The sequence below is a fragment of the Lampris incognitus genome, chromosome 12, assembly GCF_029633865.1.
Source record: "Lampris incognitus isolate fLamInc1 chromosome 12, fLamInc1.hap2, whole genome shotgun sequence".
Taxonomy (NCBI): domain Eukaryota; kingdom Metazoa; phylum Chordata; class Actinopteri; order Lampriformes; family Lampridae; genus Lampris; species Lampris incognitus.
Window position 1 is genome coordinate 26,817,235 of NC_079222.1, and position 72,089 is coordinate 26,889,323.

Below are 72,089 nucleotides of genomic sequence, written 5' to 3' on the forward strand. Positions count from 1 at the left end.
TAGGGGAGGAATGCTGGTTTGAATGGGGAGTCAAAGAGACCATCAATGTGAAGAGAGAACAACCATCACGGAACTGAGGGGACTTGGGGGAGGGGGGGGACTAAGAGTACATCTTTCACCATTTTATAATGCTGTGATTGCAACCAATAGTGAATAGTGAATAGTACACATGGCCATTGGAACTCTAGTTAATGGTCACGCCCATATTTGCATATGAAACTGATCGTTGGTTTCATTCGTCATGCAGCTGTATTGTTTATAAGGGTGGGATACCTGCAGTCAGTTTAGACTGAAGAGGTCACTTGATGAGGGATGAAACCTTTCTGTCAAACGGTGTATCCACATGAACTGATTCAGCTTTCTTTGATTTGGCGGCACGGTGGCCCAGTGGTTGGCGCTGTCACCTCACAGCAATAAGGTCCGTTTTTTATTTTTTATTTATAAATAAATAAACAAACAAACAAACAAACAAACAAAAAAATAAAAGGTCCTGGATTTGAACCCTGGAGTTGTCCAACCTTGGGGGTCATTCCAGGTCGTCCTCTGTGTGGCATTTGCATGTTCTCCCCGCGTCTGCTGTGGGTTTTCTCCGGGTGCTCCGATTTCCCCCACCATCAAAAACACATGCATGTTAGGGTTTATACCCATGTCTGTGCCCCTGACCGTGGCATGACAAGACGAACTGGAGTTGGTCCCTAGGCGCTGCACAGCAGCTGCTCATTGCTTCTAGCTACACAGCTAGGATGGGTTAAATGCAGAGAAAGAATTTCCCTCACAGGGATTAATAAAGTATTTAAAAAATATGTTGGAAAATATCAGGATTACTGTTAACTTGTGGTTTAGTACACACGTTGCTCATTGATTGATCACTTACCCCCCCCCCTTTCTCTCCCCAATTGAATTTTGTCCAACTACCCACTCTTCTGACCCATCCCTGTCGCTGCTCCACCCCCTCTGCTGAGCCGGGGAGGGCTGCAGACTACCACATGCCTTCTCCGATACATGTGGAGTCACCAGCCACTTCTTTTCACCTTACAGTGAGGAGTTTCGCCAGGGGGACATAGCATGTGGGAGGATCACGCTATCCCCCCCAGTTCCCTTTCCCCCCGAACAGGCGCCCCGACCGACCAGAAAGTAGTAATTTCCTCCTCTGGTCGTTTAGGGCACCTGACCGACCAGAGGAGGCTCTAGTGCAGTGACCAGAACACATACCCACAACCGGCTTCTCACCCACAGATACAGCCAATTGTGTCTGTAGGAACGCCTGACCAAGTCGGAAGTAACACTGGGATTTGAACTGGCGGTCCCTGTGTTGGTCAGCAACAGGATTTGAACTGGTGGTCCCCGTGCTGGTAGGCAATGGAAGAGACCGCCATGCCACCCAGATGCCCTATCAGTTACTTTTTCAAAGATTTAAAAGTTAACACATTTCACTCAGGGCCTGCTTATAAGCCATGCGGAAGCGGTATTACTGTGATTACTGTGACCGATCCTTTCAGGACAATATGCATAATAGGAAAAAAACATCTGAATGGGGTTCGGCACCACAGAGCTAAAAAAGTCTGATTTGATCATTTTAGAGGTAAGATGTGCAGTTTTTCCTGAAAATACTATAATTTCCCAGATTGATGCAGAATGATATTGTCAGTCCAGCTGAGAGTGCCAAGTGAGCCATAATCCTATTGATGAGAGCTAAATTTGTTACTTTAAAATAGCTTGAATTCTCAAGTTCATTTTTATCTGCTTATTTTATAAATTGTGTTGAATTAAATCTATCCATTTGTCTCATTGACTGACATGCAATCATTTATTTATTCACTATGTAATTATTTCATTAATATTTCCCCACTTCTTTTTGAAGACTGCAGTTTCTCCGGACAGGTAGTATCGTAGTCATGTTCCCAATTTTGTCAGTAGGGATTGATACAGCTGTTGTATAATAATGCATTTTCTTGATGTTTTTGTCTTAGGAAACTGTGGTTTTGGTCCCAACCGCAGGTTTTCTCACATGTCGCAGGAAGACTTTGCAACTCTTAAAAGGCAGGTGAGTTGGGATTACATGGTGTTTTCCATTCTTTTAGTTTAAGGGTTTTCCCGATTGAGATGTGTGGCTTGGGGTATCAAAAGCAATGATATAATGCTTATAAACCAAATTAAGTTTAAATTAATCTTGAATATCTTTTTTATTGGTAAATGTACAGTGCCTTGCAAAAGTATTCAACCCCAATCTAGATGTCTGGGTGTTAGTTTCCCCCAAGAGTCCCTGTCTGACTACCCACTCTCTCATTACCATAGGTTTCAGTGGTGTCAGTAAGAGTCATGTTATAGAAGGTGTCAGACCATTAGAAAAATAGAAATAAATAAGTAAATGAAAACATAATAACAAAAGGAGGGCTGACCTACGTTACTATTAGAGCTGGATTATATGGGCTGTATGGTGTATGAAATAATGTGAATACTGACCGTGACTTTTCAGCAGTAGATGGACGAGCCACACACACAATATTTTGACTTCATAAAATAATAGATGATAAACACCAACGCTCATGTCCAGTTCCAACTATTATATTACTCTGTCTTTTAGTGAATGTAAGTTAGAGAGAGAAAGAAAAAATCAAAATCCTTCTTTTGCACTTGAGGCGGTATTAAACTATAGTGTATCTCTTAACGTGGTGAAATATTAGATTTAGTCTAACCAATTTACATTATTATCTAATTATTCCACTATATGATCATTATTTCAGTAACGTTGGCACAACATATTCCCACAGACCATAGGCCTAAATAAGCTACATAATCAAGTAAGAATAATTTTCCTTTATTAATCCCCTTGGGGAAATTCATTTACTGCAAATTAACCCATCCTAGCTGTGCTCTGTGCAGCTAGGAGTAGTGGGCTGCCGCCTTCACGTTGTGCCTGGAGACCAACTCCAATTTATTTCCATTGCCTTGGTCAGGGGCACAGACATGAGTATTAACCTCAACATGCATGTTTCTTTTGATGGTGGGGGAAACCCGAGCACCCGGAGAAAACCCACCACAGACGCGGGGAGAACATGCAAACTCCACACAGAGGATGACCTGGGATGACCCCCAAGGTTGGAAAACCCCGGGGTTCGAAAGCAGGACCTTCTTGCTGTGAGGCGACAGTGCTAACCACTGGGCCACTACACTGCCTAAACTTCAAACTTTTCTGTAAAAATCTCCAGACAGAGGATGGATAGTAACAATGCTGCTCATGCTTTGCATGATTCCGGCTGTCCGTGACAGTTGCAGATCACCACTGCGCAGTGTCCGTTATGCGTGACCTCCAGGATCATTACCAGTAAGTCTTTATCAATGAAATAAAGACTCCAAATGTCTAATGGTACAAGGCATAATGTAGTAGGTTATGCACCCCTACTTAAAAGTCCATGATGAACTGACTTTATATCTGACGCTCTTCACATCTCATCACATCCCCTCATCAGAAGCAGTTGTTCAACTAGAAAGCACTTTGATAACTCTCACCCATGCGTGCATGAGCTGCTAATCCACTAATCCTCAAACCTGACAAAGAGCCCCCTTCATATAGATAACTGGAGACCTATTTCCCTGTTAACAATTGATTATAACATTTTAGAATAGACTAAAAGTGGGTTTGGATAACATCATCTTATAAATAAACATAAGTTGTAATGTAAAACTCATCTTAGATCTACATGGTTATGTAGATTCAGTTCCATCTGGAGCGCTAGATAATTAACTTGAATTTATTTAATTTTAGATTTCCAAAAAGCTTTTGACACAATTGAACATAGATTTCTATTTCAATTTTAGAATTATTTGGTTTCGTAGGCAAATTTGTGAATCCTGTTAGGATGTTATGTAATGACATCAACAGTTCTATAAGAATTCCTCTCAGTACTGTCATGGGTGTGTGGTCTGGGTCGTCGGGGCTCGCCCATCCCGACTGGTGTTTCAGTTCACCTGCACATGTGTTCCTGGGTGATCCTGGTTGCCCGGCTTCATGCACCTGTTCCCTTCTCCCATTGGTTGTGTGGTCCCTGCACCCGGTCTCCCTCCCCTTTCTCCGATTGGCGGTACGGTTCCTGCCCTGTCCTGCGCACCTGCGCCCAATCTTCCTGATTGGCCCCCCTAGGTATATATGCCTCGTGGTTTCTCGGGCTAATTGTTGGATCGTCTCTCACACACCCACAGAGACACTCACAGAGACGATCACAGAGACACTCACAGAGACTCTTAATCGCCGGATGCGCCACGTCCTGTGGTGAGCTTTCCCCTCTGTCTGTACCTGCTGTTTTTAAGTTTTTGTAATTAAAGAGTTGTTCTGGTCCAGTTTGTCTCCGCTGTCTGCACTTGGGTCCTCTCCCTGCACTCGTCGTGTCAAATACAGTGCATCTGGAAAGTATTCACACCCCTTCACTTTCCCCACATTTTGTTATGTTACAGCCTTATTCCAAAATGGATTAAATTACTTTTTGTTCTCATCAATCTACACACAAGACCCCATAATGACAAAGTGAAAAAGGTTTTGTAGAATTTTTTGTAAATTTATTAAAAATAAAAAACTGAAATATTGCATGTACATAAGTATTCACACCCTTTGCTATGACACTCAAAATTGAGCTCAGGTTCATCCTGTTTCCATTGATCATCCTTGAGATGTTTCTACATCTTGATTGGAGTCCACCTGTAGTAAATTCGATTGATTGGACATGATTTGGAAAGGCACACACCTGTCTATATAAGGTCCCACTGTTGACAGTGCATGTCAGAGCAGGAACCAAGCCATGAAGTCAAAGGAATTGTCTGTGGACCTCTGAGACAGGATTGTATTAAGGCACAGATCTGGGGAAGGGTCCAAAAAAATTTGTACAGCTTTGAAGGTCCCAAAGAGCACAGTGATCTCCATCATTCATAAATGGAAGAAGTTTGGATCCACCAGGACTCTTCCTAGAGCTGGCGCCCAGCCAAACTGAGCAATCGGGGGAGAAGGGACTTGGTCAGGGAGGTGACCAAGAACCCAATGGTTACTCTGACAGAGCTCCAGCGTTCCTCTCTGGAGATGGGAGAACCTTCCAGAAGGACAACCATCTCTGCAGCACTCCACCAATCAGGCCTTTATGGTAGAGTGGCCAGACAAAAGCCTCTGCTCAGTAAAAGGCACATGACAGCCCGCTTGGAGTTTGCCAGAAAGCACCTAAAGGACTCTCAGACCATGAGAAACACGATTCTCTGGTCTGATGAAACCCAAAATTGAACTGTTTGGCCCAAATGCCAAACTTCACGTCTGGAGGGAACCAGGCACCTCTCATCACCTTGCTAATACCATCCCTACAGTGAAGCATGGTGGTGGCAGCATCATGCTGTGGGGATGTTCTTCAGCGGCAGGAACAGGGAGACTAGTCAGGATCGAGGGAAAGATGAATGGAGCAAAGTACAGAGAGATCCTTGATGAAAACCTGCTCCAGATCCCTCAGGACCTCAGACTGGGGCGAAGGTTTACCTTTCAACACGACAACGACCCTAAGCACACAGCCAAGACAACGAAGGAGTGGCTTCGGGACAAGTCTGTGAATGTCCTTGAGTGGCCCAGCCAGAGCCCAGACTTGAACCCCATTGAACAACTCTGGAAAGACCTGCAAATAGCTGTGCAGCGACGCTCCCCATCTAACCTTACAGAGCTCGAGAGGATCTGCAGAGAAGAATGGGAGAAATACCCAAATATAGGAGTGCCAAGCTTGTAGCTTCATACCCAAGAAGACTTGAGGCTATAATCGCTGCCAAGGGTGCCTCAACTAAGTACTGAGTAAAGGGTGTGAATACTTATGCAATATTTCAGCTTTTTATTTTTAATAAATTTGCAAACAGTTCTACAAAACCTTTTTCGCTTCGTCATTATGAGGTATTGTATGTAGATTGATGAGAAAAAAATGGAATTTAATCCATTTTGGAATAAGGCTGTAACATAAACAAAATGTGGGGAAAGTGAAGGGGTGTGAATACTTTCCGGATGCACTGTACATCCAACAGATTTCATATTAATAGAGAGGTCCACAAAGGGTGCCCGATTACTCCATATGTATTCATCTTAGTAACCCAATTATTATCTGTAAATATCACTACAATAGAAGACATTAGTGGAATTTCTATTTTTAATAAGGGAATCAAAATTTCACAACAACTAATGATACAACACTTTTTTTGAAGGAACAAAGTCAAATACCAAAAGTTCTAAATCTAGTTAGTCAGTTCTCCAATGCCTCTGGATTTAATTTTAATTTTTCTAAATGTGAAATAATGACTTTGCATAAATGCACTGGCTGACATTGCAAATATTCCCATAAAAGACTCTGTGAAATATCTTGGTATACATGTCTCCAAAAAAATCACAACCAGGCAACACCTAAATTTTTCCAAGTAACTTAATAAAACTAGATGTATATTTCATCAATGGCTTCAGGGGGACCTTTCAATTACTGGTAGAATAATCGTGTCTAAGGCAGAAGGCCTCTCTCGTTTCCTATACCCGTTTCTTTCTTTGCATATGAATGATCCTACAGAAAAGGAGATTAATAAGATTTTTTTTAACTTTATATGGAAAAACAAGCCTCATAAACTGAATAAACATTTACTTTGCAAATTGAAAGAGGAACGTAGACTTGAGGTTTTAGACTTTACTGATACACTTAACACCTTTAGAATCACTGACTTAAAAGATGTCTTTTAAGTGTGGTACTTCTTTCCTAATCATATTTTTTAACAAAATTGGTGGTCTTCTTTTTCTTGTGAAATGCAGTTATTTACCAAATACACTCCTTCTCAATTTATCCAAATTCGATCAACAGGCCCTTCTCACATGGAAGCTGGCTTTCATCTACAATTTCTCTTTCTGCTTCCACCCACCCTACAAGTGCACATGCTTTTGCTCTTGCTCTCAGCCTTGCTTGTTGACTTTCCAAGTTTTCCCACATTTTTGTTACTTTTTGCTACTTCTTCATGAGCAGTACTCAACTCAACTAGATTATTTGTGTTAAGTGCTGCTAGATTATTTGTAACAGTATAATAATGATAGTAAAAATAATTAAATAATAATAAAAAAATAATAAAAAATTGTAAAAATAATAATAATAATTGTAATAATAAACAACTAGATTATTTGTAACAGTGACCACTGTTTTGGGCAAAACACCGACTGTGTTTTGCACAGTATGACGGAAGTTTGAGAGCAAGGTGGATAAAATGGGATCGTTTTTCAAGGGCACGTCAAGTTTCTGAAAAACATTGCTGGAGTTTTCCATCTGAAAAAAAAAAGAAAAATGAAAAAGCTGGAGTTTTTCATGGAGTTATCGTTGGAGTGGTTTCCTCCCACAATACAAAGACATGTAGGTCAAGTGAATCGGCCATACTAAATTGTCCCTAGGTGTGTGTGTGTGCGTGTGTGTGTGTGTGTGTGTGTGTGTGTGTGTGTCGGCCCTGTGATGGACCCTGAGAACAGGATAAGCGGTTTGGATAATGGATGGATGGATGGATGGATGGACCACTGTTTTCACAGAGTTTTCAGATTTAATCTCTTTGAACAGAAGAGACTGTTTGTCCATGGCTCTGAGGCTGAAACAGGAGGTAGCGGGACTCCTGTTTCAGCCTAGACTTGTTTATCTTTGTGGAGATTCTTATCTCTTCTAGTCGTGGAATGTGAAGAATTAGGCCCATCTTATTTAGTGAATGTTGTGACAGCACAATAGGAGAGACCTGAAATAACAGCAAACAGTGATCCTTTTCAGGATTGCAGTTTGCTGTTATTTTTGTATTGTATCGATGTTGGCTCAATCAACGCTACCCCAATGTCAACAGGTATGGACAGAAAATATGATTTAGCCTTCAAATCAACCAACTCACATTTCTGTTCTTTCTTTTCACCGCCTTTCCAAAGAAACACATTAAATTTAACTGCTGCTGTTGATATTTCATTCTATGAACTGCCGATTGCTTATTCAGTAAGCAATTTTTCAAGTGTGCATGCATGTAACTAGTCCACAGATGGCAGTTGTGGCAGTTTTTTGGAGCATATCAGGGCTTTACAATCAGCAGGTCAATTTACATTTGCGGCCAAAATCTGACGGGTGGCCAAACAGTAGCATAACAAGCACAGTTTTTGCAGTTAAAAAAATGATAATAAAGGATTTTGAAAGAAAGGGGGCACAAATGGGATTTTGAAAAAAAGGGGGGGCATGTCCCCAGTGGAAATTATGCCCCAAGACAACACGCAGATTTACATAACCCTATCACCAGAGGACTATAATCCCATAAAAACGCTGAGTAAGTGCATTGAACAAATCAATGATTGGATGTCTCCGAATTTTCTTCAGTTAAACAAAGATAAAGCTGAAGTAATTGTCTTTGGAGCCAAGGAAGAACAATTAAGTCAGTGCTCAGCTACAATCGGTAACATTAAAAACCACAAACCAAGCAAGAAATCTTGGTGTAGTCATGGACTCAGACCTACATTTCAGTAGCTACATGAAGGTATTATAAAGTCAGCCTACTATCACCTGAAGAATATATTAAGAATTCAAGGATTTAGGTCTCTGCAGGATTTGGAAAAACTTGTCCTCACATTTATCTTCAGTCGACTCGAGTACTGTAATGTTGTCTTTACAGGCATTTCTAAAAAATCGATCAAACAAAAGCAGCTGACTCGAACTGCTGCTGCTCGAGTCCTTACTGAGACCAAAAAAAGTCGATCACATCACTCCAGTCCTGAGGTCTTTATATTGGCTTCCTGTCAGTCAAAGAATTGATTTTAAAATACTGCTCTTGGTTTATAAAGCACTGAATGGTTTAGGGCCAAAATACATTTCTGATCTTCTGCTACACTATGAACCATCCACACCTCTCAAATTGTCTGGGACAGTCAAAACTAAACATGGAGTGGCAGCTTTCAGTTTTTATGCACCACATATTTGGAACAAACTCCTAGAAAACTGCTGGTCTGCTGCAGCTCTCAGTTCTTTTAAATGTAGCCTGCAGACTTTCCTGTTTGTTGCTGCCTTTTATTGAATCACATTTGAATATTGTGATTTATCATCTCACACTGCACTGTAACTTTTACTCTCATGTTTAATCTGTCTTTGCTTATTTTTCCCCTATTTTTCATTTGTATTTAAAACCTTTTATTGAATTATGATGCTTTTACATTTTGTCTTAATGCCTTTTAAGTTTTGTGTAAATCAATTTGAATTGCCTTGTTGCTTAAATGTGCTTTACAAATACATTTGCCTTGCCTTGCCTTTACTCACAAAGCTCTTTTGTGGAATAATAGTAATAAAACTACCAGGGAGAAATTGTTGTTTTTCCTCTAAACAGTATAAAGGTATTATTCATGTCATTCAATTTTTGATGGCTTTGGCAATATGCTTTCTTCTGGTCAACTCATATATGGTAATGACTTTCCTATTTCACCTACAGAATTTATTCTTTAACTTGTGCTGTTCCAACTGGTTTATTGCAACTGATTAAAAACCAATTAAGTCATGGAGCATTTAATAAACTCTTACCTGCATTACAGCTAGGTGGGTATGAAATAGCACACAGAAAATGTAGTAATAAACGTGTTTGCCGTGTCTTTCAAAGAATTAATAAAATAACCCCAAAAGGACAATTTTATTGGAAAACTTGTTGAGGACTTATACTTGATGGTTGTTACCGAATAAGTATTGCATTTAACATAAAGCAAAAGTAGTCCACTTTAAAATATTACACAAAATTTACCCTGTGAACTCAATTATATCCAATGTTCAGATAACAATAGTTATCGTAGCTTTTGAATGAATAGTGAAGAAACCTTATTTTTTTTTATGAATGTGTAGTTACAACATCATTTTGGAATGACTTGTGTTTACACATTTTTAAAACTAGCTCTTAGAGATTCCTATCTAAGATGCATGTTTCTACTACCAAGACAATGCTAAGAAGAATTTGGTGTTTGTCATTAATTTTTTTTTTATAGTAGCAAAGATTTACATAAGCAGAAATTTTCTCATTCAAACCTGCCTTGCCTAATTTTGTAGCAGAGTTTACCTCTGCTACCTTGGCCATTTAGTAAAAGATTGACCTAGTGAATCTTATGTGTGTCTGTATATAATTTGCTGCATTGGATTGCTGGTCTAAATACCAGAATTCATCATATCTAAGCCTAGGCACATGGTTGAGTTTATGTGATGAGCACACAAGAAGCCTTGCTCTTTAACGCAATGATTTAACTATTCTTGCATTGCATATTGATAAATGAGAGCTCAGGATTTACTGCTATCCAGCATCTCGTTTAGCACTATATTACCTACAGGTACTGTTTAAACTCATGTACTTTTAAACCTTCCATCCAACTTTAATAATAATAATCCCTTTTACTATTAAATAAGACATAGTGTAGAATAGATAATACCCAAGAACTAATATGTTTAATTAACCCATTCAGCATCATCTTAATTCAGATAAATACACACACTATGTATTGAACTCGTTATTTTAGGCTAGTATTTGCCATTTTGTGATGCAGATTTCTGCTGTGGAGTTGGGGCTATTTTATACAGAGTGGAAAATATGGGTAGAATCTACAGAGAAATCAGGTGTAAAGGGAGTAAAGTTAGGAACTGACTTTAATAAGTTTCTATCTCTTTGAAATGCTAATATTAAAAGATGGATCAGCACTATATCTTTGCTCATTTGTGATCATTTGTGACTGGCGGCACAGTGGCGCAGTGGTTAGCGCTGTCGCCTCACAGCAAGATGGTCCTGGGTTAGAACCCCGGGGTTGTCCAACCTTGGGTGTCATCCCAAGTCGTCCTCTGTGTGGAGTTTGCATGTTCTCCCCATGTCTGTGGAGGGTTTTCTCTGAATGCTCCAGTTTCCCCCATCATCAAAAATACATGCATGTTAGGGTTAATACTGCTGTCTGTGCCCCTGGCCAAGGCATGGCAAGATGAACTGGAGTTGGTCCCCGGGTACTGCACGGCGGCTGCCCACTGCTCCTAGCTACACATCTAGGATGGGTTAAATGCAAAACATAATTTCCCTACGGGGATCAATGAAGTATCTAAAATAAAAAAAAATCATTAAATCACAGGTCTATCACTACTGAATATTAGATTTTAGATTTTCAGACGTGAAAACTGATTTACATTTCTACCGTCCTTAATAAACATTTCCTTTGCACCCTTTTCATGGAGGATTATGCAGTCCTTTCAGTGTGTTTCGTTTAAATTATTTATTTCTCTTAATAAAGGCATTCCAATAACCGATGAGCTTCCACTTCTGTTGGAAGATGGCTGCGCAGATTCACATTTGCGGCGGCCTCACCCAGTACCATTGATGCAATGTCTTTGTCCATGTTTTCGTCTAAATTTTTGTGTTCATTTGTTGGCTGGGGGAGCTGGTGCTGGATCAGCTGCAAGAGCTTGGTCTGCTGTGCTGTGGGCCCAGGGACTGCGGCCTTGCCCAGAGCTGCGCCTGAGGGTGACGCCGGGCGTGGTCTGACGGGGCATGGAGGCAGGGCGGGCTGAGCTGGCTGCTGGCCCATGGAGACTGGAAGTTCCGATGGCACTGAGGGTGGTCTGGCGGCGGCCTTGCCTGTCATTGTGTTTTTGATGTTGTCGTGTGGAGTGCGGGGAGGTTTGTCGGGGGTGTCTGGCTGGGAGAGCTGGTGTGGGGTTCTTGGTCTGCTTCATCTGGTTGCCACAGGGACCGCGGCCCCTGCCTGGAGCTGTGCCCGAGGGTGGTCTGACAGGACGCATAATTGGGCCGGGCTAAGCTACCTGCTAGCTCATGTAGACTGGTGGTTCCAACAGTCATCCAGGCTGGTGTTTGTTGGACAGTGATTTTTTTTTGTTTTTTGATATATGTGTTGGTTTGAATATGTGTGTTCTCGTAGTTCTTAAATGTGTTTTTGTCTGTATGTTGCACAGCTGTGGGCTGGGGGAAATGGCATTTCGTTTCACTTCATGTGCGCAAGTTCATGAGGTGAAATGACAAATAAAGTGTTCCTGAGGTCTAAAGTGATACTGACATCAAAATCTGATAGGCTGTGTTCTGAGTTGGGATGTGACCAAAACTGCGTCTGCGGCCACTCGAGAGATCTGTGATTGACTGTAGATGACGTCCAATGACAAATTATGCCAGTGGGTACGTAGACACCAGTCAGTTTGCATATAGGGTGTGTCCATAGCGAGATGCTATGCTCATGAAGCCGTTCTTTCACCCCCTCCTGCTAGCTACGTGGCTCGAGTTTGTGCTATTTTGCTGAGACTTTATTATCGCTCTTGCTACGACCTATTTCTATCTATCTATCTATCTATCTATCTATCTATCTATCTATCTATCTATCTATCTATCTATCTATCTATCTATCTATCTATCTATCTATCTATCTATCTATCTATCTATCTATCTATCTATCTATCTATCTATCTATCTATCTATCTTGTCTGTCTGTCTGTCTGTCTGTCTGTCTGTCTGTCTGTCTGTCTGTCTGTCTGTCTGGCTAGCTAGCTAGCTAGCTGCAGTTATTTGTATCCTCCTCCTCGAAACTGTAATCCTTGCAGAGGATCTCCCTCTTGCTTTCGCTATTCGACAAGTGATGAGCGGTACCGAGCCCCACCCACCCAGGAAGACAGTAGCCAATAGCTTTGAATTCATAAAACCACAACCTATTTTCGGTTATGATTCAGACTCTCAATGTTAAAAAATGTGTTCGGAAAGGTTAGATTACGTTTTATTTCACTGAGATTCATAGACATTAGATTACATTTCTTTGACATTACATTCATTGACATTAGATTACATTTTATTTAACACCTAATAGTTAGAAAATTTTGAAATGTGTCTTGCATCATGACTATTACCCAGCACAAAAATAATAGTTAAGAGATGACAAATACACATTACCTCACATACAGCAAAATTATTGCACATTCAGGACATACAAAATACAGACAATACCAACAGTACAGCCCTATAGGTACTTACTGCATACCATAAATAACATGCAATAATTGTGAAAACATATCCACGATTAGAAAGCCATACCAGGAATACATTTTGAATCTACGGTAAAATAAGCCAAATGATGTATTTTAAGTCTCATGCTTTTAAAAAAGTAATCTCTTTGGCATTATCAGTTTGATGAGGGGGTTGGAGGTATTTTCTTCAGTGAAAGAGACACAGTAGTTGCTAATTTTTTTATTACAGTCATATTGTCAATTCCTCACCATGAGATCTCTCCCATAATGCCATTATAGCACGTGAGGGGGATACATGGCCATCTAAATTAAACTACTAGCATGTGCCTAAGCCTCCTTGGGGGAACACAAGATAGTGTGTCAACTCCAGCTGTGAGAAGGAAGGCCTCAAGGGAGAGTGGGAGTGCGTTCCTCTGCTGAGTCATGGGCATGTCACAGGGACGAGGACTCATTTTGTTTCAGGGTAAACTCAAAATTCAGTCAATGCATCCATGCCAGACTATATCAGCTTGTCGCTCTGTCAAACCGTATCATCAAAGTGGATGGAGACTTGTAAACAGCTCACAATATCAGAGCTCCCAGAGGCCAAAGCTTGCAGAAAAGCAACAGATAAATTAGCCCCATTTATAGGCTTGAAAGTGTATGAGATCAGTAAAGAACAACAAAACTATTTTAGTATTTGTGCTAGGAACAGATCTACTCATCTTATATTGTTGGCTTGTCATTTAAGAAAATTTAGGTACTGTGATATCAAATTCAGATAATGGCTCCTGCAGGTTTTAAGGTGAGATCATACCTTACTATCTGTACTTTTTAAAAAATTTGCTCAAGCATCCACAGGAGTGAGAAAGACTACAAAAGCATCTAACTTTTTTCAGGTGGCTAAAATCAGGCAGAAGTAAATAACTGTAAGATTTAGGAAATGTGATTACAAATCTATGCTAAAATCAGAAATTAAGATGTTATTTTTAGGCACATTCTGAAGGGAAGCTTGTTGCGTTGATAATACATCAGAGGCCCCACTTTGTGTTGAAATAGAATGGAAATGTTAATAAATCACTGACTTCTGATCAATAGTAGTTATATAAACAATCAGGAACAATGTTTTGTCATTTCAATCATGTACTTGTGTACACAAAAGAAACGAAATTTTGTTTCTCCCAGCAGTGCAACACAAAAGGTAAATGCACATATCCAACATTTCCCAAAACAACACCACCAAAAACATATAAAAACAGACAAAACAAAGCAAAAAAAAAAAAAAAGAAAAAAAAACGGTTATCAACACAGTCCATTCGGTGCAACACAGTCCAAAAAATTCCACTGTCCAGAGAATGAGCGCCAACCAGGATGACTGTCGGAACTGCCGGTCTGCATGGGCTAGCAGTTAGCTTAGCCTGCCCCGCCTCTGCGTCCTGTCAGACCGACCTCAGTGTTTCTTCCTCGGGCACAGCTCCAGACAGGGTCGTGGTCTTTGGACCCACTGGATGCAGCAGACTAAGCTCTGTCAGCCGATCCAATGCCAGCTCTCCCAGCCAGACACCTTCGACATACCTCCCCCCGCGCTCCAAATGACGACACAGACGCAGACGTAGTGCACAGGTGACGCTAGGTGAGGCCGTCGCCAGACCGCCTCGGTGTTTCCTCTCAGGCACAGCTCTGGGCAGGGCCGTGGTCCCTGGGCCCACAGGAGCCGCAGACCAAGCTCTGTCAGCCAATCCAACGCCAGCTCTCCCGGTCATTCAATGAAAAAAAATTGATGATCAAAATAAAAACTTCACACGATGACACAAACTTAGACGCAGATGTAGACGTGGACAAAGACATTGCATAGTCGGTCCTGGGTGAGGCCGCTGCAAACGCGAGTTTGCGCTGCCATCTTCCCACCTTTTAATATCCCGACACTGGCATTTTGGATTTTCATTTCATGTGTTAAGCTGAGACTCTATAGGGTAAAAATGAGTGGTAACAGTTGGATAATGTAATTATGATTAAGTCTTGACTTTTTAAAAAAGATGGGTTTTCAGCTATTGATACAAAATTAGGAGAGATTCTACTGTTCTAACTGAAGTGGAAATGCAGTTTCTTATTTGGGGGGACAGGAGGGAGAACATTTAAGACCAGGTGGAGTACTGACCAAGCCTGCAAATTTAAAGGAGAATAAAACTGCTGGCAGTTTAAAACCCTAACCTAACCAGTGATGTGTAGGGTGGGGCTGTGATTTGGAGGTTTTGCAGCAGGGATCTCTACACAGCCTTGTACATGAGTACCACAGTATTGAATGTGGCACAAGCATCAAAGGCAGCCAGTGGAGGGATTGTAGGTAAAGGGGTTAAAAAGACAACATATATCTTTGGGGGGTCTGCTGATGGGGTATAGTGTTGTGTCCTTACTAACGGAGAGTCTTTTTGTTACTTGAGGCTGGAAAGAAGGGAGCAGCAGTTGTCTTAGCAGGAGAGGAAAAATATGTTGGGCTGGGATTGTGGGTGCGGAGGGGTCTCATTTTAATGGAATGGATTTTAAGGGAATGCAAATGTACAGAATCCATTTATGAATGCAGTGTGTGCCTTTGTATTGTCACACCAAGATTCTGGACAACCTGACCAACAGTCAGTGTGATGTTGCCAGTAGTGGTGAAGTCTTACAGAAAACATGATTTTACATGGAAATAAGAGTGGCTCATTACTGTTAAGATTGAGTTTGAGGAGATGGGTCAACAGACAGCTAAAAACAGACAATTAAATACAAACAATTATGATCCACACACACTTTTAACATGTGCATGTGTTTGATGTGTTTGATATACAGTATGTGAATCTACTCACTCTTGACAAGATTCGAGGAAAAGGCTGTGACATACCCAGGGACAGTTTCCTAGGATTTCGAGCCATGAAATTTTTCATATCAATGGGGATCCCAGTAAAAATCCAGGATGTATTTGGGCATGAAAAGAACATTGCTTTTGCTAGCTAAAGGCTCACCACTGAAGGGTAATCAGTCTCTGATGGTCCAATGGTGTGTAGAAGATGACATATGGGTGGGCGATTATCACTTGGTTTAGAGGTTGGCTGTTCACTGCATGTACATATCAAACAACACATATTGAAGCAGCATAACTCCCTCACCGTAGATTATTTTGCTGTACACTGAACTCTGTTCACAGGCCACTCTCTTGAACTGGTGGTAATGAACCCCATCACTCTAGCTGTCTGGGCCTTTATTCCTTCTCCCCTACTGATATCTGACTTTTACTAAAATAAAGCAACATTGGACACTTTTATTCTTTAACTAACAGCTCTGTTTAGTTCACCCACTTGAGCAGCATAATGAGGCATCAGAGCCAGTAAGTGACCTTACTGATATCAGTAAGGTCACTTACTGGCTATGATGTCTTGTGGTTGAGACTGATGATCACAAGGTGACTTTGAGTAGTGACCTTGAGTACAGGCTCATCCCGGTATTATTGCAGATCATTTGGGTCTATGAACAAGATTTAGTCTAATCAGTATTCTGGCCAAAAGATGGGAAGGACGGGACATTTATTGATAAATCAAAATTTAATGAAATATTAATTAATTTATTCATTTTTCATATACTTCATCCATATTTCATATTCTTGCCTTTTTCACCATGGGAAAAAAGTACTCAACTACTTGCTTAATAAAACAATTCAAACCATTGATCCATTGTGTTGCAGTCGCTTAGGTTGACTGACAGGCACTGCTCTATAACTAGCTGTTTTTGTTTCACAATTCAGCAATATTATTTTTAGCTATCTTTTTTTTTCGGGGGGGGGTGGATTTTTTCCCCCTTTTTCTCCCCAGTTGTATCCAGCCATTACCCCACTCTTTCGAGCCATCCCGGTCGCTGCTCCAACGCCTCTGCCGATCTGGGGAGGGCTGCAGACTACCACATGCCTCCTTCGATACACATGGAGTCGCCAGCCACTTCTTTTCACCTCACAGTGAGGAGTTTCGCCAGGGGGACGTAGAGCGTGGGAGGATCACGCTACCCCCCCAAGCAGGTTCCCCGACTGACCAGAGGAGGCGCTAGTGCAGCGACCAGGACACACACCCACATCTGGATTCCCACCCACAGACACAGCCAATTGTGTCTGTAGGGATGCTTAACTAAGCAGAGGTAACACAAGGATTTGAACTGGCGATCTCCATGTTGGTAGGCAATGAAATAGACCGCCACGCTACCCGGACGCCCAGCTATTTTTTTTTTTTGAAGCTATGTGAAGAATGGAGTGGTGGGATAAATAATGTAATTAATGTTTGTAATGATGAGCAAAGTAATATTGCAGGTACACTACCGTTCAAAAGTTTGGGATCACATTGAAATGTCCATATTTTTGAAGGAAAAGCACTGTACTTTTCAATGAAGATAACTTTAAACTAGTCTTAACTTTAAAGAAATACACTCTATACATTGCTAATGTGGTAAATGACTATTCTAGCTGCAAATGTCTGGTTTTTGGTGCAATATCTACATAGGTGTATAGAGGCCCATTTCAAGCAACTATCACTCCAGTGTTCTAATGGTACAATGTGTTTGCTCATTGGCTCAGAAGGCTAATTGATGATTAGAAAACCCTTGTGCAATCATGTTCACACATCCGAAAACAGTTTAGCTCGTTACAGAAGCTACAAAACTGACCTTCCTTTGAGCAGATTGAGTTTCTGGAGCATCACATTTGTGGGGTCAATTAAACGCTCAAAATGGCCAGAAAAAGAGAACTTTCATCTGAAACTCGACAGTCTATTCTTGTTCTTAGAAATGAAGGCTATTCCATGCGAGAAATTGCTAAGAAATTGAAGATTTCCTACACCAGTGTGTACTACTCCCTTCAGAGGACAGCACAAACAGGCTCTAACCAGAGTAGAAAAAGAAGTGGGAGGCCGCGTTGCACAACTGAGCAAGAAGATAAGTACATTAGAGTCTCTAGTTTGAGAAACAGACGCCTCACAGGTCCCCAACTGGCATCTTCATTAAATAGTACCCGCAAAACACCAGTGTCAACATCTACAGTGAAGAGGCGGCTGCGGGATTCTGGGCTTCAGGGCAGAGTGGCAAAGAAAAAGCCATATCTGAGACTGACCAATAAAAGAAAAAGATTAAGATGGGCAAAAGAACACAGACATTGGACAGAGGAAGACTGGAAAAAAGTGTTGTGGACGGATGAATCCAAGTTTGAGGTGTTTGGATCACAAAGAAGAACGTTTGTGAGACGCAGAACAAATGAAAAGATGCTGGAAGAATGCCTGACGCCATCTGTTAAGCATGGTGGAGGTAATGTGATGGTCTGGGGTTGCTTTGGTGCTGGTAAGGTGGGAGATTTGTACAGGGTAAAAGGGATTCTGAATAAGGAAGGCTATCACTCCATTTTGCAACGCCATGCCATACCCAGTGGACAGCGCTTGATTGGAGCCAATTTCATCCTACAACAGGACAATGACCCTAAACATACCTCCAAATTGTGCAAGAACTATTTAGAGCAGAAGCAGGCAGCTGGTATTCTATCGGTAATGGAGTGGCCAGCGCAGTCACCAGATCTGAACCCCATTGAGCTGTTGTGGGAGCAGCTTGACCGTATGGTACGCAAGAAGTGCCCATCCAACCAATCCAACTTGTGGGAGCTGCTTCTGGAAGCGTGGGGTGCAATTTCTCCAGATTACCTCAACAAATTAACAGCTAGAATGCCAAAGGTCTGCAATGCTGTAATTGCTGCAAATGGAGGATTCTTTGACGAAAGCAAAGTTTGATGTAAAAAAAATCTTATTTCAAATACAAATCATTATTTCTAACCTTGTCAATGTCTTGACTCTATTTTCTATTCATTTCACAACATATGGTGGTGAATAAGTGTGACTTTTCATGGAAAACACAAAATTGTTTGGGTGATCCCAAACTTTTGAACGGTAGTGTATTTCATCTAGTAACTCTTTTCCATACGTAATGGGTTGCTAAAAATGCTTGTGTAGTTTCATCAATGCCATCACACGTTAAAAGACTGTTCACTAGATCTAAAATATTTTCACGGCCTTTTTGACAAGTTGTCCCTACAACCTGATAAAACCTTCCAGCGGAGGCACAATTTTAGACGGCGAGGGGGATTCGTCTATGTTGGTAAACAGCGTTCTTGTACAATTCTGCCAAAACATATCAACAGCATACTTGCAAATTTGTTTTCTGGAGATAACTAAATTATATTTGCTCTGGTGTTAGCGACGGGCGTTGGTAAACATCGGATCACAAAGAGCCACGCATATCAGTAGCTCTGACAACGACTCCTAGAGGATAAATTCTGAGTCTCATCACCAGCCAGTCAGAGTAGCTTGGTCTAGTCAGAAAGGCACGAACTGAGGAAGCCTCTTGGATGAGAGGTGGAACGTCTTCATGGATATATACCAGGTCCAGTTGCACTTGATTCAACTCCTTTGGATAGCTCTGGTGTAGTCCATTCATCCACCGGTAGCCTGGCTGAATACTCCAGTTGGCCATTTGCTCACCTACTCAAGGTCAGCTTTACCAAAAGAAGCTGTTATTTTCCTAGCCTTTTCTCTGCAAGACCTACTGATTACAACAAACAGCATTAGAGGAATTCCTGGACAGACTGCCATGGAGCTTTTGTGATACTAGTAAACTGATTTCAGGCCACATCAGAGCTCACACAAGTAGCCTTGGTGATTTCTTTTGAGTTGTTGTGGATAAATGGGTATCCAAAAACCTTAAAGGAGAACGCTATCACTATTAATATGCATTTTAGTAAATTGTTGATTGTTATCATATTCTATTGAAACAATGCAACCCATATGGACAGAAAAGAAAATCCCCTTTCTGTCTATTTCAGCCTTTTCCAGCATACCTACAGTTATCTCAATGCATTTTGCAGCCTGGCACATGTGTTATCTATGTGTGCACTTAGGCTGAAATATTTACCATGCAACTTAGTATCTTTGTATGTTACATCTCACCAGACAATGAAATTAGAAGTTCCATTTTTTGCCTTTCATTGTGTTTCATAAGTGATGAGGAAAAATAAAACAGATTTCTTTCTGGAAACATGCCATCATTATGCACTGTGCCTGGATGCAGCAGCGTGAGGAAGATGAGCAACACTAAACTTTCACCAGATGCTGTATAACGACTACTACTTTTGCAAGAATGGTTATGAGCGATAAAACGTTATTTATGATGGGAACACACTGGCAAATACAATTAAAAATATGAATAAAAGATATGAATAAAGATAATGACATGCAAGCAGAAATGTCATTGGAAAGGAGAGGATCCTGAGGTCAAATACTGTTCCCTCAGTTTTTTTTTTTTTGCTGAACAAAGGAAGCAAAGAGACATACAAATGGGGTGTTATAACTGCAAGATATATATATATACACTACCGTTCAAAAGTTTGGGATCACCCAAACAATTTCGTGTTTTCCATGAAAAGTCACACTTATTCACCACCATATGCTGTGAAATGAATAGAAAATAGAGTCAAGACATTGACAAGGTTAGAAATAATGATTTTTATTTGAAATAAGATTTTTTTTACATCAAACTTTGCTTTCGTTAAAGAATCCTCCATTTGCAGCAATTACAGCATTGCAGATCTTTGGCATTCTAGCTGTTAATTTGTTGAGGTAATCTGGAGAAATTGCACCCCACGCTTCCAGAAGCAGCTCCCACAAGTTGGATTGGTTGGATGGGCACTTCTTTGAGCAGATTGAGTTTCTGGAGCATCACATTTGTGGGGTCAATTAAACGCTCAAAATGGCCAGAAAAAGAGAACTTTCATCTGAAACTCGACAGTCTATTCTTGTTCTTAGAAATGAAGGCTATTCCATGCGAGAAATTGCTAAGAAATTGAAGATTTCCTACACCGGTGTGTACTACTCCCTTCAGAGGACAGCACAAACAGGCTCTAACAGGTACTATTTAATGAAGATGCCAGTTGGGGACCTGTGAGGCGTCTGTTTCTCAAACTAGAGACTCTAATGTACTTATCTTCTTGCTCAGTTGTGCAACGCGGCCTCCCACTTCTTTTTCTACTCTGGTTAGAGCCTGTTTGTGCTGTCCTCTGAAGGGAGTAGTGCACACCGGTGTAGGAAATCTTCAATTTCTTAGCAATTTCTCACATGGAATAGCCTTCATTTCTAAGAACAAGAATAGACTGTCGAGTTTCAGATGAAAGTTCTCTTTTTCTGGCCATTTTGAGCGTTTAATTGACCCCACAAATGTGATGCTCCAGAAACTCAATCTGCTCAAAGAAGTGCCCATCCAACCAATCCAACTTGTGGGAGCTGCTTCTGGAAGCGTGGGGTGCAATTTCTCCAGATTACCTCAACAAATTAACAGCTAGAATGCCAAAGGTCTGCAATGCTGTAATTGCTGCAAATGGAGGATTCTTTGACGAAAGCAAAGTTTGATGTAAAAAAAATCTTATTTCAAATACAAATCATTATTTCTAACCTTGTCAATGTCTTGACTCTATTTTCTATTAATTTCACAACATATGGTGGTGAATAAGTGTGACTTTTCATGGAAAACACAAAATTGTTTGGGTGATCCCAAACTTTTGAACGGTAGTGTATATGTATGTATAGTAAATTTTAAAAATCATAATTCTGTCCTTTTAAATAAAATATCATGTTCTGTATCTACTTTAATTATTTATTTACTTTGATTTTTTTCCTCCCTTTTTCTCCCCAGTTGTACCCATCCAATTACCCCACTCTTCCGAGCCGTCCGGGTTGCTGCTCCACCCCCTCTGCCGATCCAGGGAGGACTGCAGACTACCACATGCCTCCTCCGATACATATGGAGTTGCCAGCCGCTTCTTTTCACCTGACAGTGAGGGGTTTCACAAGGGGGATGTAGCGCGTGGGAGGATCACGCTATTTCCCCCCGAACAGGCGCCCAACCGACCAGAGGAGGCGCTAGTGCAGCGACAGGACACATACCCACACGCGGCTTCCCACCCGCAGACACGGCCAATTGTGTCTGTAGGGATGCCTGACCAAGCTGGAGGTAACACGGGGATTCGAACTGACGATCCCCGTGTTGGTAGGCAACAGAATAGACCGATGTGCTACCCGGACGCCCCTACTTTAACTTCATGTATTCTCTTCTCAATTTGCCATGTCGCAATCCTATTCATCAACTTCAAAAGAAAAAAAAAGCTGAAACAATGTTTATGCGTTCACGTTTATTAGACTACATGAATCAAAACACTTACTTAAGTGTATAATTGATGCAATATCAGCATTTGTACAGTTACAGTACATACAAATTACGGAAATGTTCAGTATATTCCCACTCTATAAACTATAATTAACGCCTTTGTGTAGGATCTAATAACAAAACTCATGGAAAGGGAAAATAACTTCTATAGTTCACAAGGGCAGTATTTTTCTAATTTTCTTATAGACATTGCATTAATTGTAGCTTGCACTAATCGTACTAATGAACGTTCTGTTCACTAAAAATACATTTATTGGTAGGTGATCCCCTACCAAGAGAATAAATATTCCCATAATGGGTGTCCCATACTTGAGTAATATTAATTACTTTGAGACAAGGTATCAGAACTGCACTGTGTTTAATCCTAACACTGTGAACGACATGAGACAAGAACAGAACTGTCTTGAACAAACATCTGAAAAAAGACCAGGTCAGCTTCTCAATATACTGTATATCAACCCGCTCATTGGATAATGTAACATAAAGAACAGGATACACAATAGTTTCTGCACTGTCTATGTGACACTGTCTATTTTTTGATACAATAGATATATTTGACATTTACACAAATGTAATATCCTTGATGTTGAGTTAACGTGGATGGGAACATCACACATGTGGCTCTCACATATAGTAAACAAGTACAAGATACTAGATGAAATATCTTTTTCATGTAGCGCTTTTCATGAAGAGTATTGCCAGCATTATTCTTTCACACTATTTCAAATGTTTCTTCGTTGTGGTGTCATTTTGATAAAAGATAAAAAGAGCAAGAGAGAAAATAGAAAAGGGAAAATATATAGTATTTATAAATATTTGACAGAGGAAGAAAGGCTAATGTAATTGCATGGCCTCCTAGCCAACCAGTAATTGCATTTGAATGTCCATCCAATTCCAGTTTAACTGGAAATTATGCATTAGAAACCTGATTAATTTTACAAAATATTATGCTTACATTCATACTAAAATCATTTAGATTTAATTTATCACTTTTCCAAGTAAAAAAATATAACCATGTAATACTTTAAACAATAACAATAATATGTTGTTTTGGTAGTCCACGAAAAAGCCAAAAAAAAACAAAACAACAATGTTATATGTTCAAGTATCCTTCACAGTATTCTACAAAGTTTGTAGAATTTTTTTTCGTATAACCACCTCCAATTCCAATGTAAAATTGGACATTTACAGAAAAATGTCAAACACTATTTTCTTAACATCACTATACAATTTTCATAATCATTTAAATACAGCAGACTTTGAAGTTTGACCTCACATAAAGTACATACATTTTTGTCTAATTCAACATTGTACATGCCAGTTTGCTGTGTGTTTTCCAATAGATAAGATGAATTCCCATTAAACATCCATGTATTGTTGATGACTGGAAACACTGTGGTCACCATGTGGTGTCAATATTGTTAGTGGTGATTACATTTAGTCACGTGTGTTAAGTGAGGTCAGCAAACTGCAAACTAAGTGTTTTTCATCTGCAACTTCCTGTGTGTTTTTGCAAGTGACGTGACTGTCACTAGAGATCTGAGGCTGTATTGGGTGTTGCATATATTATTGACAGACTGACTCTATCTAGGTTGACTCTTTTGCAGGGATTGATCTCCACACTAGGATGATTTTATGCGCAACACATTTTATCTGGAATTTACTGTGTAGCTTGGCTTTATATATCTTCAGTTCACATTTCAGATTTTGTGGGCTCTTAATGGTTCAATGGACAGAGGTGCACAGCAGGTGTTTGCAGTGTCATGGTATGGTTCATGGCATCTTGTCATCTCTCTCTTTTTCATCTGTCTGGTTACCTTCCAAAGTGCTACTTGTAACAATCACACCTCATCTCCAAATTTGGAAAGAATGATTATTTCTATCAACTTGAATATTTTGCGCTTGAGTAATTCCTTCATACAAAGCTTGACAGCGTCAACACAACAAGAAAGGTGGCAGAGAAAAATACATCAGAAAACCTAAGTTCCATACAAACTATTGAAAGAAAGCTGGTTTTGTGGTACTGCAATGAGATGTGAAACACTGCAAATCCCTGTGTGGTGGGTTTGTTAAAATGCTCTTGACGCATCCAATTTATAAACCGAATATGCATAGTATTCTGTGCAAACTGTGTTATGAACTGGGTTCGAATTAGGCTTATGTGAAATCCTTGCACTAAGGGGCAAAGGCTTTGGACAGACCATTTCTTACCTATTTCATCAGTTCACGTTTAGAAATGTGAATGCAAAGAGTCAAAATATGCAGTGAAGTACTGAAATGCTGCAGTAAAATTCTAAATAGATTTTTTTATCTGGAGAAGGCAATCACCATTTGAATATATAAATGAATAAATAAGCAAACAAATATTTGTTATTTTATTATTATATTATTTTTAATATTATATTTTTGATGTGATGTTATTTTAAATGGCAGGGTGCTGATCTCATATCCTATCATTGACCATTTTTAAACATTTAGAACAGCCCTGAAAATAATACAAAACATACAATGCAATCTGCTAATTTCTATAATCCACCTCACTATCTCAACTATCTCAGGTATCTATTTCACAGATAAACAATTGTAAAAGTAAAACCATAATTTAATGAGATATTACTATTTTTGAATGCATTACTCAGCCCTTAAAGTCCTTTCTTTTCTTTTCTTTCTTTCTTTCTTTCTTTCTTTCTTTCTTTCTTTCTTTCTTTCTTTCTTTCTTTCTTTCTTTCTTTCTTTCTTTCTTTCTTTCTTTCTTTCTTTCTTTCTTTCTTTCTTTCTTTCTTTCTTTCACATTGTACAGGCTTTTTTATGTGTCATGTTATAAAACTGGACTTCTTACTTTGTCTATTTTAAAAAGAATATTTCATAGTACCTGGCTATTTTGAGTCATAATAGGATCTGAGGCAAATGTTGTTGTTGAAAATGTGTTTAAAAATGTGATATAGCCAAAACAAAAATGGCATGATATTTCGGTTCAAGTTTGTTAACAAATTTATCATAGTATTCATTTGGTCATTATCTGAAACTGAACTGAGACTGTTTTTTTTTTTGTTTTTTTTTACTTCATACCTCTGCGCAGCATCTGATTTGCTGCAATGAGCATTACGCTGATGATGAATGCAATGGCAAAGGCACAAATCAGGCTTTTTCGCACACATGTGTGTTTCACTTGTTGTGTTGGGCTTGCTGTGGAGGGAATTATGGAAAAAATGTTAGCAAAAACATACTGTGTGCATTTCAATAAACAGCATGTGATTTTAGATATTTTCTGATTAATGAGGTGAACAAAATGTCATATAAATACATATAGATATAGATATATACATATAAACCATACTATCAATATCCAAATGGCACTCCGGACTGTTCAGGTGGCTCTCCTCGGTCATAATGATATTCTCAATGTCTTTCATAGTGAGGTGGTCACAGAAAGTGTCATAAAGCAGTCTCTTAAGCTCATCCACTGTCAACTTCTGCATGTCACACTGGGATGGTAGAAAGGATAAAGAAAGAAACCATGAGCAAAGGAATAACTTTTGTCAAAGTGTCTTTGTACAAAGCATGCAAAACCTTATTGCTGCCGGTCAGCCATGAATGATGACAGTGCTGGGCAGCTCCCAATTATGGATCTCTCATTATGTATACTTTTAAAAATGACACAGATTCTCAGCAAACTCACACGTTTAAATAAATCACACTTTGTGACATATATTTGAATCTTTATATACCATCATCATAAAAGCACTACCATAAGTATTGTGATAAAGTGTTTTGCTTTTATTACAACACTGATTTAAGTTCTTACGGTTATATAAAAAAACGAAATAACTAGAATTTCTGACAAAAAGAACCAAATAAGAATACAATGCATATCATATCTCTTAAATTGATTCCATCCTTAAATGGCTATTTCATTTCAATCATGTCTACATGTTAATTTTAATGAGAAAACTGAGGTGATTATTACAAAATGACACAAGTTCCCTTCAGGAAAATCCTCTCACTCTCTCAGAAGATAAAATAACTGAATTACCTTTATAATAAGACTTGATTGTGCCATGGCCCCAGCCATGTCTCCGTATTTCCCCTTTTCCCGGTGTCTCCCCCCCCCCCCCTGTGTGTGTGTGTGGCTTCCTTCCCTAGCACTCTCTGTCCCCCTCCTGATTTGCGGCTCATTCACCTTACGTGCCCAGCCTGCACACTAACCTTCCATCAACTCAACAGTAGATCTACCCCGGTTTTCCATCAACTCATCGCCAGGTCATTGTTTCAACCACTGTGGTAGTCTCTCATTCTTGGCCCCTCCGCAGTTGTTTACTTAGAGTTATTCGTCGTGGTGTTTGCGTTACCTGTACCTACCATGTCTTCTTTTGCTTCCAGGATCACTGCTCTCCAGTCCCCCTGCCTGCCTGCCTACCTGCCTGTCTGCCTGCCTGCCTGTCTGTCTGTCTCACCTGCTCATTTATTCCCAGCCAGCCATGCTCACTCCCTCGTCTGTTTGTCCTGCTCAGCTCAGTTTTGCCATCCACCATTCAGCTCAGTCCAGTTCTGTCATCCGCTGTCACCTCTCTACTTTCTGCCTTGCCTGCCATTTCCATTCCCCTTTATTCCTACAACAAATCCCTTTTACATTACTTAATTCAATTGTTGGTGTCTTCATTTAGGTTTGCCTCTACTGATCGTGACAGAATGATCTGACCATCATGGACCCTGCAGACTCAGACCACCTCAACCAAGCTCTCGCCACTCAGGGCTTATTCTTCTTTGGCGATCTGAAACTTGGACACTCATAGCAGATCTCTAATGAAGAATAAGCGCAATGGAGATGAGGTGCTACAGAAAGATTCTAGGCATCTCATATAGAGACCATATTATGAATGAAGAGGTGAGAAGAAGGATTACACAAGCCATTGGAACACATGAAGACTTGTTGACAATCATCAAGAAGATAAAACTGAAATGGCATGGTCACATCTTGAGAAGTTCCTGCCTTGCCAAGACCATCCTGGAAGGAATAGTGAGGGGCGGGCGAAGACAAGGAAGACAGAAGAAGTGATGGCTATGTAACTTCAGAGAGTGGACAGGTCTTGACTTTGCCAGCTTACAGAGGGCAGTTGAGGACAGACAAAGATGATGAGGACTGGTTGCGGATTCAACAGCGGTGCCCCCAATGACCTCTTGAGAGGTTATGGGATAGGTGAGGTGAGGTGAAGTGAGGTAAAACCTCAAGTCACTCTCGGTCAACATGGCGCAGCTGGAATAGAATAGTCAAGTCAAGTCAAGTCGATTTCATTTGCATAGCCCAATATCACAAATGACAAATTTGCCTCAAGGGGCTTTAAAGCAACACAACATCCTCTCCTTAGACCCTCGTATTGGATAAGGAACAACGCCCTTAAAAGTCCCTTTAACAGGGAGACAAAATAGGAAGAAACCTCAGGGAGAGCAATAGAGGAGGGATCTCTCTCCCAAGACGGACAACGTGCAATGGATATTGTGTTTACACAATTTACAGAATACAACATTGAAAGAGGGTAACATAATTATAATGGAATTATAATTCACTAGATTGGTGTCAGAAGTGGGATGGTGAGACCATGAGGCCATTGGAAGCGTGTGTGCCCACAGGCATGAGGGAGCTGATATGCTGAAGCACGGGGACACGCTTCTCAAAGGAGGGGGCTAGTGTACGATCACTGATGAATAGACTCACTAGCCCTTGGCTAATGGGTCGGACCCTTTAGTCGGCTGGTTAATGTAGTCGCTCGTGGTACGGGAGACCCGGGTTTGCGTGCCGGCTGCGGCAATTCCCGGCTGCCCCCCGAATTCGGTACATTGCACACCTGCCTTCTATGAACTCATCAACTCAACAGTATATCTACTGCGGTTTTCCATCCACTCATCAACAGATCGTTGTTTCAATCACAGTGGTAGTCTCTCATTCTCAGCCGCTCTACAATTGTTAATTCAGAGTTAATCCTCATGTTGTTTGCGTTACCTATATTTACTGTGTCTCCTTGTGCATCCAGGATCACTGCTCTCCGGTCCCCCTGCCTGCCTGCCTTTCTTTCTCACTTGCTTGCTTATTCCCAGCCAGCCATGCTCACTCCCTCATCCGTTTGTCCTTCTCAGTTCAGTTTGCCATCCACCATTGCCTCTCTCATTTCTGCTTTGCCTGCCATCCTCATTCCCTTTATTCTTACAATAAATCATTTTAAATTACTTAATTTCATTGTCGGTGTCTGCGTTTGGGTTCGCCTCTACTGATCATAACAGGCTGGTAATATTAATGATGCTCACCTTCCAAAACACAGAATCAAAGTCTGCCCCGTGGAACTTATCGGGCATTCCAGCAGCAGCAAGTTTTGGCCCAAGCAATGTGACAAATTCCTCAAAGTCCACCTGACCATCACCTGTTTATGAGGGCAAAAACACAACATTTTGTGATATGGTTCAGTGAATATGAATTCAAATAAGTATACGGATTACAATAAAATAAACGAAATAAAGACAAAAATAACAAATATCAAAAGAAGATCCACCCAGATTTAGCTCAATTTGCAAATACCCAACAATTTTTTTCAAAAAGAATAGTGTTCTTCCATCCTTCATTTGGTCTGGGACGTGTAGTTTTGTATGTGTGAGTGGTGCGTGTGGATGTGAACGTTTGCACAGTAGAAAATAGCAGTATGTATGACACTACTTGTATGCTGTGCCTGCTTGCTAAACAAAAGAAATGATACAAATTCACCATCTATGTCCAGTCTCTGAATGATGACTTCCAACTCTACTTCATTGGGCATGTAGCCTAGTGATCGCATCGCCACCCCCAACTCTTGCTTGGAGATGAACCCATTTCCATCGCGGTCAAACACTTTGAATGCCTCACGGATTTCTGTGGAAAGATGAAAGGTGTTAACTCACATAAGGAAAGGGGGGGAAAAGGAGGCATAGTAAAAACCTTGGGGAAATATTCCATAAACATATTGCCATCAGGTTTCTATCTTCTCATCCTGCAATATGATATTCTGTTTGAAGTGGTAAAATGTACAGTTGCACTTCAAAGGCACATAACTAAGTCATTAATCACTTGTGTACTCACACACGCATATACATAAGCTTCTCACATGTACTGCACACTCGATAGTTGTGCAACTCATATTGAACTTGGATCTGGAATTTAGATAACTGAATTCTTCACAAGTCCCACATAACTAATATACAGCGTGGCTCACAGATCTAAATATGACGCATCATTAACGAGTCTCTTTTAGTAGAGTTATTTGCTTCCAGTGACCACATGGCACCTTTTCTTAGATGCAAGTTCGTCTGTCTTTACGCAGAAGTCCTGAACTGTGGCCACCTGCAGAATGGCGAAGCGTCTGTTGTCAGGCCGAACCTTTGGCAAAGTGTATTGGGCTCAATAACATAAAACGTCAATTTCCACAAATAGCTTTAACACACGTTAGCCCCATATGGATGGGATGTGGGTAGAAGTGGTAATTCATTGTAAGTGGGGTGGAAGGGGAAAACTATTTCAGCCTATGAAATTTAATGTTACCATTTATTAGATTGTTTCACTTCAGCCCATTCAGTTTTATCTCTCAGTTATTTCCACATCACCTTGTACATGGATGTAATAATTCCATTATATAATTTATGAAATGTAATGTTACCATTTATTAGATTGTTTCACTTCAGCCCGTTACGTTTTATCTCTCAGTTATTTCCACATGAACTTGTACATGGATGTAATAATTCCATAATATAATTCATGTCTAAGCCTTAGGGAAAGTGAGCCATGCGCTTTTTATGGTAATCCTATCCGAATATGTTTATTTCTCATGTTCCCTTGTTGCATCACCTCCTTTAATGTATTGTTTTAGAGGAAGGAAACTTTTTTTTTTAAGTTTTTGAACTGAAAACATACTGGTATAGACCTAGGATGGTAGAACTGATTGCCCTCATTATAAATGAAAAAAAAACGGGATGACAGCTTTGATGGAGAAAATCTATACTTTTTTTTTCTCATATCTGGGAGAAATGTCCATTAAGACCAACCCCCTGCCGAAAGCTTAATACAGGGGCACGACAGAAGCAGGCTCATGAGACCCATAGGTGACACACATTGGGCATTGGGTCAAGCACATTAGACCAATAAAATGTGAAATGAGGCGAAAGGTGACCTGGTGTCAGCCAATTTAACTCTCTGGACAACCCCCACCCCCACCCCCCCCCCTCTCTCTCACAGTCACCACTGTAATTCTTTTTCTAAATGTTAGTAGCTGGAGACAGGATAAAAACGTGTGCTTCTTACTCTTTAAAAATAAATAAATAAAGACCGAGCTTCAATTTACAATCTTATAGTTTACATTTAAAAAAGCCATGTTGCATAACTTCCTTTGTTTACTAGGGCCTTACGCTCGCTGGCCTTGAAACAGTGATATCCTCCTGAAGCAAGCTCATACAAACAACACCTCCTTTTGGTTTAGCCAGCGTACACCTCTTCGGAAAGGTTCATCTCTGTCTCTGAAAATTTGTTTACTTTAGGCAGCGATCTTCTTTTTTTATCAGTATTATACTACCTAGATGGCACTGAGCAATGTGCAGTATGTTGAAAAGTGTTTTTGAAAGTGGAATAGGTTTGTCTGTTGATCACACAGTTACCACACTGATATTGTGCTCTGGAAAGTGGGTTCCCACAAAATGCAACTAGGCACCACCACAATAACTGAAGAACAAATACTTATATGTATAAAATGTATATGTACTGTACAATGTATGTATTTACTGTATGTAAACGTATTGTATAAAATTGTCTGGCAAGTTTGTCTGACTAGCGTAGCAGACTATTCCGTTGCCTAACAATACAGGGATGGCTGGTTCGAATCCCCGTGTTGTCTCCGGCTTGGTCAGGCATCTCTACAAACACAATTGGCCGTGTCTGCGGGTGGGAAGCCGCGTGTGGGTATGTGTCCTGGTTGCTGCACTAGCGCCTCCTCTGGTCGGTCGGGGCTCCTGCTCGGGAGGAGGGGCAACTGGGGGGAATAACGTGATCCTCCCACACAATACATCCCCCTGGTGAAACTCCTCACTGCCAGGTGAAAGGAAGCAGCTGGCGACTCCACATGTATCGGAGGAGGCATGTGGTAGTCTGCAGCCCTCCTCGGATCAGCAGAGGGGGTGGAGCAGCGACAGGGACGGCTTGGAAGAGTGGGGTAATCGGCCGGGTTCAATTGGGGGGAAAAAAGGGGGGGGATGTCTGGCAAGCCAAACCAGGTTTGTGTGCCTTAAATTTGAGAACTGTTCCTTTAATGGAAATATTTATTTTTGCAAGTGACCACTGGCCAGGGATGGCAGAGTATCTACCAGTAACACCTGAGGTTCCTAAATTAACATGATACATTTTCTAAAGATGTAACTTTTTGTCTGTGCTTGACATTAATACCGTAAAAAATACTTTTGACCAGATTTTCTCAAGAACTGCTTACATAAGGATCAAATATTGGGGAAAATGCTCCTAATTGCAATAAATAGCCAGTCTTTTCCTAATTTGAATCAGAAAACTGGGCTTTTTTATGTAAGTTTTATATTTTATTTTATATCGACTTGAAGATACATCATACATACACTGGGACACATCATCAGTGATGTTTCCTGAGGTCTTTGGGTGTTTTGGGTCTTTCAACATCATACACCCTCTCTCAGGTGACCCAGCCAGGATTGATCAGGATTGGCTCACAGTTTACTCCTTCTGATCCAGAGCCATCTGGAGGCTCTCTCGGTAGCCTCCATGGAAGACTTGATGGCTTTCTTTTTAGCAGCCCCAGTGATGCCAAGTAGAGTGTAGAGCTTGCACAGTGAGTGGCCAGCAAAGCCTCTACACCTCACTTCAATGGGCTGACAATGTGACCTTCTAGCCTCTCCTTCAGCACTGATCCACTAGCACCTGGTACTTGGACTGCTTCCACTCATTTGCCTCCTCCATCCGGTCCTCCCAGGGAATTGTCAGTTCCACAAGGAGCACCTGTTTTGAAGAGGCTGACGATAGCACTATGTCTGGCCTCAACAAAGTTGTCACAATGTGGTCTGGGAACCTGAGCTGCCCCCCCAGGTCTACTTGCAGCTCCCAGTCTGACACAGAGGTGAGGAGACCAGCTGCTGATCTGGGCTGTGACTAAGGCTGCTCACCAGCCCTGACAATGTCAATGTTTCTCTGTCCGCGGGCTTGCTTGTTGTTGGCCACAGCTTTGGAGATGGTCTCTGCAACTGTCTTCAGCACCTGGTCATGTTGCTAGCAGTAACAGTCCTCCCCCATGGCTGACGGGCAACTGCTGAGAATGTGCTCAAGTGAACCTTTTCCAGGACACAGAGGACATGATGAAGAATCAATCTTGCCCAGAGATGGAGATTTGCTGGGCTAGACAGAACGTCATACACAGCTTGTACCATGAACGTGATCCGCTGTGGTTATGCCTGCCAAATATCTGCCCAAGATATCTTCCTCTCCAGCGCACCCTCCCACCTTGTCCATGCTCCCTGCTGCCGCATGCCCAACATTCTGCTGGTCCTTTCCTCCTCAACACCTACCTGCACCTCCTCTAGGACTAGATGGTGTTTGTCCTTGCCAAGGGCCTTATCATAGCGAGGTTGTGGGATGGCTCCCAGCCCTGCCTGTCCAGTTGCCATTGTGCCCACCAAAGTCCTGTGTCTCAGCCGAGACTCTGCTATCTCCAGGCCTTCATGGGCTCTCCACTTCCTGCCTCTCTACACCATAATGTCTGCTCATGCCATTCTAGAGTCCTTGGAGTCCTGATAGAGCAGTGCCTTTCTTGAAACCCTGAACTCCTCATCAAGGCTGCTGATAGGGAGCTGGAGATTGTTGCTCTTCCCATACAGTGCGGCACTACTAAGGCTGCACGGCAGACCCAGCCATCTTCGGAAGTAGCTACTGATCTCCCTCTCCAAGGTCTCCACTGTTGACAGGGTTACCTCGTAAACCAGCATTGGCCAGAAAACGCGGGGTAAGTGGCCATGTTGGTAAATTCAAGGTCTGATCCTGCCAGGTAGGCTAGACTTGTGTACTGTGGTTAGCCAATTCTCAAGCTCCTTGATGGTTGCTTGGATTGCCGCTGTATCTCTAAGGCTACAGTCAAAGACCTTGCCTAGACTCTTGACTGGTTTCTTGGTAATGGATGGGATTGCAATGCCATCCAGAAAGAAGCAAAACCGGGCCACAATTTTTCCCCTCTTCAACACCATGGCTCTGGATTTGGTTGGTTTAAAACTCATCCTTGCCCAGGAGATGAGCTTCTCCAGGCCCTGTGCCAAACATGATGACATGGAAGGGGATTTCTACTGGGGATTTTAAATGGCTTTCCACTTGGCAGCCCATACCATCTCCCCATTAACCACTACATCTACAGAACCTGAGAGAACCCCACTACCTTTAAGGCTCTAGAGATTAGGATGGATCAACAGATATTGTTAGCTGCTTGAATTGACCCTGCACTGGCTGCCCTTGTTTGTCACAGTATGTGTCATCTGGACAGCAATCCATACTCACCTTTCTGTCTGCATCGGCAGATTGCTGCCTTGACCAACATGTGCTTCTCTTGTGCCACTCAGGAAGCAGTAGTAACCAACAACATGGCTCTGCTCTCCACTGCTGTCTCCACCATGTCAGTGGGAAAGGACAGCCTGAACACCAAAGAGATGAAGATGGTAGCCAAGATTACTGGGGCTATTCTCCACTTGTCCCAAACCCTTGCCATGGTTATAGCTTGGTCAGCCGTAATCAAGCACCATCTTTGGTTGGCCCACGCCACCTTTCCACATCAGGAGAAAGCGAGACTCATTCTCTCAGAATGGAACTTTTAGGTCCCCGTTTCTCTGAAGTCTAGTTCTCATCAGGCTCCCGATGTGGACTGGAAGCATCTTGGTAGTCATTTCCTGGCCACCCTTGTGTGTGATCATCCTGGTAAGGACCCTTGCCAATCTAGGTGCGCCCCCTTATAGGGAGCTACCTGCCAAGCAGAAGAGAAAGAGACTGCAGCTTGTCCCGTGGGAGGAAAATAGTCCCTTCTGCTGGCAAGGAGAGGCAACTTCGTGAGATCGATAACTGCTGTTTATTTTCTTACTATTGCTTCTCTATATTCTGCCCTAACCTCTTCATTTGTTCTGAGTTAGCTATTTTCTGTGCTTAGTTCACTTACCGCTAGATTCTCTAGTTTTCTTTCTCATATGACTCTTGTGTTTAGTAGGCAGCCTGTCATTCCTAGTTTGTTCATGAGATGGCACCGGAGCTGTGGTTGTGGGTCACATTTCACTTCCAAAGTCTTAGTGCCCTACACATTGCAGGCTCTCATAACATGAGAGCATGTCTCAGATCTCAAGGACGACCTCACCAAAATGAGTGGCATTTACATCCTGTCAGGGTCAAATAAATCTGCCAACAAGTGGAAAAGTGGAACTGTTCACCTCAAACGAGAACACTCACAGCCTCCTGAGGTTCTCTGTCACAGAGTGAGGTAAACCTACTCTGACAGTGGCCAAAATGTCTCTTGTACATCTTCCTAGCTGTACAGTTGATACCTCAACTGTTACAGAGGGTGAAACATGGGCACCTGGCTGTCATTGTGATAGCACCAGAAAGCCAGTCAGCATCATTGTTTCTGGAGCTGATCCAACTACTGACTGCTCCACTGTGGCCATTCCCTTGGCCAAAACTGTCTCTTTCACAGCTACATGGCACAATATTCCAGCTTCTCATTCTTGGTCAGTAGCTGATGAGTTGGCTCCTGAAAGGGTAACTCTGCAGAAGAGTGGTCTCTTGCCAGCAATCACTAACACTACACAGTGCACGTGCCTTCTCCAATGATGTAATTTATGCTGAGAAGTGGAAGGCTTTTCAGAGTTTGTGTCCATGCCAGGGCAGATACTCCACGTCATGCCCTGTTCAATTGTTCATAATTTTTATCACAATTCATAACTCTTCCTGCTAGCTACTGAGTCTCCCTTCCAGCTTCTGTTATACCTCCCCATTAGGTGTATTGTATGCCCGTGGAGACTTGTGCTTGTGCCAGAGTTCATCCAGCCCATCGGTGAGCCAGTTACAACTTGACACCTTATGCTTTGGCTCTGTCAATTCCTCCTCCGAACAGTGGTTATATTACCTTTGATAATGAGATAATGTTGTTATCTTGGTAAGTTGAATTATCTGTGATGTGCTTCACAAGGGCTTGCTGCTCTCCTCTCATATGATTGGCCCATGTACCCAATGCAATTGTACAACTTTTGGGCAATGGTCATTGTCTTTTTGTTTTGAGTCTGTTCCATTCCAGTGAATTGTGAGAGAAGGCCTGTTAGTTAAATGTTATTCAGTGATGTTAGAGAGAGATGCTACGTGGGAGATACTATGTTAGAGATATTTTGCATGGGATGTCATAAAATGATTCAGCAGAGGTTGAACTGATCTGGGCTCCACTCACTGCTTTGCCTTATCCCATAAGGTAAGCCAGATGGTGTAACCTACATGGAACAGAACAATAGTTGAGTATAGCAACTTAAGTTCTATGATAGAGGGCAAAGCTGTCTGGCTTCAGCACACTACTATCCCTGTGTTTCATGAAAGCAATGCCTGAAGGGTGTTTCTTCTCCTTTTCAGAGTTCACAAAGGATATTTATCTTCCGGTGCCATTGAAGATGGCTGCCATGCATCTAGCTCTGCCCCAAATTAACGTTTTTTATGCCTATTTACTGTTTTTGTTTGTTTTTGTTTTTTTAATCCATGTCGGCTGCCATTAGCTATGACAGAAAAACACAGATACACGTTTTACACCAAGAATAAGAAAAACAACAATGATCACAGACTATCCACTGTTTGGGTTATACCTAAAATAATACCTGGAAAATGCTGCAAGTGAAAAAAAAATGGGTAAAACAGGTAGGAGTCCTGGTAAGGCTGATGCAATGTGGAAACTTGAACTCCTCTCCCTAGCATTCTTGAAGTGAATGTCCAGACGCTGGACAACAAGCTTGATGAAAGAGTAGGGCTTTCCAATGGGACACTAAGAACTGTAACATTAAGGTTTTCATGGAGACTTGGCTGAACCCATCGAAACCTTGTTACTGTGGGTTTTCTTTTTAATCATCAGCAGCATCAAACAAAGGAATTGGGGAAGCTCAGAGATGGAGGTGTCTGCCTCATTATTAATAACATTTGATGCTTGATTGTGGAAACTATTTTGGCTGGATGTTTTCCTAATTTAGGTCATGTTATTATAAAATGCTGTCCTTACTATCTCCCGAGAGAGTTTATAATGGTTGGTACTAACAGCAGTTTACATGCCACTGCACGCTGACACCAAGTGAGCCCTGGATGAGCTGTATGGAGTTATTGATTGGCAAGAGATGGCACACCCACAGGGTGCTTTTATTGTGGCTGGTAATCCAAAGGAGTTGAATCAAGTGCAATTGGACTTGGTATATATCCGTGAAGACGTTTCGCCTCTCATCCAAGAGGCTTCCTCGGTTCGTGCCTTTCTGACTAGACCAAGCTAGTCAGACTAGCTTGGTCTAGTCAGAAAGGCATGAACCGAGGAAGCCTTGATTCAACTCCTTTGGATAACCATGACCTGGATGAATGAGAACATTCACAGACATTGTGGCTGGTAATTTCAACAGCACCAAAAGTAAGTCCTGCTAAGAATCCATCAAAAAATCAGCTTCCCTACCTGCAGTGGTATTACACTTGACCATATTTACATTGCATTCCAGGAGGGATATAAGTCCCTCCTCCCCCGACCTCCCTTCGGCAAATCAGGTTACTCCTTGATCCTCCTGCTCCCCACTAACAGGTAGAAACTCAAACAGGAAAGGCCTGTGACGCGATGCATCTAGCCTTGATCCGACTAATCGGACTTCGTTTTACATCATTGCTTCTACACTACAGACTGGCAAGTCTTCCGGAGTGTGGGAAATAACAACAGTGATGATTACACAGATGTCGTCATCGGATATATCAGCAAATTAATCGATGATGTTGTACCGAGGATTACTGTACAAACATTCCCAAATTACAAGCTGTGGGTAAACAACGAAAGCCATAATATGCTTAAAGTGCGAACTGTTGTTTTTAACTTGGGGGATTTGGACGAATACAGGAAAACTCAGTACAAACTTTGTAAAATGTTGACCATTTTACAACGTTGTACTAAGGGACAAAGTTAAGTCACACTACCATGATTCCAACTCCAGACATGTGGCATGGACTGTGAACTATCACCGACTATAAAAGGAATCCCTCATAGCACCTGACACCGGGCCGGATCCGCCCACAGTCCGGCAGATCCACATAGGAATCACATCCGCCCATAGTCCGCCCCCCCCCGCCTCTGCGCCAATTCCGTCAGATCATTATAGCAATCACATCTGCTCCTAGACCGCCCCACACCTCTGGCCAGAGTGTGGCCTCCTAAAGTCGGAACCCATTTTTAAGTTCACAGCTATGGCATGGATCTGGGCCAGTTATGGCCCAAAGCTAGTACAAATCCGTAAGCCGGATTCGCGCCGATATAGGCCCGTTGTGCAAAAAGACACTGGGGCAGGTCCGTTTTGCGGCACCATGCCAGATGCTGTGATACAACCAGCCCAGTTTCATTTTGCAGTCAGGGATAGCAACAATGTTGTAGAAGTGTCTGCATCTCTCCCAGACGAACTGATTGCGTTTTATGGACGCTTTGAGAACAACATATCTGCCTCTTTCACAGATACACAAATGGTCCAGGACTCCTGCACACTGGAAATAACTACAGCAGATGTGTGCAAATCCTTCAAATGGATTAATCCACGCAAGGCTCCTGGTCCAGCCAGTATCCTGGGCTGAGTGCTCAAGGCATGTACAGACCTGCTGGTGGATGTGTTCACAGACATCTTCAACCGCTCCCTGTTCTAGTCTACAGTCCCCATATGCCTCAAAAGACCATAGTTGTCCCTGTCCTGAAGAAGCCAAAGGTGCTCTGCCTCAATGACTACCACCTGATGGCACTCACTCGGTCATCATGAAGTGCTACAAGTGGCTACTCAAAACCCACATCAACTCACTACTGCCTGACACCCTTGGACCCACTATAGTTTGCCTACAGGGCCAACAGGTCAACAGATGATGCCATCGCCCTCACCCACCACACTGTCTTCTCCCACCTGGAACAGAGAAACACATATGTGAGAATGCTGTTCACTGACTACAGTTCAGCATTAAACACCGCTGTGCCCTCTAACCTTGTCACTAAGCTCAGAGTGCTAGGACTGAACACCACCGTGTGCAGCTGGATCCTGGGCTTCCTAGCTGGCAGACCACAGGTAGTGAGGATGGACACCACAACCTACTCCACATTGATTCTCAGCACTGGAACCCCCAGGGCTGCAAGGTTAGCCACCTCCTGTACTGCCTGTTCACACATGACTGCATGGCCACACACAGCTCCAACGCTATCATTAAGTTTGCCAATGACACCACCGTCATTGGCCTGACCAGAGACCATGATGAGATGGCCTACAGAGATGGGGTGATAGTCTTGACATTATGGTGCCAGGACAAAATCCTCCATTGAAACATCAGCAAAACTAAGGAGCTGATAGTGGAATACAGAAACCTGAATGGGGGAGGACACGCCCCCATCCACATCAGCGGGTCAGTAGTGGAGAGAGTCAGCAACTTCAGGTTTCTCGAGGCAAACATAAGCAAAGACCTGACCTGGTCACACCACACCAGCAATGTCATGAAGGCGGTGAGACGATGGCTCTTCTTCGTTTGCTGGCTGAGGAAGTTTGGCATGGATTCCAGAATATGCTGTAACTTCTACAGATGCACCATCGAGAGTATCCTGGCATGCTTCATCACTGCTTGGCATGGCAGCTGCACCACCCTCAACCACAAGGCTCTATAGAGGGTGGTAAGAACAGCACAGCGCATCACCAGCACTTGGCTACCATCCATACCAGACAGATTTACCCAGAGCTGCAGGAAGAAAGTCCAGCGGATGGTTAGGGGCAACAGCCACCTCAGGCAAAAATTGTTCCCTCTTTGACCATCTGGAAAACAGTACTGGAGCATCCAGTCCCAAACCAACAGGCTTAAGGATATCTTTTTCCTCACAAGCCATGACTCTTGACTCAGTTGCCTGACCATCTGCATCTCAGTGTGGTACGGCAACTGCACCTCAGTAGACCAGAAAGCTCTGCAGCGGATCGTCAAGGCAGCCCAGCATATCACAGGTACCCAGCTCCCAGCCATAAAAGACATTTATCACAAACGCTGCCTTTGAAGGGGTCTGAGCATCAGCAGAGATGCCACCCACCCCAACCATGGACTGTTCTCCCCCCTGCGCTCTGGGAGGCGCTACAGGAGCCTCAGAGCCTGCACTACCAGGCTCAAAAACAGCTTCTTTCCACAAGCTGTTGCCCACCTGAACCTGGCTACCCACTGAATGTCTGTAGCTATTTTTAAGTATTTTGTACTCCAGCTCTTTTTTAACTTATTTTTAGCTTTTGGTTGTCATGTGTGTATATCTTATACTGTGTTTTCTGTGTTTGTCTGTGTCTGTCTTGCACTGTTTGGTGAAGCCACAGCCCTCATTTCATTTTTAACATGTGCCTGCACATTGTTTTTAATGACAATAAATTGAATTGAAATTGAACTCCCCATGACTCTTGAACTCACAGACTCTAGACCCTTGAGCATACGTACGCACACAAACACACACACACACACACACACACACACACACACACACACACACACACACACACACACACACACACACACACACACACCTTTCCCCCTCTCCCAATCTCTCTCTCGCACAACACCAACTCCTCACTTTATACTGCACTTTTCTGCTGTACATTTACATATTCATATGTATTTACATATTTATACACACCCATACTTATCTCAGCTGCTGCACTATTCATCTGCTACTTTTCTTTCTTTTTTTTTCTTTCATTTTTCTCATTGTTGTTTTTATTGCCAACCACTGTAAATACTGCACACTCTGGGCTGTTAAATATTAATTTTGTCTTGTTAAATTTAAGTAAAAAAATCATGGCCTGTAAATACTGTTAGATTTTAGATTCCAGATTTTAGTTTAACTTTAATTTTAAATAAAAATCCCACACACACACACACACACACACACACACATATATATATATATATACACACACAAACACACACACACACACACACACACACACACACACACACACACACACACACACACACACACACACACACACACACACACACACACACAGCGTTTTTTTCCGGAAAAAACATCCAATGGTGTTGATAGAAGTGCTCAACTAATGAGGAGCGGCATATCAATACAGATGCAGGAAAAAAACGTTTAACACATAGCAGTACAAGCTTGTTTCGTGCGTCGCACACTCATCAGCTGCTATATATATATATATATATATACACTACTAAAGTTTGGGATCACCCAAACAATTTTGTGTTTTCCATGAAAAGTCACACTTATTCACCACCATATGTTGTGAAATGAATAGAAAATAGAGTCAAGACATTGACAAGGTTAGAAATAATGATTTGTATTTGAAATAAGATTTTTTTTACATCAAACTTTGCTTTCGTCAAAGAATCCTCCATTTGCAGCAATTACAGCATTGCAGACCTTTGGCATTCTAGCTGTTAATTTGTTGAGGTAATCTGGAGAAATTGCACCCCACGCTTCCAGAAGCAGCTCCCACAAGTTGGATTGGTTGGATGGGCACTTCTTGCGTACCATACGGTCAAGCTGCTCCCACAACAGCTCAATGGGGTTCAGATCTGGTGACTGCGCTGGCCACTCCATTACCGATAGAATACCAGCTGCCTGCTTCTGCTCTAAATAGTTCTTGCACAATTTGGAGGTGTGTTTAGGGTCATTGTCCTGTTGTAGGATGAAATTGGCTCCAATCAAGCGCTGTCCACTGGGTATGGCATGGCGTTGCAAAATGGAGTGATAGCCTTCCTTATTCAGAATCCCTTTTACCCTGTACAAATCTCCCACCTTACCAGCACCAAAGCAACCCCAGACCATCACATTACCTCCACCATGCTTAACAGATGGCGTCAGGCATTCTTCCAGCATCTTTTCATTTGTTCTGCGTCTCACAAACGTTCTTCTTTGTGATCCAAACACCTCAAACTTGGATTCATCCGTCCACAACACTTTTTTCCAGTCTTCCTCTGTCCAATGTCTGTGTTCTTTTGCCCATCTTAATCTTTTTCTTTTATTGGTCAGTCTCAGATATGGCTTTTTCTTTGCCACTCTGCCCTGAAGCCCAGAATCCCGCAGCTGCCTCTTCACTGTAGATGTTGACACTGGTGTTTTGCGGGTACTATTTAATGAAGATGCCAGTTGGGGACCTGTGAGGCGTCTGTTTCTCAAACTAGAGACTCTAATGTACTTATCTTCTTGCTCAGTTGTGCAACGCGGCCTCCCACTTCTTTTTCTACTCTGGTTAGAGCCCGTTTGTGCTGTCCTCTGAAGGGAGTAGTACACACCGGTGTAGGAAATCTTCAATTTCTTAGCAATTTCTCGCATGGAATAGCCTTCATTTCTAAGAACAAGAATAGACTGTCGAGTTTCAGATGAAAGTTCTCTTTTTCTGGCCATTTTGAGCGTTTAATTGACCCCACAAATGTGATGCTCCAGAAACTCAATCTGCTCAAAGAAGTGCCCATCCAACCAATCCAACTTGTGGGAGCTGCTTCTGGAAGCGTGGGGTGCAATTTCTCCAGATTACCTCAACAAATTAACAGCTAGAATGCCAAAGGTCTGCAATGCTGTAATTGCTGCAAATGGAGGATTCTTTGACGAAAGCAAAGTTTGATGTAAAAAAAAATCTTATTTCAAATACAAATCATTATTTCTAACCTTGTCAATGTCTTGACTCTATTTTCTATTCATTTCACAACATATGGTGGTGAATAATTGTGACTTTTCATGGAAAACACAAAATTGTTTGGGTGATCCCAAACTTTTGAACGGTAGTGTATATATATATATATTCAATTTATTGTCATTAAAAACAATGTGCAGGCACATGTTAAAAATGAAATTATACATATATATATATATATATATATATATATATATATATATATATATAAATCATTTTTTGATGTTAGTCTGACATCTAAGTATTTTATTCTCTACACTTACCTTTAGAGATTCATCTAAACTATTTGAATGCAAAATATTAAATGTTGCCATAACATATATCTCAGTTTATAGTCTACCACCTATACTACAGCAATGCCTGCAACTGCTGTATCATTGTGCATTTGACAAATAAACAAACTTGAAACTGTACTTGAGAACAGAGCCTACTTATCACATTTTGTACCCCCACTGCAAATCTATTACGAGGCCAACATACAGACACAGTATCGTACTACCATTCATACAGGGCACCCAGAGGAAGTCCCAACCTACAACAGCAGGACATGCAAACTCACACAGAAGGCCTGGGATCAAGCCCAGGTCCCTCTTGCCATGAGGCATCAGTGCTAACCACTAAGCCACTATACATCTTAAACACATGTTTAGTAACTCAACAAGTTGAAATTAGATATAGAAAGCAAGCCAATGCAACTTTGCTTCATGAATTGATTTATGTGAAAAAGAATATTCCTTTTGCTAGTGTGACCACATCATCTAGTGGCTATAATAATCCCATGCACTATTTTGAACTTTAAAAGCCGCCGCTATTTTTATTGTCTCATCATCATTTTTACTACCTCACTTATTTATACTAAAGTTGTTTGGTCTTGACCTTCTCACTGTGAGGCGACAGCACTGATCACTGGGCCACCATGCCACCAATATGCCGTAATATAATGATTAAAGCTGTAGTCAGGAGCAAGATCCATCCATAAAATACAACATAAAATGTAAAAATCAGTTCTTTAACTGAAAAAAAAAACGAATGTGCTCACATTTCTTGCCGAAACCTTTTCTGGTGCATTCTTGCCAAATTTGAGATGAGGAATTGATTTTTAAGTAAGAACTATGAACAAGGAATTGCATTAATAAAGATGAGAGGAAACAAAAAAGAGAATAACTCCCTCCATGTCCCATTCCTCCATGATGGGGTACAAGTTTTGATTCAATTATGCACTTTTTAGAAGTGTGCAAGTTCTCACACCACTTGTGTCCTTATATAATGCCACTGCAAATACCACTCAATTTGTAACCACCACTGAAGACAGCTTTGCATACAAAGTGGAAAATGATCTACGCCCCACGACAATGCCTGATGTCTGGGGGATTCTCCTACATGCTGCGATCTATAAATACTGTTCACTGCTTTTGTCAGTGATGCACTGAGAAATGGGGACAAGCTAGAAGAGACATCGGATGAATGGAACTGCCAGAAAGTTAATGTTCTGTGGTATAACCAACAGCCTTATCAATTTGGACACATGCACAATTATAACATCTGGCAGTTTATGATTCTGAGCCCTTTTTTTCCCCTACTGAGGTTTTCACAAAGAAATTGTGTCTTTGTGACTGTATATCTGTGTATGCATTTGCAAATATTTTGTTTCATTTTTATACTTTTCACTATAGATGTTTTGATAAAATGTAGTAACTAATTTGCTTTGACACTTTCAATGAGAAGGATACTATTGTATCAGATATATTTTGCAGTATGAGCACTATATAACATGCAACTTGATTGATGGATTGATTGATTGATTGATTGATTGATTGATTGATTGATTGATTGACTGATTGGTTGATTGATTGGTTGGTTGATAAGTAATACAATCTGCAAAGTTCACTGGTCCAGTGAACTATTGATCATTCTCTACATTTTCCTTTAGAGATTCATCTAAACTATATGAATGCAAAATATTCAATGTTCCCATAACATATAGCTCAGTTTATAGTCTATCACCTATACTACAGCAAGCATTGAACCTTTATCATTTGTACCATGTTGTGATCTGAAATTTCATAGTTTGTCTGCAGCAATGTGTCTCAGAGAAAATCCTATATATTTATTATATTTGGTGATTTACACTTAGTCAAGCTATTGTTTGCAATTTTTGTCAAAGTTGTATTTGTCCAATATGTATGTCTATTTTCAGATGCATGTATATTGTCCTTATTTATAATGAAAAGTATATTAAAACACATCAACATTGTAGCTCCAGACATATTTTCATTGGATAGCATTCTGCACCCTCTCTCTTTGTTGCAAAATGTTTGTTTAAAGTGATTATATTGATCTTGGATGCTGAGGGTTAGGGTTTTTAAAGTCTCGTGTTCAGAGTAAATATTTTGAATAATTTCCTGCTTAATGTGCATAACACTTTTTGCAGGAGTATTAATACATGTAAGTGTTCATAAGTGCCCTATCTTTCACTGCATATTATGTGCACAGCTCAGTGCAACAGTTCTGCACCAAGTGTTCATTTTTTTCATGAATCAAATTCAATTAGGTGTTGAACAATCACTATATGTCACACAATAATATTATTAAGTGTTGTTGCAGGATAGTATGTGTAAACTAAAACCTAATTATGACAGGCAAACACGTTTTATACAGCCACATTGTTTGTACACACAAATGACAAAGCTAACTACTGGGCAAACTATTGGACGAAACTACAGGGAATGGGGGGGGGCAGTCATGTCTGAACCACACTGACACGTAATTCAACTTGAAGAGCACGCATGAAAACCATTCTTTTGTCCCCAAGTATGTAAGGCTTAGCACAAATTTGCATTACTTTCCATGATTTGAGAATTATGGCTAAAGTATACGTATAATGTGTTTCTTTAAAAGTCCAAGGTTGATTTAAAAAGAAAGAAAAAAAGGATGGAATATCATACCAGATATCAACAACAACAACAAAAAATACATATAAAAAACAAAAAACATAACATTCTGGTCACGTGAAATGTTGCTCCCTCAATAAAACATGCATGAAGAACTATTAGAGAGTTTTGTAATGTTAACCAATAAAAGTAAACATTTGTCAGATTTATCTTGAAGAGCACTTATATTTACAACTCTAAGTAAATAGGCACATTAAACTGAACACTATGGTTGGCAATTCTCCCCATTTATCTAAAATGTCCACTTTAGGGTTATGTGGCTCTAAATTTTACATATAAAATGTTTTCCGTATTTTTCTCCTCAATTGTACTTGGCCAATTACCCCACTCTTCAGAGCTGTTTCGGTCACTGCTCCACCCCCTCTGCCGATTCAGGGAGGTCTGCAGACTACTACGTGCCTCCTCCGATACATGTGGAGTCGCCAGCCACTTCTTTTCAACTGACAGTGAGGAGTTTCGCCAGGGGGACGTAGCACGCGGGAGGATCACGCTATCCCCCCCAGTTTCTGATTCTGACCCCCCCCCCGAACAGGCGCCCCGACCGACCAGGGGAGGTGCTAGTTCAGCGATCAGGACACATACCCACATCCGTCTTCCCACCCGCAGACGCGGCCAATTGTGTCTGTAGGGATGACAAACCAAGCCGGAGGTAACACGGGGATTCAAACTGGTGATCCCCGTGTTGTTGGTAGGCAATGGAATACACCGCTACACTACCCAGACACCCCCACCAAAATTTTAAACCTTTATGTAAGTGTATAATTTCTTATGTTGGAGTGACACTAGCCTATAGTTTAGGGAAGTTAAGTCAAGTCAAGTTGTTTTTACAGCTCAAATGTACAAGGTAGTCCCGAAGGGCTTTACAAATCAGTACAATAGCTTATGTTGAAGTGACACTAGCCTATAGTTTAGGGAAGTTAGCTAATTACTGCTAAGTTTGCAATTCAAATCCTTAAACTGACTTGGAAGAACTAGCCAATTGGCTAGGAAGGAAAGTGGGGTAAGATCATGAGGGATCTTCTGTAGTCCCTAACTAGCCAATGGCTCACTGGTAAAATCTATGTATAAGACCATGATCCTACTGGGCATTAGACTCTGGCATAGACTGTGATGTGAATGTGTGAGTAGCAGGCATTACTAAAAAAGAGAATATGTACTCAGCAAAAGCATTGCAAGGCAAATAAGGAAGCAATTGTCTGAAAACAATTGTCTGTTGTACTGAGGCCTTATTTACTGGTTTTCAGCAAGTCAACTAGTTTGAAAAGACTTCTTCATGATTGGCAAAGCTGAGTCTGCTGCATATTGACACTTTTGCAACACGGGGTAATTTTGCTTTTGCAGTCTTATTCATAGTCATCCTTTTGATTAGATTTATGTTTTCACTGCAGATGGAGTCTCATTGTCAAATGAATGGCTAAGCAAGGACAGAGGGGCAACTGCAGGCTTGGGCAACCTAAACACAGGAAACTCGAAAATGGAATTTCCCCTGTATGAAAGACCTGCATATCTCAAATTTGATTGTTATCTCTTTATTGTAGTCTCATTGGCTTTGGTCCAAATACAATTGTGCCTCCTTCTTTTGAGGGTATTTGTCCAAACAGAACTCTCCTTCTCAACAGCTGTTCACTGGACAATGAATCATCACATATCTTCCTGAACATCCATTCTTCCAATGTAGAATGCTATGTCTTACATATATAGAAGCAGCTTTTCAACCAAAACTAAGCGAGATGTGACTACAGGGCAGCAAATGTAATTTCAGTAAGGCTCTATTTATCAACCAGTCAGTAATTAATAATTAGGGGATTTATATCACTGTGTTTAAAGACAAGAGCTTAGGCAGTGATACCCTAATAAAGGTAAACAAAATGTTAATCTGCATTGTTGTTATCACTAAGAACTACTCATTCGTCACAATCCCCTCATTTTGAGACTTAGTCATTCATAAAATGTTAATCATTTGTGCCTTCACAAAACAGGTACATATTATTTCCACATTTGACTTATGGAAATAGCCAGGAGTCATTGTATCTTTAATCAATTTAGTGATGATTTTTTTTTAAAGATAAATGTAGAAGTATTCGTATTCATACAAAAAAGGAGAGGAGACTGGAGATGGATAAAGATACCCATAGATCTTGAAACAGCTTCCTTTGACATCCCACAACGTGTTTTAAAACCCCACCACCAATGGTAAGTAATTGGATAGCCTTCTTTCAAACCAGACACAGTATTGTGGTCAAGGTTGATGGCCATACCCTGAACATGCTCCCCTCGATGGACGCTTCGTTTTGACATTACAGCACTCTTGGCTTGAACCACAAAGGGAAACAGTCACAAGCACTCACCTTCAACTTCATCTTCAGGCAGATTAACAGGGGCCCGGTAGGCGAGGACGTCTGGAATAGCGCAAAGTCCCTTGTACATGAACCTGGTGGTCACGGCACGCACTGGCATTTCTGCGAGGGGAAACCGACTGCGTTGCGATCCTCATAAAGCGTCCCGGAGTTTGCGATGGGCTCTCTTCGCTGTAGTCCTTCTACAAGTAAACAAAACCTTAACGAATCGTGATTCCCCCCAAGTGTCAGTCTCGTGTATTTTTTTTTTTTTTTGGTCAGACTATTTTCTGTATGTCAGGACATCACCGCCTCACACCCCGTTTTAAATATTGAATCGGTTTTGGTTTCCATGCACAAAAGTTGACCTCTTCCTCTGTAGACTATCGGCGCAGGTTTCGTTTTCTTTCTTCTTTTTTTTTACTTCATCATAACACTTAAAAGTTTTACTTAACCCGTCGCGAGCCCTACATGTTTTGAGCGTTTACCCGCATCTAACGTCCTAAACAGTCATTCCACACACATTTCTAGTTGATATCAAATCGTTAATAGTGATCACCTTAACAGACCTTACTCTGCCTTTTCCCCGTGCACACCGCACGCGCGTCAGCAATAAAACAAGATTTTTTCACAAAAAAAGGGCAAAACGTGATATTAAAATAGCCTTGCCATTGACTTGAAAGTAACCCCTTCTCACTTTTGAATGACGCTGAATCCTACAAGGCGAATGTACCTATGAAATTATCCTCCCCCGTCTCAGTCCTCTTTTTCACTTTTCTAATCCTGTCTCCGCATCTTCTGTCAAAATATTTCACAAAAACCAAAAAGGCGATTCTAACGAGTAAGCGACTAGGTTTTCTCCAATGAAAAAGAGAGTGAGAAATATATATGTATTTTTTTGGATATAGCTATGTCGTCCTGGACATCACGTTTTTCTTAATGAAATCCACGACGTCTGCTCTGGCGATGAGTCGCCTTGTTTATGGTCCTCTCCCCAGTCGTCTGCTCGGCTTGAGCTGCTGTCTCATTTTTGGTGCTCAAAGCAACACGGACGCCCCCAGTAGCCCATGTCCCCGCCTTCACTACACCTCCATCAGCAGTATCGCACAAACAAATGATAAAGCCCTTTAAATTTCGCATAATTATTTTATTTTATAGGCTTTTCCTACTGTGCTGCCAGTGCTCCTACGAATACTAACGTTGGTTATTTGAAAATAAGGGTAAACACTGGCATTTGGTTGATGGAGAAAATAAGCAACAAGTTAGACAGCACGACGAAGCATTTAAGTTAAATTCCCACTTCGCAGGCATGATATTGCGGGGCTCTCGATACAGTGTTGGGAAAAACGTGGGTAGAATAAAGTTTGCTTTTACTCGATAGGCAAATGGAAACGGGATATTTTGGAAGTTATCCGTATACACTGAGTCAGCAAATGAAATTGTTAAGCTCTACTTTATTCAGCTGGTTCTTTGACATTTTTAGGGAGGAACAAACTGGGGTCAACTTTATTTTAACAAAAATCGAGATCGGTAAAATCTTCCAGTCGTTTTGGCCCCAGCCTTAATAAGGTAGACAAAAATTAATAATAATTGAAGCAGAGCATGACAACGCATAACTAGCAAAGAAAAATGCAGGAAGTTTCAGAAAACCAGTTACTTATTTACGAGCCTTTTTACGCGCTGGGGAAGCGCAAAGGATTATGGGACTGTTATGTTACTGTTCGAATCGGATTGGAAACGGATGATCCGCTGTGGCGGCTCCTAACGGGAGCAGCCGGAAGTAGTAGTAGTAGTAGTAGATGTTAATGTTCGAATCATTGTTTTATTAATGTGTTCATGCTTTTGATTGTTGTTGTGTTCAGATGTTGTTCAGATGTTTGCCTCGGACTGGGTAGAAAACCATTTGACGGGCTGACTGACTGTAGGACTATGACTGAAACGTGTTCTATAATGACCTAGTTCCGGGAAGCAATTGTTCGGCAACTACTGGGTAAAGGCAGGATAAAGGTGCACTCCAGGGGCCGTGCGGTGTATGGGACACAGGAGCTGCCATTCTAAAATGCATCCTTGCCTCTTGCCTCTCCTTTCCCGTCACTTCCGTTCGGTTCTGACGGGGTGTTACAATTAAATAGCACTCTGGGACTCTGTATGGGACACGACAGTTGCGATAAAGAGATTTCTCTCATTCTTCCACGCCGGCTCGCCACATTGGTGTCAGACGTGGGGTCGAGCGAAAGAGTGGAGAGGGAGATCCAGCGACTGGAGCGTGACATCGAATAGACCCTTTGGCGCTTGGAAAACCTGGCGTGGGTTTTCCAGCCCAACCTGATGGCTCCACTGCACCGCAGCTCCACCTTCCCCTAGAGGCCAGTGGGACCAGCACTGGACAGCAGCTTTCTGCCACCGCCAATCGCCCCCCTGGCCTGGAGGCCTGGAGGAGCAGTGCCAGGGAGCACACACAGCCTGCTGCCACCGATTGCCCCCTAGTGAGCAGCAGAGATACAGCACCTAGAATACCAGCCAAGCTGCCCAAATACAATAGGTCGTTGCTGCTACAGCCATACCTCTAGCAAGTGCAATTGGCGGTATGGCATAATGGGTGGGGTAACAAGGAGACTGTCATCCGCCTGGCTCTGGTGTTGGAGGGAAATGCCTTGCAGGTGCTCCTCAGAGCAGCGGGACCTCCAAGCACTGACCGTGGCGCTGGAGAGGCGATTCGGGCGACAACCCTTCACTGACCAGAGCAGGGATCTGCCAGCCAGCCACCACAGCCAAGAAGGAGAGAACCTGGGTGCCTTTGCTACAGACGTTCAACTACATGCCCAGCACAGTTACCCACAGTTCGATGCAGCTGTCAAAGAGGAGCTGGCCTTCCATGCTTTCCTGTGGGGGCTCACGCTGGAGCGGTTGCATCAACATGTTTGACCCGCCATGCCCCAGTCCCTCAGTGGGGTTATCTGTGATGCTGAATGGGCCGAGGTGGTACTCTCCTTGCAGCCTACCCAGCAGAAGACCCCCGCCCTCTGACTGCACATCAGGGGGGCTGACTATTAGGTGAAGGAGAAGGCAGCCGAGGTCTACCAAGTCTGACCTCCACCACAGCAGTCTCGGCGATGGCCTCCAACATCCAGGTAATGTCCATCCTGGCCAACTGACCGCTGCTACTGGTGGGACAACCCTGGCCACATGGCCCACGACTGCCCAGCACCAGCTCTGAAGGCCAGAGTCACCCCGTTGGCGAGAAACGATGGGGAGTGGTCTAGTGAAGGGACTGCCACTCCAGTCTCCAGCTCCCCTTCAAAGCCGATGCATGCTGGTTGGCCGACTAGGTCACACCAAAGGACACTATTTGGACCGCCAACTTGACTGTCGATCCTGTTGCGCTCTGATAGACATGGGGTCTACCATTTCCCTGGTGCGACCTGGCATCCTCCCAGGCACCTCCAGATCATGTTCACTAACCAACACCTAGCTGATGATGGTGACAGGGGAGAAGGCTGGCATGAGAGGGAAGAAGTCACTGCGAGTCCAGGCTGGAGACCAGGTGCATCATCAGCATGGACCTGCTGACCCGTTGAGAAGCCTGTGTTAATGTGTCTGGGGCAACCATCATCCTCGGCACAAAGACTGTGGTGCTCCATTCCAGTTGGGAGAGGAACAAACCCAAAGACCAATGAGCCAGTTGCCAAGCAGCCACCGCCTAGCAGGCATAGAGCCCCCGTGCCTCTTCGACCCAGCAGCCCAGACCACTGTTTAAGCTGCCCACCACCAGTGGCTTTGCACCTCCCCAACCTGCCTCAGCCCTGACCACTGAGCCTGCCATCCTACCCTCCACTGAGACGACTGAAGCCATACACGACTTATGGCAGCACAGCAGTAATAGCCTTGACCCACAGCATCGCCACCAAGTAAAAAACGCCTTCTTGATGACTACGTGGACATCTTCGCTGCTAGAGACAAATACTGTAGGCAGACTGGGCTGGTCTAGCATGCCATCGAGACTGACCCTGCCCAACCCATCCGTCTGTGACCCCATCGGCTGGCCCTCGCTAAGTGACAGGTGGTGGAGGACAAAGTCTGTGAGATGAGTGCTGCCAGGGTGATTAAGCCCTCCGACAGTCAGTGGGCAGCTCCAGCCATTTTGGTGAGAAAGAAGAATGGCAGCTGGCAGTTCTTTGTATCACAAAAAAAGGACTCTTAACCGCTCCCTTGAATCAATGACGCTCTCAACCGCATCGTGGGCTCCAGCTGGTTCCGCTCCTTCAACCTGTGCAGCGGCTACTGGCAGGTGGAACTGGCCCCCAACTTGAGACCAAAGACCACCTTTACTATTGGGCAAGGTCTGTGGCAGTTCCGCGTCATGCCGTTCAGGCTCTGCAATGCACCAGCTATGTTCAAGTGGCTAATGGAGAGGGTGCTGATGGATGTACCCCACAGCCATTGCATCGTGTACCTCGACATCCTGCTGGTACATGCCAACTACTTTGACATAGCCCTGTCCAACCTGCCATCTGTCAGGTCGGGCTGTGGCTAACCATGTCAAGTTTCACCTGCTGATGAGGGAGACAAAGTTCCTGGGCCACATAGTCAGTGTGCGTTGCGTAGCCACCAACCCGGCTAAGGTGGCCACCATCCGAGACTGGCCAACCCCTGCTAATATTGGCAAACTGCGAAGTTTCATGGACCTGGGATCATACTACCGCCATTTTGTCCGGGACTTCACCACCATCGCCAGTCCACTCCACTGCTTGACCAACATGGACCAGCCATTCGACTGGGACGAGATCTGTGCTGCAGCCATCACCCGGCTCAAGGCGGCTCTCAGCAAAGCCCCATTCTTGGCCTACCCCGATGCCAACAGTCCTTCATCGTGGACACTGATGCCAGCAATGTGGGGATCCGAGCTGTCCTCTCCCAGCGGGGAGGAGACAGGCAGTGAGTCATAGACTACTTCAGTCGTGCCCTAAGTCATGCGGAAAAGAACTACCACATTTAGTTTGACACAAGTGACTTATCATTCAGAAGGTTGCAGGTGATTAGAGCACCTGCTAGGTTTAAACCTATTGTGGATGTGGAGTCAACAAGTTTAGTTAATATGTTTAGTCACGGAATTTCTTACAGTATAGATTATCAGAGTGACAGCTTGGTCTATAACATTGAGACTGTCTCCCTACCCCATTGTATTTCTCCCAAGTCAGGTCAAGTCAGGTCAATTTTATTTGTGTAGCCCAAAATCACAAATTACAAATTTGCCTCAGGGGGCTTTACAGCAACACAACATCCTGTCTTTAGATCCTTGCATCGCATAAGGAACAACTCCCTAAAAATAAAACCCCTTAACGAGGAGAAAAAAAAGGAAGAAACTTCAGAGAGAGCAACAGAGGAGGGATCTCTCTCCCAAGATGGACAACGTGCAGTGGATGTTGTGTTTACACAATTTACAGAATACAACATTGAAAGAGGATAACAGAATTATAATGGAATTATTAAATATACTAAGAATATGATGAGGAGGATGCCAGGACCCGAGCCACTCGACCACCATCACCATGTAGACCAAAAAAAAAAAAATTAGTCACACATCTTAGTGAGAGAAGGATAAAACATTGAAACAGGATAACAAAATTATTCGGATTTATAAGATATATAAAATGTGATGATGGGGATGCCAAGCGGTGTCCAGGTGGTGACCATCATCACCATGGAGACCTGGGAGGACAGACTGCACGTGCACACAAGGGAGACTCACATCACACATTCACACACAGAAGAAGAGAAAGGAGAAGACATCATTCAGAGAGAGAGAAAAGACATGTGAGAGAAGACAACAGTTTGCAGTAGTCAAAAATGTGCAGCTATAATCTTGTCGGCAGAACAGTGCTTGGTAAATTCATTGAGACAGAAACCGACCCGCTGTGCAGTACAGGTTGTGAAGCACTCAACTTAAAGGCAACTAATTGTAGGCTAAGGCAAAAAGATGAGTTTTAAATTTGAATTTAAAGGAATCAACAGACTCTGATTGTCTGATGGTAGCAGGCAGGTTATTCCACAAGAACAGGGCTCGATAGGAAAAGGCCCTGCCACCAGCTGACTTCTTTTTAACTTTGGGTACACACAGGAGCCCTGTATTTTGAGAGAGGAGAGCTCGAGATGGAATGCATGGTTTAAGGAGACTTAAGGGGATTTAGACTGCTTTTATTTTATTTTCCACAAATTTATTTCTCATACATACAGGGAACCAGATTGCTTTTCACACGGACCACAGTGCCACATAAAAACAAATAATACGCAATAAATATTAAAAACAAAAAGTACATTACAAATCTAAACATCACAGACACCTGACATATACAGTGAGTTATTGACAGCAATAGTTGTGCAGGTAGGTGTGTTGTTTGGAGTGACAGTGCGGTTAATCATGCAAAAGGAAGAAGGTCAAAAAGTCATTGTGTGGAAGGTCTGGGTGTTCAGGCTGTTAAGGAACCTCACTGCCTGAGGAATGAAACTGTTTTATAGTTTGGTGGAGGCAGCACAGATGCTCCGGTCCCTCCTACTAGAGGGAAGGAGGGGGAAGTGGATGTGGGAAAGGTGGGTGGGGTCTTTCACGATGCTGAGGGCCTTCTGGGTGCACCATTAATTGTAGATTGCCTGGATGGAGAGTCGTTCCTATGATCTTTCCTGCTGTCTTCACTCTTTGCTTAGTTCACTCATCGCTAGATTCACTAGTTTTCTTTCTCAGACGACTTTTGTGTAAGTGGGCAGCCTTTAGTTCCTAGTCTATTTACTAGCTTCGAGCTTAGCCTAGCATAGCACTTAGCTTTATTGCATCTGCAGTCAAAGCAGCCTCGTTAAAACAGTGGTTTGTGGTAACTGTTCCGCAGTTACAGATAGGTTGTCTCTAGTAGAGAGATGTGTCCATGAGTTAGAGCAGCTTCTTTCGGCTAGAATAAAGTTAGATGTGACGGGCGCTCCAGATAGTCTTATCCCTGGGCCTTACAGCAGACCTGCTATTGTTAGTACTAGCTAAGTCATCAGCATATGTGGCAGAGTTTTTCTCAGTTTTCCGGTGTGGGAAGGCTCACATGAGCTAGCAATCCATCATGCGGCCTAGCCTGAAGTCACCTCTAACGAGGTGATGCGCTGATAACATTCATCACCACAGCATTGACTTCCAGATTCATACTCATCACTCTGTCCAATGCTGTCTTCACCTCCAACACACTCTTGACATACTCTTCCTTCAGAATTACCCCTACCCCATTTCTCCTCCCATCCACGCCATGGTGAGTTTGAACCCACCTCCGAGGCTCCTGGCCTTACTCCCCTTCCACCTGGTCTCTTGCACACACAGTATATCTACCTTCTGTCTCTCCATCATATCAGCCAGCTCTCTCCATTTAACAGCCATAGTGCCAACATTCAAACATCTGACTTACCTCCACACTGCTACCCTTCCTCCTCTCCCACTGCCTCTGGACATATCTTCCCCCGCTCGCTCCTTCTCCTTCACTCAACAGTAGCATAGTTTCCTCTGGCACCCTGCTGGACAACAGTACCTGTGGCGGTCGTTGGTAACTCGGGCCTCAACTGATCCGGTATGGAAATCTGATTTATGATCTGCATATTTGATTTGGCAAAGATCTTATGCCGGATGCCCTTCCTGGTGAAACCCCTCCCCATTTATCTGGGCTTGGTACCAGCACTAAGAATGAACTGGCTTGTGCATCCTCAGTGGCTGGGTTCCAGATTTGATTACTGCAATGTTCTGTTTTCAGGTCTGCCACACGCTAGTACTAAAAAGTCTTCACATGGTTCAAAATGCTGCAACTAGAATCCTAACTAAAACTAGAAAAATTGACCACATTACACCAATTCTTGCCTCTTTCATTGGTTTCCTGTCGCCTATATCAGACTTCAGATGCTTCTGCTGCTTCTAAAATCCAAAATGGGCTTGCCCCATCTTACCTATCGGTTTTCCTTAAACTGTCTATTCCATCTCGAGCTCTCCGCTCTCAAAATACAGGGCTCTTTTGTGTACCCAAAGTTAAAAAGAAATCACCTGGTGGTAGGGTCTTTTCCTAGTATTGGGCCCTGTTCTTGTTGAATAACCTGCCTGCTGTTGACAGACAATCAGTTTGTTGAATCCTTTAATTCCAAACTTAAAACTCATCTTTTTGCCTTCGCCTAGAATTAGTTGCCTTTAAATTGAGTACTTCACGGCCTTCACTGCATGGCAGATCGGTTTCTGTCTCAATGAATTTATCAAGCACTGGTCTGCCGACAAGCTTATTGACTATTGAAACTGTTCTCTTTTCTCTCATGTCTTTTCTTTCACTCTGAATGATGTCATCTCCTCTTTCTTCTCCAGTGTATGTGATGCTTGTTAGGGTTAGTACTCCTGTCTCTGCCCTTGACTGAGGAATGGCAAGACGAACTGGAGTTGGTCCCCAGGTGCCGCACGGCTGCCCACTGCACCTAGCTACACAGCTAGGATGGGTTAAATACAGAGCAAAATTTCCCTACGGGGATCAATAAAGTATCTCAAAATAAAAAAAAACACCTTATTGGGGGGAGGGGGCATTAAGTGCAGTTTGGGTTTTATTTGATAACAGATATAGTAGAAGCGCTACCGCTAGTAGAAGTACAAGGACCTCAGTTTAAAACGGTATGTGTCAAATTTTAATGTCAAAACGATTCTAGAGTAAAATTTAAACATCTCAAATCTTTTTTCGTGTTTTGTGTGTTAAAGGTGCTATGTGCAATTTGACAAATTCAATAGAAAGACACCAGTAACAGCACAGCAAACAGCTACCATTTTCAAAAATTTTAGTAACCTCATACTCACCATCGATGGCACTACTGTCTCCCCTTCCTCCCAGGCACACAACCTTGGTGTGATCCTTGATCCCACCCTCTCCCTTGAGCCCCATATCTGCCAAATTGTCAAATCCTCCTTCTACCACCTTTGCAACATTGCAAAAATAAGACCCTCTCTCACATGCCCTGCTGCTGAGACACTGATCCATGTCTTCATCTCATCCCGCATTGATTACTGCAACTCACTCCTCTATGGCATCAGTGCTAGCTCTATCAAGAGACTCCAATTGGCCCAGAATGCATCCGCCCGACTTTTCACTTTCACCGAATCCTGGCACCACATCACCTCAGTCCTAAAAGACCTCCACTGGCTACCCATCTCTCACCGGATTAATTACAAAATCCTGCTTCTCACTTATAAAGCCCTTCACCAATTGGTTCCCCCATACCTCACTGACCTCCTCTCCCCCTACCAATCCTCTCGGTCCCTCAGATCCACCTCGGCCTCCCTTCTCTCCACCCCCAGGTTCACCCTCCGTGGCTTTGGGGACGGAGCCTTCTCCAGGGCAGCTCCCAGGCTCTGGAACTCACTCCCCCAAATCATTAGAGACTCAGAATCCCTCCCACTCTTCCAATCCCGTCCCAAGACACACCTCTTCTCCATTGCCTTCTCATGAACCCCCCGATTTCTTATCCACCCCTAATCTGAGGCAGACTAAGGACCAAGCACCTGACCTGCTGCCCCCTCCTCTTGGAACTCCCTCCCCAAGCACATCAGACACTGCTGCGATCTGCCCACATTCAAGTCATTAATCAGGTCTCACCTCTTCAGACTTGCTTTCTTGTGTGATTTATGTTGTGTTGCAAGTTTTTGGTGTGTTGCTTTTAAGTTATGCTAATTTATGTAAAGTGTCTTTGAGTACGATGAAAAGTGCTATATAAATAAAATGCATTATTATTATTATTATTATTATTATATATTATTTGATGTGATCAGTGCATAGTATTTCTCTGAATATGAGCCAAAACCTTTGGCAGAATGGGCATAAAAAAACCCTCAACAAAAACAAGTAAACAAAAACGATCTCAGTCAAGCAGGCTCCTGTTTTTTGCAGCAATCTGGGGACCAGGAAACTATGAAATGCCTCTGCTTTGTTTCAACCACCACCTAGCATCGCCTGCTGCTATTTACTAGTCATGTTACATTCCACGAAAGCTGAAATAGTACCTACAAGGACCATATAGACTGAAATCTCTCCCTTTATAGAAACACTTTTTAAATATGCCTAGATGGGAGGATGAACCAAGTGAACATTTGAATTACATCTTAGGTCCACTGTTTTTCCACCTGTTTTGGCTCCCAGAGGTCATGGTGAGCGAATTAATATGCGCTGCTGGTCTGTGTCTCAAGACATCAAGGACACATCCCTGTCTTTATTGGAATCTAGCAACTGTAGCACAAACATAGAAAGAAATAACACATATAGAGAGATATACACAACAGACATATAATATGATATGATGTGAAATGCGTAGTCGCTGAGTTCAAAGGGACAAGACTCTAAGGAGACAGAGATTTTTATTTTTTCCTGTTTACAGTGTATATACAGGGGTGAAAGATACCCTTGCCCCTACAGCATTTAGACTGGAAGTGAGACAAGTGCAGATTAATCACAACTATATGTGCATGTTTGCATGTTTGAATGAATTTTTATGCACTTGGAAAGCATGTGTGTGAAGTATAAACTGTCATTAAATATAGAAAAATAAAAATGAAACGCATGCAAAACCCTAGAATATATGCAAACTAATTTACTAGCCTTTGTCTGTTTATCTGAGAATATTTGCAGTTGCCAGAAAGCCGAGGCATGAACAGACTACAGTACCGTTGGCTGGACAGTGGAGTAGAAAATCTTTTATTTCATGAAAATTGACTTTGTTGGCTGTAGATTTTGGTGTGGTTTGCCCAGAGCTACCACCCTCTCAATCTTAGAATTCAAAAGTTTTAAAGTTCTGACAGGGCTGTTCATCTTATTTTATTCCCTTTTCCTCCAAAGTTATTTTGAATGTCTCCTCCATGGTACAGTTCTTGATAGGTAAATGCAGGAGCCTGTTTCACAGACAGCTTGTGGTATCAGTGCAACCAAATACCAGCAAAATAAAGAACAGGCTTCAGCTAGAGGGCCCATCTCAAGTCTGTATCGACAAGTATTGGCCCTGCTAAAGTGTTATTAAGAAAGGTGTCAATTTCCTCCCAGCAGTGCCCTTTAGCGGACCCTGTGTTTTGACCTACACCACAGAAGCCAGAAAAGATTAATCTGATTAAGGTGAATACAATTTCACATTATTACTATAAGGCATTGTGGAGGACATGACAACTGCAAGTACAGGAGTAAGTACAAAAAGGCAGTTGGCCAAGTTAAATGGTAACCTTCAATTTTCTAAGATGATAGTAAAATCATAATCACACTTACCTTTAGTAAATGGAAAACTAACATTATGTTTTTTTTACAGATTGGATAGAGTTTGAATAATAGGAAAATCTGTCAAAATTTAGGAGTATTATGAAATATAAATATTACAGACAAAGAAGTTAAAGCCGTCAGTGTTGCCAAGTAATAATAATAATAATAATTATGATGATGATGATGATGATGATGATGATAACAACAATAATAATAATAATAATAATAATAACAACAGCAATAATAATAATTACATTTATATGGCAAGTAAGACAAACCTACATTGTCCAATGCTTGGGTTGGTGCCCAAATGATGTGGTCACTTTCACATCATACAGAGATGATGAGGTGTTGAGGGAAAAGTTAAGAGTGATGCACCTACATGCTATAAGATGGCAATGGCAATTTTATTTATACGACACATTTCATTACAAGTAAGCGCAATGTGCTTTAAATTAAAAGACAAAATATAAAATACAGGCATAAACACGGCATAAACATAGGTAACATAAACAATATAAACATGAGAATATAAGCACGAGTGCAATGCAGAAACTGAATCAATGAAGCATACACCCAATGTAGTACATATGTACGTTACAATACCATACAACAATTAATAACCCCAAAACATCAACACAATCAAATAAAAACAGGGATTTTCAATTAATTTATTAGGCACATATAACAAAATTGTACAAGAAGAAACAAGTACTACCATACAGATACTCACACACACACACACACACACACACACACACACACACACACACACACACACACACACACACAGAGTAATTAACTGTAAACCTGGGAGAATAGGAAAGTTTTGAGTTGGTTTTGAACGTGGACACAGTTGTGGTGGACCTCGGGTCAGCTTTATAAGATAGCTGCGGGTGCTCAGCTGTGTCACTGGTATAAGGCTGTAAAGATATCCAAAAGAAATTCAAACACAATGGACTTTAGGCTAAGTAATAAGTCAAGTCAAGTCAAGTCAATTTTATTTCTATTTGTATAGCCCAATATCACAGATTACAAATTTGCCTCAAGGGGCTTTACAGCAACACAACATCCTGTCTTTAGACCCTCGCATCGGATAAGGAACAACTCCCTAAAAGAAAAACCTTTAACAGGGAGAAAAGAATAGGAAGAAACCTCAGGGAGAGCAACAGAGGAGGGATCTCTCTCCCAAGACGGACAAAGTGCAATGGATGTTGTGTGTACACAATTTACAGAATACAACATTGAAAGAGGATAACAGAATTATAACAGAGTTACAGAATATATGAAGAATATGATGAGGAGGATGCCAAGCAGTGTAATATGTATAGTTCCTACCTTTAAAATTAGCATGGAAACGTACCCATAGGGATGCAAGATAGTAAGCACAAGCACTTTGACAATACAATTTGGAAGGGTAAATGCAACAAACACATGCAGGCCTCTGGTCTCAGCACAAGCAAGCGGACATGAAGAAACAAGAAAGAAATGAAAAAGCCCTAAATTGAGGAAATAGTTGGTAGCATTATGTGAAGTTAAACGGGGATGACGGATGACCTGGAAAATGTACAACAGAAGTTTAGTTCGATAAAACTGTATCGTGTGGAGACGTATAGGATTACCCAGCCTGCACGCCATGGTGTCATCATCACTACGATGCTGATGCATGTCCTATCAATTTACAGAACTGCTCTCAGCTGGAATCACAAGCAACAGGATTTGAGAAGAAAAGAAAAAAAAGAAAAAACATTGCTATATATTTTAGAGGAAACAACCCTATGCATCACATTGTCTTGCACGTGAAGATAAACAAAGCAGGAACACAATAATAACACATTTTATTTAATGGCACCTTTCATGACTCTCAAGGTCACCTTACATCATATATGATCAGTAATAAAAGACAGAATAAAAAACAAAGCAGTAATAAAACATCAGTATCAACGATAAAACATGCAGTAAGCAACAGGGCATAGCTCAGCAATGAGTTGACTCAAAGATGCAGTTAACACAGTTAAAATGAGTAAGCTAGTTTGAAAAGATGGATTCTGAATACGTTCTTAAAGAATAATTAAATTCGATACCATTTAACTGAGTTTGTTGATGTCTAAAAACCATGTAGCGTTTTAAAACATGCCAGGCTGGTTTGTGGTGTAATCATAGCATAATAAACATAGCTGAAGCTAATAATTTAATAATGGGTCTGTTGGATGTAGGTGGAACCAGCTTTGATAGTACTAGTTTTTTTGTGATCAACAAGTTTTATTTTGAAAATACAGGACACAACAAACACACAAACGACAGCAACAACAGGGCAGCACACCTGTAAAAATGTTTAAGCACCAGAACAAAGAGGCAACAATTTTTTTATAGATTAAAAAAAACATAGCTGTAAAAGCTGTAAAAGCTGTAAAAGCTGAGTAAGAGACAGACATTCCCAAGGAAAAAACAAACAAAAAACAAATAATAGTTGACTGAAATGTAAAGAAAAACAAACAATAAACAAAACTGTACATTGTATATACAACCATCCATTTCTACTGACTTCCAAAGCTGGCGTGGTCCAGGTCTGATGTTACTGGGTGTGGAGGGGTGCGGGACTGGGGAGAGCCCTTCTTTTGAGGCAGTCCCTTATGGACACAGCTGTGCCTGACCTTGCCTGCCCCGTGGCAGGCCTGGCTCTATTGAGTCATATCATTGTACATTCAAGAGATGTTATGCCCTGGTAGGACATCATCCAACATTGAATTAAAGGGCAGCTGGGATTAAACCACAGGGTTAGCATGGTCTTTTTTTGCTGCAGTAAGGCCTGCCCACATTAGTCTTCACTGATTTAAATTGAGAGACAGACATGAAACCTCATTGAGAGGACAAAGGCAGGGATCTGGCGTCATTGTAGATCCTAGTAACTAGGACAGCATTGACATGACCCGAGTCCAAAAATGTCTGCTCAGTGAGCAGTCCCAAAGCGTGTGTGCCCGGTACTTGAGCCTGGCAGTGAGTACAGTTAGGACTGCTGATTAGTTTAATTTTAAAACGTTTAGCGGGTGTAGCATGTGCTCCATGAATCATCTTATGAGTTGATGTGCAGGATTTTTAGAGGTACTGCTTACATTGTACCATATCGTTCCCTAATTGGATTCCAGACCAACGATGCAGAGTTCCCTGTCCCACACCCTTTCAACTGCCAATATCTTAGTAGAGCGATCAAGCAGAGATTGTCCCCCCTGAACCCCACCCAGAACCGATACACCCTTCCATAGGGTACTCCAGCAAAGGCCCATTCCAGGGCACTCCATATGTTTTCATTGCAGAGCTCAGCCTCAAGTCAAAAAAAAAATGTAAGAGGTGTCCTGGGAATGTTGTCACATGGCTCGAGGAGTATCCAGTCAAGGTTAAAGACAGTCCTTCCTGGGAGGCTTAACTGTTCATTGTTCAACAGCAGAACTAAGACTGAAAGAAAAAAAGACATTGAACAAGAATTTGATTTTTTTCCCTTTTTTTCTTAATATCTAAACTATTTCTATATTGTCATTCATTCATGTTAGTTATATTGTCATTGAGTGACGCCATTCATTCTCTTTCAATTATAAGTCAGAACTTATATAGCAGAGGACTTACAGCAGAGGATAATTTACTTTATTTTATCATTTTATTTTTTGTGTGCATTTACTCAAAACAAAAGGAAAAACGTCTGTCTGAAAAGGTTGACATTTATTTGAAGGAAGATACGTTCCAGTTCAGGTTTTCATTGTCTGGACTTAGGTAGCATACTACTACCAGACCCAGAATACATTCCCTGTTACAGTACAATTTAAATTTGGTCTCATCTTTGTTTATTTCTATTTAAAGAGGGGGAAATAGACACTTGGTTACATGTAGCCACCTAATTATCAGCATGCATAAGTGATTGAACATCAGATATTGTGTATTACTTAAGGTATATTTGTGTGTGTGTGTGTATGTATATATATATATATATATATATACACACACACACACACACACACACACACACACACACACACACACATCTATCTTAATATTCCGCTGCTCATTTGTTGGGCACTTAGCATTAGTAAAATCGGTTGAATAGATTTATTATCATTTATGTTTTTAAAGTTTAAGCACTAAGTTAAAACCCTAGGGTGTGCATTATTATTCATCCACTTGATTAACCATCCGATGAAACCAATATTGAGTTTATAATTTCATAAAATATGATTGATATCTATCCCCATAATGTGGTGCAATAATTAGAAATTCATAGAAGTCACCATACCATGGGAAAAGAATAACTGAGGTGTGAGAAAGAAATAATATTTTACATGTGGAACTCGCAGCTGCAGCTGAAGGACAAGGCTCGAAAGCAGGGTTTAGTTATTGGCAGTCACATACTGTGGTTTCATAGCCACATCTCCAGCCACAGGGATTTGTGGTCAGGGCTTTAATGGTTGCAAAGGCAGCTTCTGAAGCGGCTGTATAACTCAGCCTTTGTCTCTGGATAAAAATACGTTATACTAGGTTGGGATCAAAGTAGGGTGGCACGGTGGCGCAGCGGTTAGCGCGGTTGCCTTGCAGCAAGAAGGTGCTGGGTTCGAGCCCCGGGGTAGTCCAACCTTGGGGGTTGTCCCGGGTCATCCTCTGTGTGGAGTTTGCATGTTCCCCCCGTGTCTGCGTGGGTTTCTTCCGGGTGCTCCGGTTTCCTCCCACAGTCCAAAGACATGTAGGTCAGGTGAATCGGCCGTACTAAATTGTCCCTAGGGGCGTGTGTGTGTGTGTGTGTGTGTGTGTGTGTGTGTGTGTGTGTGTGTGTGTGTGTGTGTGTGTGTGTGTGCGCGTGCTCGTGCGTGTGCGTGTGTGTGTGTGTGCGTGCGTGCGCGCGCCTTGTGATGGCCTGGCAGCCTGTCCAGGATGTCTCCCTGCTTGCCACCCAATGACTGCTGGGATAGGCTCCAGCATTACCGTGACCCTGAGAGCAGGCAAAGTGGTTTGGATAATGGATGGATGGGACCAAAGTAAAGAAAATCCATCCCATAAATTAGACAAAGACTATCCTACCTCAACTTCTAATGAAATTCCTTACATTGCTAAGTCTGTTGATTATTGACTATATAACATCAGGAGAATTCACCCATTCTTCACCGACAAGACGGCACAGGGCCTCATCCAGGCTCTGGTCATCTCCCGGCTGGACTACGGCAACTCCCTCCTTGCTGGCGCCCCGGCGTCGGCCATCAGACCTCTGGAGCTTGTTCAGAAAGCTGCAGCTCATCTGGTGTTCAACCGCCCTAAGTTCTCCCACACAACTCCCCTTCTCATGTCCCTACACTGGCTCCCAGTAGCTGCTCGCATCCAGTTTAAGACTCTGGTGCTAGCCTACAGGGCAGTGAAAGGAACAGCTCCTTCCTATATCCAGACCATGGTCAAGCCCTACGGCCCCGCCCGACCACTTCGCTCTGCTGCCTCGGGACGCCTGGAGGCCCCATTGCTCAGAGGCCCCTGCTGCCGATCGACCCGGTCACGGCTCTTTTCTGTCCTGGCCCCACAGTGGTGGAATGAACTCCCCACTGATGTCAGGACAGCAGAGTCGCTGCCCATCTTTCGGCGCAGGTTGCAAACTCACCTCTTTAAGAACTACTACCCTGTTACTTGCTCTTAGCACTTATTGTATTCACTCATTAGAATAAAAAATTATCTTATTTGCGCTTTTACTTTTAGATGCTTGTTAAGAGAGAAGATGCACTTATGACATCTGATGACTAGTAGTTCTCCTGATTTCCTACATTAAATGCACTTATTGTAAGTCACTTTGGATAAAAGTGTCGGTTAAATGACTGTAATGTAATGAAAATTATTGATAATTTTGTCTCTGAACTGCCGAGTTAATTGTTTAAGATTAACTGGATGAGATGTCCTTACACCTATGATTGCCAAAACAATCATTTTATGAAATACTAAGTGGGACTTTTCAAGCCAGCAGTGTGAGTTCCTCATTTGACGTATTGTTGCCGAGACTGATGTTGAGGATTTAAGTTTGGCTCCAAGATGTAGACTTGGCGTGATTCTAAAAAGAGGTACAGCATTCATCCCAAGGTAATGGCAACGTCTGATTAGTATTGAGAGCAGGGGTAGCGTGGGTTTTTATTGTGCTGCAAACTGTCATTCAGCTTTTTGGACATGTCATTCATTTCACCAATGACTCATTTAATTATCTAAATGAAACATGTGATGGAAGGCACTCACTTTGTATCCCTGCAAGGTCGCTTCTCCTAATCTTATTTTCTCTTAACATACCAGCGGGGGTTTCAAGTAGGCACTCACTCTCAGCACCACAAGGAAGATTATGTACATCAGAGCATGTAAATTGGAATACAATTTCTCTTCTATTTCTTAAAAACTCTGCTAAAAGAGGTAAGATACTTCTTTAAACAAGCAATAATTATTAAGTTATATTTTCATGTAATTTGTATGTTGTCATTATTTGCTTCCTATAGTTTGGTTACAGCTCTTGAAGAAGAAATTTTACATATGGGTGATGGAGTTGAAAGGTAATAATTAAAAGCAATAGTTTTACATAAACTCCCCTGGATATCTGCATAGATGCAACAGTTTCTTTACCCCTGCGATTATTACGACAACTAATAAGAGGGTTTTTAGCCTTTTAACTGGTTCAAAAAGTGTTGAAAAGACGGGGTAAGAGTCGAGGTAAGTGTAAGGAAACATGACTTATTTTCAAATAAACAAACTGGAATATCATTTTCCCTGCAAACAAAATGCAATCTGTACAGCCAACAGTGCGGAAAAGTGTTTAAAAAAATCTCATCAATGGCACCTACATTAAAACAGCTTACCACACAGATCCAATTGGGAATATTGATTGCTTTTATAATTGACTAAAGAAACTTCAATATTAAAGGGGACTATGAAACCGCCCCGTGTACAGCTTGTGCAGTATGTGATCAGAATGGAAACCACTCCCCAAGGTGTCTACTACTTTCCGGGTGATGTATCTGGAGAATTTTGTGATGGGCGAATGGGTTTATTTTCTTATTTTTTCTTCCATTTTTTTTTTAACAGTAGCATGTTACTGCCAGTTGCAGGGGGTGTCTTGTCAAAAGATAAAACTTACAGATCTTAAAAAAACAAAAACAAAACATTAAATCAATTTCATTGCTGTGATTGCTGTGAACCCATCCTATTGTATACTAGGAGCAGTGGGCAGCTGCAGCGCCCGGGGACCAACCCCAGTTCTTCTTTCCATTGCCTTGCTCAGGGGCACAGACAGGCGTATTAACCCTAACATGCATGCCTTTTTAACGGTGGGAGGAAACGGGAGCAGCCGGAGGAAACCCACACAGACACGGGGAGAACATGCAAACTCCACACAGAAAGGACCTGGGATGGCCTGGGGTTCGAATCCAGGACCTTCTTGCTGTGAGGCAACAGTACTAACCACTGGGCCACCGTGCCATATCTATACAGGGTCATTGTTATCAGTTTGAAAAAACATTACATGATCATAAAAAGGATGTATACTTGCTTTTGTTTTTTTTTTTCTTTCTTATTTCTAAGATGACAATTGCTTTTAAATTAACTTTGTTTCATTCAGATTTGCATCATGTTATTCAAGGATTACTGGCAATACTTATAATACAAGAAAATCAGCACTTGTAATCACAATATGAGCATGAGGATTAGGATCAGAACTTTTTTTTTTCAAAGGCAAACAAACAGCTTCTGTTAAAGGATGAAATGTTCCTTACTGTTACAAAAAAAATGAAGAATACCCGTTTTGGCAGTCATCACTGCTGGGCTGTTTCAACTGTTTAGAGTACAAACAAGTAACAGGATTACAAATATTGATTTTGGACCTTTTGCTAAAGATCATCAACATTTCAAATTATGCCTTGTATATGTTTATGTAAGAGCTTTTTAACTCATGCTGGAGTGTCTGAGGAGTCTTTGAAGGACAACTTGGCACTTTCGTTTTGATTCGATAAAATCTAGTGCTATAAATTTGAAACCGACATCAAAAAAAAAATTGGTACCATTGAGGAGTTAAGTTACAGGAGATGACTAATCATATTCATATGTAAGCGTTATAATTACAGTGTTATAATTGTAACAGTATATATATATATATATATATATATATATTTATTTATTTATTTTTTTTTTTTTTTGAGGGGGGGGGTTCCCCTTTTTCTCCCCAGTTGTACTTGGCCAAATACCCCACTCTTCCGAGCCGTCCAGGTCACTGCTCCAGACCCCCCTGCCCAGGGCTGCAGACTACCACATACCTCCTCTGATACATGTGGAGTCGCCAGCCGCTTCTTTTCACCTGCCAGTGAGGAGTTTCGCCAGGAGGGCGTAGTGCGTGGGAGGATCACACTATTCTCCCTAGTTCCCCCTCCCCCCGAACAGACGCCCTGACCGACCAGATGAGGCGCTAGTGCAGCGACCAGATCACATACCCACATCCGGCTTCCCACTCGCAGACACAGCCAATTGTGTCCGTAGGGACGCCCGACCAAGCCGGGGGTAACACGGGGATTCGAACCGGCGATTCCCGTGTTGGCAGGCAACGGAATAGACCGCTACACTACCCGGACGCCCGTGTGGGTACATGTTTACTGTTGTTATCTTTGAACACACCGAAACAAATTCCAAATCAACTGTAATATGGCAATAAATTATTGAATTTTGTGTTTTTTTAAACAACATATAAAGTGGTATTAGGGCAATGTCAGTGTACCACAGACAGGCCAGTAAAATAAACCAAATGTAAAGACACAAACTTTTCTTCAAAAGAAGCAAATCAGATGTATCATATATGTATAACAGGTCGTAATTTGTGTTGCACATCCCTCCATCCATCAATCCATCCATTATCCAAGTCGTTTATCCCAATTGAGGTCGCGGGGTGCTGGAGCCAATCCCAGCAGTCATTGGGCGGCAGGCGGGGAAACTCCCTGGACAGACCGCCAGGCCATCACTAGGCTGACACATTCACACCTAGGGACAATTTAGCACGGCCAGTTCACCTGACCTACATGTCGTTGGACTTTGGGAGGAAATCCGAGCACCCGGAGGAAACCCACGCAGACACGGGGAGAACATGCAAACTCCACACCCAGAGGTGACCCCAGGCAGGGCCGGATTAAATGGATAGATTACATTAGGCGGAGCAATTTTCTTGGCCCCCCTCCCCACCCCCAAACAAGCATATTTTGATACTTTGTAAGCCAACAATATTACTTTTAACTGCCACATGGTTATTATGGTTAATTAGTTAGGTATATATTTTTGTTTATTATTATCGGGATGCATTTATAAAATAACCCCGCCAACCCCGCCGCCGCACGAACACACAATTAACACCAACAGCATATTAGCTAAGACGTGCATTCACCTGCAGTTTCCTTCAGTTTTTCAGCCGGACTTTTGGGGCTGTTTTAGTGACATGAATGACTAAACCCTTTGACTATGCGACAAGAAATGCAAATATAATAGTTTTTTGTTTTTTTTTTTAGGAAAAAAAATCATTTCATTGTCACCCTACTGGGGAGGTCACCACTCTTTTTTCTAGCAATATGGATAGCTGTCTACGTTTTATTTGACACCAAAACTTGTCATTCGGGGGCATCCAGGTAACGTAGTGGTCTATACTGTTGCCTACCAGCATGGGGATCGCTGGTTCAAATCCCCCTGTTACCTCCAGTTTGGCCGTGTCTGTAGGTGGGAAGCCAGATAGGGGTTTGTATCCTGCACTAGCGCCTCCTCTGGTTGGTGAGGGCGCCTGTTCGGGGGGGAGGGGGAACTGGGGGGAATAGTGTGATCCTCCCACGTGCTACGTCCCTCTGCCGAAACTCCTCGATCCAGTTGCACCTTTCACTACCAGAACTAGTCGACTAAAGAGGCCTACACCCTGGTTCAACAATGAGACACGTGCTCTTAAGCGGGCCTACAGGAGACTGGAGTGTAAATGGTGAAAATCAAAATCACAAGTTTTTCACCTATGTTGGCACTAGTGTTTATTAAAATACAAGTGTGCTTTATCTGCTTAATCAGTGTTAAAAATAACCCCTGATTCCTCTTTGACACTATAGCTACTATAGCTAATTTTACTAAAAAGCAGCCATGCTTTTTAAAGCTGCTCACCATTCATGACCCATGGGTGAAAGGTCATCGTCACTGTTACATGAACAGTAGGCAAGCTGAACTTGCAGCAATGCTATGCATTGAGGAAAAAAAGGAAGAGGAGAAAAAAAAATGACAGAGTGGTTTTACAAAAGTTCATAGGGCCCTGATCATGTATCAAAATTAACAGAAATAAAATGGGCTAGCGGCCTGTCCAGGGTGTCTCCCCACCTGCTGCCCAATGACAGCTGGGATAGGTTCCAGCATCCCCGCGACCCTGAGAGCAGGATAAGCGGTTTGGATAATGGAATGGGATGGAACAATCTAAATCACCAGAAGCACCTCCATGGCCTGTGCATTTGCAGCTAGAGTCAGGAGAAAGCTGTCATGGACTCACCCGGAAACTTTCGCCACATCCCCTATCTTCTCTCTAGTCAGCTGTTACCAACGGTTCCCCCCAAAATTCCTGCCACACCCAACTGCACAGCGCTGCAACATTCGCCTGCCAATCACCTGTCAGCCCTCATTAATCTCAGTCAGCTCACCTCTGTTGTTTGCCAGATGGTCAGTTGTGCTCCTGCCAGTTTTCACATCCAGCCTGTCTGTTCTGCCTGGTTTTGACTCAATCTTGTAAGTGACCTTGTCTTCTGCCTCTCGATTATGTAACGCTGCCTGTTTGAACTGACCTTTGGTTTTGAACATCGGAATGAACTGCGTTGTGAACTGCCTAATCCCTTCAATAAATTTGCTGCTCTTTACTTATCCCTGCCTTCAGTCTCTTATTCAGAATTAGAGTCCTTCCTGAGCCATGACAGAGAATATCATTCAAAGGAAAGCAATCTACACATCACACCTAGTTTATGACAGGTGTCATGATGTCTGCAACATATGGATTAAACATCCATGAGATCAAAAATATGGGATATAAAGGGCCACATCTAAACAGGTGGGTCATCAATTATCTTATGACAGGGGTGGAGCTGGGGGCGTGACCATTTCACCCGGGTTAAAGGTCAAAGGGTCATGTCCCCACCCCCACCCCTTTCAAAAGATGATTGATGACCCACCTGTTTAGATGTGACCCTTTGACCTTTCACCTGGGTCTAGCTGGGTATCTGATGACTGGTGGGGCATATTTGTTGATGGCTCAGATCTTATTCTTCACATTGAGTTGGCTCCTCAGGACCTGCCTCACTCTCTGGAGGTATTTGCCTGTAGCTGATGTCCTTGCTGCCTCATTGTGGTTTCCATTTGCCTGTGGAATACACAGGTACTTGTTCTGTATGTCTGATATCCTGCCATCTGGTAATTCTACCACTTCAGTGCTCACCACCTTTCCTCTTTTTGCCACCATTCGACCGCACTTGTCCAGTCCGAATGACATCCTGATGTTGTCACTGTAGATCCTGGTGAGGTGGATCAGTGAGTCAATATCTCACTCATTCCTAGCATACAGCTTGATGTCATCCATGCATAGGAGGTGACTGATGGAAACTCCACTTCTGAACCTGTCCCATATATACTCTTTGTGATGACCTGACCGGGGGGTTTCAGGCCTATCCAGATAAACAGCAAAGACAGCGCATCATCTTGGTATATGCCACATTCGATGGTTACCTGTACGATTGTCTTCCGAGTCAGCCTCTAGTGTTGTTTTCTACTGTCGCATTGAGTTCTTGATGAAGGCTATTAGTGTCCTGTTGGGTTTGTATAGCGCCAAGCATTCCAGTAACCAGGTGTGGTGCACTGAATCATATGCTTTCTTATAGTACATCTAGACTGTGCTCAGTCTGGTCTTTCTGGTCTTTGAGGTTTTGGTGACTGCTCTATGAACCAGTAGCTTATGCTTTGACCCTCTGGTGTTCCCAATTCCTTTCTGAGTTTCACTCATGTATTGACTAATGTGCCCATTAAACTTATTTGCTATGATGCCTGACAGGATCTTCAATGCTGAAGAGGCCATTTACATTGTTACATACATTTTTGGCTTCTACTTCTCTGGTGTATCTCTTCAGCCTGGTGGCCAGAGCTGTGAGCCTTTGTTTGGTAGGTTCTAGGGGCTCTGTTATGGACATCAGGGCCTGTCTTTCATCTCCCTCAGGTTGAACAGCAGAGTAATGTAGAGTTGGAAGTAGCTGTCTCCTCTGATGAACTCTCTGCTGCATGCGCTACAGAATATGCAGAGTGGGAAAGCTCCCAGATTTTATGGTCTACCTGTTGACTTTTACAAATCCTTCTGGTCGGTGGTTGGGAAGGATCTGCTGGCAGTGCTAAATGATAGTCTCACCAGAGGGTGTCTGCCACTAAGTTGCAGGAGGGCAGTTCTTACCTTACTGCCTAAGAAAGGTGATGTATAGTCCAATTAAAACTGGAGGCCTGTGTCACTGCTTTGCGCTGATAATAAACTCCTCTCAAAAGTGTCGCCAAACAGGCAGAGTAAAGTGATGGAACAAGTGATTCATTGTGACCAGACCTACTGTGCACTTGGCAGGTGGATTTCAGATAACACCATTCTGATTCAAGACTTTTTAGAGATCTGTAAGCTGTTTGGCCTCAACACCATTCTGATTCAAGCCTTGTTAGAGATCTGTAAGCTGTTTGGCCTCTAAGCTGATATCATATCAATTGATCAGGAAAAAGCTTTTGATCATGTTGAGCATGAATATTTATGGCTCACGCTGAGTGCCTTTGGTTTTAGCCCTGGCTTTATTAACAAATTTAAGTTCTGTATTGTGACATTCAGAGTGTGCAGAAAATTAATGGTAGTTTGAACACACCTTTTCAAATCCAAAGGGGAGTTAGACAAGGCTGTGCCCTCTCTGGCATGTTGTATTCCCTAGCATTTGAGCCTTTGTTACACAGACTTAGATCTGACCTTCAGGGTATAACTATTCCAGGTTGTAAAGCACCCTTGAAACTGTCAGCCTATGCAGGTGATTTGGTAATTCTGATGAACAGTCTGCAGGATATTGACATGTTGGTGAGGGATGTCGTCCAGTTTGTCTTAATATCTTCAGCCAAATTTAACTGGATCAAAAGCGATGCTTTAAGTGTTGGAGGTGGACTGGAGAAAAAGCTCAGTTCGCCTGGGGGGTATATTTGCAAGGCAGGGGGACTAAAATATTTAGGAGTGTTTTT

At 42.2% G+C, this 72,089-nt stretch overlaps 1 protein-coding gene and 1 pseudogene across 1 annotated transcript; one reads left to right on the forward strand and one right to left on the reverse strand.

Moving 5' to 3' along the window:
* The first annotated feature begins 1,454 nt into the window (after positions 1-1,454).
* LOC130121585 (zinc finger matrin-type protein 5-like) lies at positions 1,455-2,328 on the forward strand (annotated as a pseudogene).
* A 22,998-nt stretch (positions 2,329-25,326) lies between these two features.
* cabp7b (calcium binding protein 7b) lies at positions 25,327-47,647 on the reverse strand. Its single transcript, XM_056291083.1, has 5 exons — positions 47,539-47,647; positions 29,020-29,163; positions 28,569-28,681; positions 25,606-25,753; positions 25,327-25,454 (listed from the first exon to the last, which is right to left on the reverse strand). Exons 1-5 carry the CDS (start codon positions 47,645-47,647, stop codon positions 25,327-25,329), a joined length of 642 nt encoding a protein of 213 aa, XP_056147058.1.
* Between the last annotated feature and the right edge of the window lie 24,442 nt (positions 47,648-72,089).

Excerpts from the sequence above, each read along its gene's own strand:
- cabp7b (XM_056291083.1), bottom strand. The coding sequence starts at position 47,647 with ATGCCAGTGCGTGCCGTGACCACCAGGTTCATGTACAAGGGACTTTGC. Across the intron at positions 29,164-47,538 it reads GCCTGAAGATGAAGTTGAAG|AAATCCGTGAGGCATTCAAA; the intron begins GTGAGTGCTTGT and ends ATCTTTCCACAG. Across the intron at positions 25,455-25,605 it reads GTGCCATTTGGATATTGATA|CAAGCCCAACACAACAAGTG; the intron begins GTATGGTTTATA and ends TTCCCTCCACAG.